The sequence below is a fragment of the Grampus griseus genome (genome assembly GCF_964374135.1).
Source record: "Grampus griseus genome assembly, chromosome: 2".
NCBI classification, from domain to species: Eukaryota; Metazoa; Chordata; class Mammalia; order Artiodactyla; family Delphinidae; genus Grampus; species Grampus griseus.
In genome coordinates, this window is record NC_139018.1 from 27,669,685 (window position 1) to 27,730,632 (window position 60,948).

The 60,948-nt window shown below is 50.2% G+C and overlaps 3 protein-coding genes across 5 annotated transcripts in view; 2 read left to right on the plus strand and 1 right to left on the minus strand.

Annotated features, from left to right (window-relative positions):
* Positions 1–8,356, plus strand: part of PGF (placental growth factor) — a 12,732-nt gene extending 4,376 nt beyond the window's left edge. Inside the window, exons 3-7 of one of the 2 annotated variants that reach the window (XM_082648990.1) lie at positions 1,651–1,847; positions 2,658–2,734; positions 4,753–4,782; positions 4,888–4,950; positions 7,620–8,356. In XM_082648990.1, the coding sequence (XP_082505116.1) occupies positions 1,651–1,847; positions 2,658–2,734; positions 4,753–4,782; positions 4,888–4,950; positions 7,620–7,647 (395 nt within the window). In that variant the 3' untranslated portion in view covers positions 7,648–8,356. The remainder of the gene's footprint in view (positions 1–1,650; positions 1,848–2,657; positions 2,735–4,752; positions 4,783–4,887; positions 4,951–7,619) is intronic. The other variant, XM_082648991.1, reaches the window with a different exon arrangement.
* A 15,112-nt stretch (positions 8,357–23,468) lies between these two features.
* On the plus strand, positions 23,469–39,700 carry RPS6KL1 (ribosomal protein S6 kinase like 1). 2 transcript variants are annotated; one of them, XM_082647422.1, is made up of 12 exons: positions 23,476–23,572; positions 24,020–24,712; positions 24,971–25,255; positions 26,544–26,668; positions 27,663–27,755; positions 33,419–33,466; positions 33,860–33,992; positions 34,783–35,370; positions 35,820–35,909; positions 36,076–36,158; positions 37,548–37,643; positions 37,911–39,700. In XM_082647422.1, the coding sequence occupies exons 3-12, from the start codon at positions 25,120–25,122 to the stop codon at positions 38,019–38,021; spliced, it is 1,503 nt and encodes a 500-aa protein (XP_082503548.1). In that variant the 5' UTR covers positions 23,476–23,572; positions 24,020–24,712; positions 24,971–25,119; the 3' UTR covers positions 38,022–39,700. The 2 variants fall into 2 exon arrangements, with proteins under 2 accessions (XP_082503549.1, XP_082503548.1); XM_082647423.1 differs by lacking the exon at positions 24,020–24,712 and having other exon boundaries at positions 23,469–23,572.
* Positions 39,701–40,747: 1,047 nt separating this feature from the next.
* Positions 40,748–60,640, minus strand: DLST (dihydrolipoamide S-succinyltransferase). The gene is made up of 15 exons (XM_082647756.1): positions 60,512–60,640; positions 59,902–59,935; positions 57,245–57,293; positions 54,424–54,479; positions 54,212–54,286; positions 53,937–53,992; positions 53,327–53,438; positions 51,672–51,827; positions 51,222–51,298; positions 49,314–49,411; positions 45,811–45,941; positions 44,338–44,411; positions 43,946–44,029; positions 43,376–43,543; positions 40,748–42,341 (listed from the first exon to the last, which is right to left on the minus strand). The coding sequence occupies exons 1-15, from the start codon at positions 60,572–60,574 to the stop codon at positions 42,207–42,209; spliced, it is 1,368 nt and encodes a 455-aa protein (XP_082503882.1). The 5' UTR covers positions 60,575–60,640; the 3' UTR covers positions 40,748–42,206.
* Positions 60,641–60,948: the final 308 nt, after the last annotated feature.

The following is a 60,948-nucleotide window of genomic DNA, read 5'->3' on the forward strand; positions in this document are numbered from 1 at the left end:
TCCCTGGGCCCAGCCCTAGTGCCCCCTAAGCAGACAGGGCAGAATGGAGCAGCAGACGCTCAGATAAGCACAGTTTATTGCTCTGTGGCCGCTTCAGCCAGCTCCACGTGGACACACTGCCTCTTGGGTATTTTCCACCGGCTTGCAGCCTTTCCCGAGGGCCTCTGCTAGGGCTGAAGTTTATTTTTCCTCTGAGATTACCCTGAGACTCACGTCCTCGTAGGCTCAGTAGAATGGACTTCAGCCCCTTCTGCCTCCTAGGAAGGGACATGGAAGGTAGTGAGGGGCTGCTAGGAGAGGCCATTGCCCTAGGGCAGAGGCTGCAGCGTCCCCAGGTGGCCCAGCTTCCCTGTCCTCCCCCACCAGCTGAGGATGACCACCAGGTACAGAGCAGGATGACCCAGGACTGGAGATGTGTCTCTGCTCACGGTCTCACAGCTGGGCTGGGTTGTGTGCACAGAATCACAGACTGCCTGTCAGATCTGGGAGAGCCCTTAGCAACCATCTATTCCCAACCTTCTTCTTTTTCCTCAGCTGAGGAAACTGATATACCCAGAAAGGTGAAGTGACTGCCCCAAGGTCACACAGCCAGTGTAGGGCCAGGACTAGAAGCCAGGTCTCCTGGCTCTGGCTACTCACTTCCTGTGAGCCTCTGTTTGGGACCAGGCCCCAGGCCCTCCCCTGAAGGAGCAACGTCTTTTGAGAGACTCCAGATCAGCCCGCAGAAGTTCCTGGTCAAGACCACCAGGACATCGTGGGGGTCAGGGATGTCCCTGATAACCTTCAGTGAATTCTCATCTAATCAATCAGTAATTACTTAGCCTGTGTTTACTGGGTGCTTGGGTCCGTGTCTTCAAGGAGCCTCAACTTGCTTGTAAAAAAGATAAGAGCCACCAGTGACGGAGATAAGGCAAGCCCTTGGGGCTGAGTTATGCTCAAAAAAGGAACATCTGTTCACGCTGGACAAGTAGGAGAAGGCTTCGGAGAGGAGGAAGGGAGGCGGGCCTGGGGAAGTGGGAAGTGGGCTTTATTTGGTTAGAAACGAGAAGGGGGCAAGGAGCATGGACCTCAAGTGGGAATTAGGATGATGTGGCCCCGAGCTCTCACGAGGGTGGCCTGACCGAAATGGAGCACGGGAATGGGGCATGTTGCTGACTGCAGTCTTGGCCACCAGGCAGAGGAGCTGGCCCAGTGTGGGGAGGAAACAAGGACTAAGGGGAAGGCTAACCCTCCCTGTGGGACTCTGCAAGCCAGTCTTGCAGAACTGACTGTTTTCTGCCAATTCCCCAAGACTGAGGAAGCACCAGGTCAGGGCTAAGAAAGATCCAGAGGGCCTGGGGAGCTGCCAGAGCACGCTCCTCGAAGCTTCAAGGCACCGAGGCAGATGCGGCCCCTGACTTGAGAATAGAGCTGAGAGCTCAAGACACTGAGAAATTCCGTTCCACTGGGATTTCCATCCGGCAGACGGGTTGGAGGTCCAGCTGTCATCCCAGAGGGATCACATCAGGAGTTCAGAGCCGGGGGAGCTCACATAGGCAGGGGGCTTCCTGGAGGAGGGGGTGTGGGCTGAATCTGGGAGGACCCGCAGGGCCTAGGCTTCAAGGAGCAGGCCCCTCCTGGCCTGACGCAGCTGTCTGTGCCTCCTCGCAGTGGTGCCCTTCCAGGAAGTGTGGGGCCGTAGCTACTGCCGGGCCCTGGAGAGGCTGGTGGACATCGTGTCTGAGTACCCCGGCGAGGTTGAGCACATGTTCAGCCCGTCCTGCGTCTCCCTGCTGCGCTGCACGGGCTGCTGTGGCGATGAGAACCTGCACTGTGTTCCAGTGGAGACGGTCAATGTCACCATGCAGGTAAGCGGGCTCTCCTCCTCGTGTCCGGGCCTGCCCCTCTGTCCACATGCTGCTCAGAGGGCCACAGAACCTGCCCCCGAGGGGGCCCGGGAGGGAAGGAGGGCAGGCCAGGGTCACAGGACTGGGACTTACGCCCAGGCCTATCCTCTTACCACAGTGCCCCTCCTTCCTGAACCCCTGCCCCAGCTTTGAGCCCCCTCACCTCCTCCCTTACCAGCTTTCTCAGCCTCTGGCTTAGCCCTGCCCCAGGACCTAGGATATCTGGTTGAGGTTGGAAAAGAAATCTGTTCGGATTCAAGATGTCCCTGTTTATACCAGGGACATTTGGCATTTCACGCCCTGAGCTTTCTTACACACTCACACCTACAGTGGTTTTTTGAGCACTAGTTGAATAATGCCAAGCGCTATGCTAGGTGCTTCAGAAATGTTACCTCAACATTCGATCCTTGGAGCTAAGTGATATTCCCATTTCACAGATGAGGAACCTGAGGTTCAGAGATGTTATTTCACTTGCTCAGTAGGTGGAAGAGCCAAGCTTTGAACATAGGTCTCGCTGCCTCCAGAGCAGGGACCCCCTTCCTACACTATTGCTATGCTGGTGGCCCTGGGACGGGAGGGACAGGGGCCTCCCTCAGCTCCACATGCAGGCGGGAGGGCTATTTGCCCCACACTCAAAGCGAAATGAGGGTGTGTAGTCCAAAGGCTGGTGGGAAATAGGGAGCCTGGTCCTCATGCAAGGGGAGGCTGGAGGGAGTATTGGAAACCCCAGGCCGCCCCCAATCCAGTCACCCAACCTTCCTCTCCCCTCAGCTCCTGAAGATCCGCTCTGGGGACCGGCCCTCCTACGTGGAGCTGACGTTCTCTCAGCATGTGCGCTGCGAGTGCAGGTGGGTCCTCGGGTGTGGCAGGGACAGCCCCCACGAGCCTGGCAGCTTCAGCCAGGGGCTGCCCGTCCCTGCTTCCTAGTTGAGGGAGACCAGGGAAATCGGCGACCAGTGGCAGCTGCTTGTGTCTCCCCATCAGCCGGTTTTGCCCAGGGAGCTGGCCCCAGCAGCTGGACCACAGCTGCTGAGAAACCACAGGGATGGAGGGAGCCAGGGTCCCTCCCAAACTTGCCAGGCTCAGGGCATGCCATCTCCCTCCTCAAGCTGGGAGGCAGCTGCCACGGCCCTGGAAGAAGTGACTGGACTTAGTTCTAGGCCAGGCTGGTGCCCACGGGAGGGGTCAACTGGCTGAGGCGCGCAGAGACGGACAAGCCCTGGTGGGAGGGAAGGGGCAGAGGGAAGGAGCTTTCTTTAAAGTCGCTCCCCCACCCGGGAGAGCCTGTCACCAGCACATCTTGCTGCTGGTGCCCAGGGTACTCTGAGCATTAGTTACCAGGAGCAGCAGGCCTGGCACTGCCAACCAGGCACAGGGAAGAGAGAAATGGGCTCAGGTGCTCTCCTGGTACCCCTGGGCCATGGATGGAGACACCAGACAAGAGGTCCTGAGCCCTATCCTGGGGCAGGAGGAGGGGGAGGACCACCATTTATGGTGCATCTCCTCTGTGCCTCGCCACGCATTAGGCACCTGACTGTGTTTTCTCATTTATTCAATAAACATCCATTGAGCACCGACTGTATGCTAGGCACTGTCCCAGCTCCTTGGGATACAGTGGTGAGCAAGAGAGACCAAGTCCCAGCTCGCCTAACAACCCTAGGAGATAGGTACCATTGTCGTCCCATTTTACGGATGAAGAAACTGAGGCTTGCTATGGTTACATGATTTGCCACAGCTAGTGAGTGGACCCCAGCCTGTCTAACCCCTAAGCTTGCCCTTTTTCTTGCTACCTCTCGTGGCCGTTACCACACTCTCCAGGAGCCCCGGTACTGCCCTGGGCTTGGTCCTGCCTACTGTCCTGGGCTCTGGCCACCCCTTTTGGATCTGTACCACTGTTAGAGGCCCTGCCCCAATCTGTTTCCTCCTGTCCCCCCTTGCCAGGGCTTGGCCATGTAACAACAGTTCAGTAACAAACCCTCCCGGGCACAGTGCTTGACAGTGACCTTTCACCTTCCACATCACCTTTGCCCTCACAGCCTCTCTGTTGGGGCAGACAGATGAGAAGACTGAGGGTCCAAGAGTGTCTCTGACTGGTCCCAGATGGCAGAGACACGACCAGGCAGTCCCAGGAGGCGCTGGTACCCTGCCCTGGCTCCCAAGGGAGATGGCCAGCCTAGGGAGTCTTCCCTGACCTCAAAGCTTGCTGTCGCTGCGCTGCCCCATGCCCCCACTCTGGCTCCCAGGGGAGACTGAGGCCCTGTCCCCTTCCAGAGGGCTGGGCAACAGGGCCACCTTTCTTCTCTCTTCTGGGTCAACAGCCACAGCGCCCGGAGGCAGAGCCAGGACAAGCCTGGTGACTGTGGGGCGTTCAATCAGCTCCCCTCATCCCACCCTTCACCCTGGCCCCCTGATGTTGCCTGCACCGTCACACATCCTCAGGGTGGGGGGTGGCGCGATGTCCACCTGACAGGTGGCCTTGCGCCTCATTCACTGTCAGCGAGGAAACTCCCAGAGGGCACCCAGGAAGGAAGGGCAGATGCGAGGGAAGGAAGTGAACAGAGAAAGGCAGCAGAGAGCAGACTCATTCCCCAGATTTGATGCCAAGAGGCAGAGGAGAGCAGAGGGTGTGGAGAGGACCCCCAAGAGGGCATTCACACCTCTCTTGGTGGGGTCACCAGAGGCTAGAGTGGGAGCGGAAGCCCCAAGGCCTCTGGGCATCTCTCCCTAACTAGCTCCATGCTACCCCCTAGTGGCTTCAGTGCCAACTACAGGACCAGCGCCGGTGATGTCCGAGGGGGCTTAGCGGGGCAGGGAGCCCCCGCTTACTGCTTTCCTGATTCTCCCCTGCTCCTCTCTGTTTTCCCAGGCCTCTGCGGGAGAAGATGAAGCCAGAAAGGTAAGCAGCCTGGCTGGGGCACCGGGCTGTTCTCAGGCCTGCCAGCCCCTGTCCTAGCATGGGGGTCCCCAGCCACTCTGTCCTGACGCTTTTGGCTTATTACAGGAGGAGACCCAAGGGCAGGGGGAAGAGGAAGAGAGAGAAGCAGAGACACACAGACTGCCACCTGTGAGTGCGCGGGGGGCCCAGGGATGGCAAGGAGGCTGGGCCAGAGGGGAGCCCAACCCTGCCAGCAGGGTCAGTGGTCGGGGAGGGACAAAGCCAGTGGTCGGGGGCCACAACCTAGAGATTCTAGGGCCTAGGAAGCCTCAGGTGAACCAGGACAGGAACCAGGAAGCCTTGCTTCTTGTCCTGGCTTAGCTCTAAGTTTCTGTGTGGCCTTGAGCAGGTCACGTCACCTCTCTGAGCCAAGTTTTTCTCTGTGTGTAGAATGAGGGGTCAGGGGGTCCACCAAGCATTCAGTCGGTCTACGTTTACTAAGCACTTACTGTGTGCCAGGTATGTCAGTGGGCAAACCAACAAGCTTCCTGCTCTTACAGGGCTTACATTCTAGTGCTAAAACGTCCAAACACTCAGCCAGGGCTACCTCCTGGTGGCCCTGGGGAAGGTGTAGCCCCTCACCGGCTCCCAGACCAATATTTCTTCCACCCTCCCAGGGAGCCTTGGGGTCCACTCGCTTCCCTTTCCCTCTCCATGTTACCTGCCCATTTGGCTTCACATCCGGAGGACTAGGCTGGAGTCCAAGCCTGAGTGTTGGGAGAGCAGGATTAGAGAAGGGAAAACCCAAATCTGTGAGAGTAAAGAGTAAAAATAAAGGATTTCATCATGCACAGTAACTCAGTCACACCACGGTTCTCCTTCAGGGCCTGTCTCCTTCCACCAACAGGACTCAGGAAATCATTTCATGCCATGGGACTGGGGCTGGCCAAGTCCTACCCCATGAGCCCAACCCTGCACGAGCGGAGACCTCCACCCCACTCTGTGAAGATAGGGATGCTGGGGAGGATTCTGGGTGGGTCCTCTGCAGGCACATGGCACTAATTTCTCCCCTGGGCCCAAGCAGCGACTGGGGGAGGAGCTGGCAGTGTAGTCAGTGCGGGGCTCCCCAGCTGGGCAGCCCCAGATGGAAAGCGGCCTGTCCTCTATCTGCTAGGGCAGCAGTCTTCAAACGTTTCATTCGGGAATCTCTTGAAAGAAATTCAAAAACTCACGTGCTCCCTTGTTCACTTTTAAGTTGACATTGAACTTTTTCATCAAAATTGTAAATAGTTGCAAAGGATGTAACTTCTGGCCGATCATGAATATTAATATTTTAATATAAAGCCATTATATCACTCTCCAAATGTATCCTGTGGAATAAGCCATCCTAATTTAATACCATCATCCACTCTTAAAAAAACTGAACAACAGCAACAAAAAAAATACATGAACGCTCTCCTTTGATAGTTGAATATTTCCATTGCTTCTTTTTTCCTTGAACTTGTCCTTCCACTTTACTTTCCCCACAGAATTTCAGCCTAATGTAGTATTTTTTTTAATATTCAAATGTCTTTTATTTATCACCTTGTCATATTTATCTGCCACAACAATGGTTTGAATTATTTTAAATTTTCTGTGAGCAGAAAACTCGAAATTCAATTTTCTCTTGGAATGAATTATCACAATAATTATTATCAGTAGCAACTGATCAAAACAGCACAAATACATCATATTTTACTAGATGCTAAACGCAGAAGTACAACCCATCTTATTGGGAATGCACCTCAATGAGATGGATGCAGCTACTTCTTTTCAATTAGTTAATGAACTCAGTAACGAATGTTACCTCCTGCCAGACTGAGGCAGGATTCAATAGTAATCCCATTCCTGTGCATCGTTTTTTATAGATGAAAAGACTGAAAAACCATGTTCACATAAACAGGTAAATGGGACTGGAAGTCACTCAATCACTTGAACTCCTTCCAAGTTGTTTGCCAAAAACCTCAAGGTGATCTGCTACAAAAATTACTTCTCATGACAGATTAACTGACAATTCGGTTAAGCTGTTCTTCAATTTTGTTGAAAGCAGACTTGGAAACCACCCCACTTGCAAAATGCTTGCTTACCCAGTCAGTCACCATATTTCCTTTCTCAACGCCTACAACAATGTCTCAGATGGTTATTTTATTCAGTGTCCCCTCGAATCCTTCTTACCTTGGGGAAAAGTACTGTAACAGGATTTAGAATGGACAAGATGCTTCCTTCCTTCCTAAGGGAGAAGGGCAACTGGGAACAAGATGGTGGGAAGCAGACCTCAGGTGGAGAAGATGGGGGAAGCGGACCTCTCACGCAGACAGTTTTCAGGCAGAGTACATGGGAAGGCTGAAAACGAATTTCTTTAAAACCATCAGTACATACACCTTGGAAAACCTTCACGTACACCTAGGGGTTCCCATATCCTCGTTTGAAGACTGCTGTCCCAGAGTAAGCAAAGGCATTGGTGCATGGAGCCAAATTGCGTTCAAAGTAGACTTCGTCTCTGACTAGCTGTGTGACCTTGGGCAAGTTTCTTAACCTCTCTGAGCCTCAGTTTCCTCATCTGCAAAAGGATGATAGTGCCTTACTCATGGGATATTTTTAAGGGTAAACGAGAGAGTGCTTAGCGCGGGGCTGGGCACCTGGGTGCGTGCTTGGTGAGCGGTAGCTCCTAGATGCTTCTTGGCCTCGTGCAAGCAGAGATCCAGGCTTCCCATGCTCCCTGTCCAAGCTTCCCCTCTGGGTTTGTCCCCCCTCCCATAGGAGGGACCCCACCCTCCACACTGGGCTGATACCCCCTTTCTGTGTCTGATCTCTGGCAGGTGCGGCGATACTGTTCCCCGGAGGTAACCAGCCCCTCGGAGGAGAGAGACCCCACACCCAGCTCGTGTATTTATTACCGTCCCACTCTCAGTTACCTCCCTGCTGGCACCTGCCCTCTATTTATTAGCCAATTGTATCCCTGCTGAATGACTCACTCCCTCCAAGAGGAGGGGCAGGGAGGGACAGGACCCTCAGGAATTCAGTGCCTTAAACAGAACGTGAGAGAAAGACAGAAGACAGACCCATGTGGCTTCAGCTTGGGAAGAAGCAAGACGTGTGGCTTTGTGAGGGGCAGGCCAGGCCCCAGAGGCTCCGGGGGTCACCAGGGGGCTGGAGAGGGAAGGACTGGAGACCCACCGCCTGCCCCCCGGCCTTGGGCTCCGCATGGACCAGCAGCCCTTGCTGGGGGAGCTCCTGGCCGGGGTGGGAGTGGAGAAGCCTGCTCCCACTGGCCCTGCTGGGAGAGTGAGCAGGCAGCAGCTCTGCACCCTCTTCCTGGCAGCAGCTCTACCCCTGGAGATCAGAACATTCAGCTGTGGAGAACAGTGGTTGCCTGGGGGCCTTGGCCACTCCTTGTCCCCTAGGTCTGGCCTCACATCTTGCCACTGCTTGTGCTGGGACATTGTTCTTTACGGCTAAGGCGTCACCACCCTGCCCCTCCCAGGGACACAGGCAAAGAGTGGCCCCAGGCTGGACATGGAGCGAGCTGCCCCCGCGTGGCTGTTTGACCACCAAGCCAGATTCTCTTGAATAAAGTATTTTAGTCTGGAAACAGCTTTCCAGGGGAGTGTGTCGGCCAGAGCAGCGTGCAATAGCAGGACATGGAAGCAGGACAGAAGTAAAAGGGACCGTGGGCTCCAGGGCTCCCCGGGGGTAGCTCGAGCCTGTTCCTGCAGCTCCCTGGGGCATCTTCTCCCAGGTGCTTTAGGCACGACCCTGAGGCCCACTCCTCCCGTAATGAGGGGTTCCCAGGATGGAGGCTTGGCCCCAAACTTGGGAGGCCCTGACCCCAGCCACCCCGATCACCCTCAAATTCAAGAGCACAGTCCCCTTCCTCTCCCCGCCAGGGCCACCCTATACCCAGCCCAGTGCCCGACCCTCTGGACCCTGAGTGAATGGGGGCTCCCAGGTGCCACAGACTGTGGCCCTGGGGGACTGAACTGCACCACCTCCAACCCACGCTGGCTGCTGAACGCAGGGATTGGCAGATGCTGCCTGATCTCTTCCTCCTTTGACCTCCTGTCTTCCTCTGTCTTCCTCCTGAACACCTTGGCATGAAATGAGAAAAAAATGTTTTTTCTTTTTTCAATCCCATACACTTACTCTCTGATTCCCTTCTGCCTTTGACCCACAAGATGTGTTTGTTTTCCTGTTGTGTTTTGGGAAGGGGAGCTCCCTGTTCTCTCTAATTGCAGGCTGCTCAGACAAAGCCACAAGGCCCGGGGGCAGGGGCCCGCCCCAGGCTTTGGAAGGAAGCCACGGACGCTCCAGTGAGGTAGGTGGAGTGGGGAGGCCCTGCTGAGGCCCTTGGTGGTCTGTTCACCGAGGCCTGGGCCCCCCTGGAGGACAGTCTGGTCAGAATGTGCTTCTGGCTGGTGATCACAGAGTAGGGGTGGGCCAGCCCCGGGGGACACGCTTTGCAAAAGAAACGCACTTTCTCTCCAGCGTCTCCACTCTTGGGCTGTACGCATTCTGAGCCGTTGCCTCTGACAGACTGAGAACTGAGAAGAGCACCCCTCCCCCTTAGGCTCTGATGTGGCCCCAGGGACCCTACCGCAGCCCTTGCAGCATCTCCAAGGCTCTCAGATTCACAAGTCACCCACATGGAGGTCTGCCTCCCCACCCAGACCAGCCACCTCTGTAGAGAACTAGACAGAGACCAGGGGAGCATCCAGAGGCCAGAAGCAGAAGTCTGCATCCGGGCCAGAGCCTCACAGCAGGAGTCAGTAGGAAAGGAGCTGACTGTCCACCTGACTACACTGGCCGTCCTTTCAAATCATTTAGGACCTAGAGGGCCCTTTTCCTTTGCTCTTTATATATTTGTGGAGCCCCACCTGTGTACCTGACACTGTCCTAGGCCCCAAGGACTCAGTGGGAAATAAAACTCCCAGGACCTGCTCTCATGGATCTTGTATTTAGTGGAGAGACAGACCATAATCGTGGTCCAATAAGGATGTTGGGTGGACTTTATTCTTTTTCAAATTGGAGACTGGACCATAACTTAGGAAAAAGGGGTCTTGAGTATCCCACACTCTAAAACAAAGAAGAAGCAATTTGGGGCTGGACACATCTGCCTACAGGATTTATTAAGAGATGGCTGAAGTAATCCTGCTAGGCTCAAACATCACCCAGCATCCCCTTCCTCAGTCTCCATAAGCGGAGGACCAGGGAGGGGGAAAGGAGAGAGAAGGAGGGGAGGTCACCAGAGACCTGGGTTGCTGGCCCCTTCTCGTCTCCCTGGAGCTGGATTTGTCATTCAGATTAGCCCATGTGCTAGCTGGCTGGGAGTTGGAGGAATGGAGAACTGAATAGTGAGTAACAGAGGATGGGGAGAGGGGACACCTCAGCACCTCCAGCGGGAGTTTCCAGGGGGACATAGGGGAAGGTGAATGGCCACGAGCCTCCTTTCCCGTGTTCTCCCAAGAGGGATATGTGCAGATGAGGAAACCCCAGAGGCTCGAGGCTGTGGACCTAGGGTTGGGACAGTAGCTGAGTGGAGGTGTCAGGTATAGATCTGGAAAGGGCACACAGTAGGGAGCAGTGCGTGGGGTAGCCCTGTAGAGTGCAGTGCACCCACGTGAGAGTGGGCATCTAGACGCCCGTCATACGAGGCACATTCATAGCTGGAGAAGAAATGGCCACAGCGAAGAGAAACTTTCCCCTAATTTCTCCTTCCCGGCCCTGTGAAAAAAGAGAAAGGGACTTTGGCGAGGAAAATAGAGAGGAGTACAGGGGCAGACTACGCCTCTCCCCGCTCCCTTGAGCCAAGTCCAGGCCCTGCCCAGGGGAGAGAAAGGGCTTAGTCTTAAATTGGATGGACCAGCCTAGATGGGGCTGGACCTTTAATAAATTAAAGTGACAGGAACATTAGAAGGTCTGCCCAAGATGCTATTAAGAAACAGGAAAAGGAGGATCAACATAGTTAATCTACAAGCAATGAGGAGAGAAAGAAACTGGTTTGTTTGTGCTCCCACGGTTTGCTCAATAAGCAATCTATACATGTAAACAGAGAAATTAACGAGAAAATGACTTATTGCCAGAATACGGTTCTGGCATATTAGAGATGGCCCTTCCTTTGAGTTGACCTGGGTCTGCTTTGATCAATAGAGTATAGCAGAAGGGACTTTATAATTGTTCCAAGTCCTTTAAAGAGCACTGGCAGCTTCTGCCTTGGTCTCTTGGAACCCTGGGCTGCCATGTAAGCAGTCCAACTATTGTGAGGTCACCATGTTGGAAGGAAGCCCAAGCTAGCAATTTAGATACGTATGGATATGTAGGCAGGGGTAGCAGCCAGCTTCCAGTTGCTCCAGCTCCCAGGCATTACAGTCATCTCAGCTGAAGCCCCAGACCCCATAGAGAAGAGAGACATTAGCTGTACCCACTGTCCCCTGTTTGATTTCCTAATCCATAGAATTATGAGATGTAATAAAAACAAAGTGTCTGGGGGCAGTTTGCTATGCAGCAATAGGGGCTGAATGGAAAATAAGGAAAGGTGATGAGATAGTGTTTGGGGAAGGTTCTCTAGACCAGGAGGTCACGGAAGGCCTCTCTGTGGAGGTGACATTTATGGTGAAGTTATGGTCATGTGAAGATCACTCCAAAACAGGACAAGAGCCCTTTGAACAGAAAACACAGCTGATGCAAAGGCCTAGAAGGAATCCCAGTGTGGCTAGAGCGTGATGAGTAAGGAAGGAAGGGCCAGGAGATGTGATGTTAGAGGTAGGCAGGTCATGAAGGGCTTTGCAGGGTAAGGAGTTTGAATTTTGTTGTAATGTAGAGGGAAACCACTGGAGGGTTTCAAGCAGGGGAATGAAGTGGCATTACGTACATTTTTGAAAGATCACTCTGCCTTCCATGCGGAGGATGGACTCTAAGGGCACAAGCCCAGAGGTACAAATACCACCTAGAAGGCTATAGCAAATCCAGACAACCAATTATGGTGGCTTTGTCTAGGAAGAAGCACATGGAATGGAGAGAAGTAGAGTTTGGTCTTAATTATGCATGTGGGCTCGTTACTCCGATCATTCATTCATTCATGAACATTTTTTGAGTCTACTAGGACCAGGCATTTTGTAGCAGATACATGTGTGAAGGGGCAAAATATGTTAGCACATGAAAGTCTTTCCAGCGTCCCCACTTACTAAAGAAAATCCCATTCTGGAAGAAATAAGGATAAAGAGAGAGGTCTTAGCTGGAAAGACTAAGTTGTCTACCTGAGAACTAAGAGAGAGAAGGCACGATTCTGAGAGAGAAATAAAAGATGCCAGGGCCAGAGCTAGAGAAAGAGCTTGGTGCTCTGCTTGGAGCTTCTGCTGATTTAAGACAGCGTGGGGAGCGAAGGAAGGGTTTGGGGAATGTTGCTACACTTCCCTAATGCTGAAGGCCCTAATGTTCTTAGGCAGAAACCCAACCCAGTGAAACACCTGGATTAGCTAGGATTACACAGAGATAGCTAAGACATTGTCCCTGCTCCTAGAAAAACTCGTCAAAGGAATCAGATACGCACAGGTGATCACAACAGAAGGAAAGAAGGCCACATAGCTTCAGCAAAGGCAGATGGAGTGCTACTAAAGAAATCCGAGCTGAGCTGATTTACCCATGGAGAAAGTCAGGGCCAGCTTTGCAAAGTCAGTGACATTGAGGAATAGGCAAGCCTGCGTGCAGGGAGATGGCTGGGGAAGGTGTTCTAGGTGGAGGCAACCCACTAACAAAGACCCAGAGGTGCCCCCTCCCCCAAATCCAGGGTAAAAGCCAGGGCTTTTCCAGTGGTTCAGTGTGACTGATGCGTAAGGTAGGTGCAGCAGAGGAGTGATGGTTAAGGCCAGAAGGTGGGCTGGGCCCCAGGCGCCATCCTCGGGGAGTCAGGACTTTGCGAAGCAGCGGGAGGCACGGAAGTGTTCTAGGCAGGAGGGTGACGTGATCTTGGAATTCCAGGCTGAAAGAAAATTTACAAATAATCCATTTCCATACCCTCATTTTGCCAGTGAAGAAGCTGAGGGCCAGGTGCGTCCAAAGCCGTGGAAGTTAAGTGAGTCAGAATTTCACAATTGACCAGTAAGTGACAGGAATGGAATTGAATCCAGATCTGGATCCAAACTCCGTGCTCTCTACCCCTCACCGCATCATCTCTCCTCAGGATGGAGCGCAGAGGAGAGGAGGGGAGGAGAACTGTGTCTGCTCCAAACCTAAGAGGCAGGCCAGACATCTGCGTGGTGGGTCCACAGAACGGGCCCCTCTGCGCACACTGGTGGGAAACCGAGGCTCCAGACAGGGCGGTGACAGGACAGAGCCTTGGTGTGGAAGACGGCTCTGTCAGCACCGGAGCCCGGCAGCTGTTTTCCTAGAGAAGGCCGACCCTTCCCTTTCCTGAGGGAAGCCTGGAGTGTGCTCTCCCTACCCCGACGCTGGCTGTGACAGGCAGATGAGGGCCTGGTCCCTGCTAGCCATCTGTGGATCCCACCTCACAGGCCACAGGGCTCCAGGCCAAAAAGATAGTGTTTCTAGCCCCTGAGGTAGCTTTTTACCATGGCAACCACCAGGCAGGACAGTCCGGCGGGGAGGAGGGTGAGGGCTTCCCCACGGGGCTGGGCACCCTCCCACCTGCATTCCTCCCACGGAGAGGGCATTACCTGGGTGACGGGCAGAGGGCCCTGCGGCCATACTGACCTTCCGTCGAGGCACTTTGGAGAATCAGCCCCTATCCTCACTGGACTCGGAAGAGGAGAGTCCCCCACCGCCAGCCCCCATCTCTAGGCCTATCCCTTCTTCTCTCCCATCTAAGGCCCCGGCTCCCCCACCCCCACCCCCACCCAGCAGTCAGCCCGGGCCCCCCATGAGTCACCGTGTGAGCCACTCAGCAACGGGAGCCTCTGTGCTCACACAGCCAGGCCGGCAGCCCTGGTTGTTTACAGACATGTAACCGCCTGACGCCCCCAGCGGGCGTCTGAGGTTTAGACTGTAATGATGGTGATATCCGCCCCTCCTTGAGCTCTTTATCCCTCCCAAAGCTGTCCCTGCCACAGTCCTCTTCGGAAGCCTGTGAAGTCTTTTCATTTGCCAGACAAGTTGGAAGGAAGTACTGAGAGGGTGAGAAATCTGCCCGAGGAATTCCAGCCCCAGAGTCTCTGGAGGGTCCAGGGGGCTGACAGCTGGCCGCGGCTGCCACACAGCGAGGCAGAAGCTGAGGCCTCGCGGGCTCTGATCGGCTCGTGGACCCCGGGCCAGCCCTTTGGGGTCATGGAGGTCATCACTCAGGAGGGAGGGCCCAATGGGAACCTGAGGGTAGGGGGGAACCTGAGGGTAGGGGGGCACCCGGGAGCTATGCCTCCCCCACCCCAGGTCACTGGAAATACAACTTCTCACCAGACCCGCGGAGGTAAGGAGGGGATAGCACTCTTCTCTCACAACCAAGTCGTGAGTCCCAATCCAGGAAGCTCTGGGTGCCTTTGGGATCCTTCTTTAGAAACCAGTCCTGGCCAATCAGGATTAGCTCTAGCACAAAGACTCCCCCTGGGCTGTTTCACTGAGACCCTTCATCTTCATGTATGTGTGGACTGCCCTGCCATCTCTTCCCTTCTCTTTCCTTCTCTTCCCATCCTCTCAGGAAAAGATGGATTGTTATGTGGCTATAGTAACAAGTAACTCTTAGCACCAGTTATCTACCCGGCTTCTTCTATGACCACTTATTTCAGTAACCATGCTCCTGGAGCCGCACGCTCCAGCAGTCATAGCCCACCCTTCTGAGAATAACCAGTCAGCAGCGACCTCACTCCATTGACGGTGCTTCTAGAGCCAAAGGTCGACCATTCCTAAACACTCTGAAAGTTGACCCATCGCTGAACTCCACGCTTCCCCAAAGCCTATATGAGATGACCTCTCCCCCTTGCTCAGAGATGCCTTTGCAGGTACAGCTCTCTTAAGCAAGCAGTACACTCAAGACTCCTGTTTCTGATAGTGAGCGGTCACATCTTCCTTTAAAACTCTGCCCCCACCCAGATATTTCCTATAACCTATCACAAATTCCTCCAAAATCCAGAGAACGAGCAATACATTTTTTTCAGCTTTGGTATAAATTTGGCCTAAGCTGGGACCACAAGTGCCTTCCTTCTTATCCCTCTGCCCTCCCCCAACATTCCAGCTCCATCCTGGACCCACATGGAGCATCCACAAGACAAATAAACCTCTCTTTTGATAAAGTGGATCACTTCCCTTGGCATAATTTTGGGCATGTTGCGTTATGTCAAATGACCCCCTCCTCCTCCCACCACCAGGCATGAAGACAGGGAGAAGGGAGGAGGTGGAGGAGACATCCTGACACCGAAATGAGATCGTAATATATTCATGATGTTATAACTTGCTTCTTAAACTTCATATGTTGTAGACATTCCCCACGATAGATATTCTTCTATGATATAGTTTCTTAAGCACTGAATTGCTTTGCGTCGCTTGGATATCCCGTAATTTGATTACTCGATCTGTTGCTGGATATTTAGTTTCTCTTTGTTGTTGTTGTAATAAACAATACTACGATGAACGTCCTTGTGGATATGTCTTTGTGTGTAAAAGTCTTTCCCATCATAAAAATAACAACAGCAGCCAGAATTAAACCCAGACTTCAATGGCACGTTCACCCTCCAGGGGCCTCCCTATCCCAGTCTCGTGCTTTAGATCCCCGTGTTTTGAGATTTGTCTATATTTTCAGTCTCTTTCTTGGCATTTCTACTCACTATCATAACATAGCCCTGCGAAAGTGATTCCAGCGATTTCCATGGTGCCAATCAGAGTGTCCAGTTTTCATCTTACCCAACAGCACACAATATTCTGAGAATTAAACTCCCAGTCCTTTCCTCAGCCTACAGGCCTCCATGAGGTCAGAGCCCTGTCCACCTCCCCAACCTCATCTCAAGCCATGTCCCCTCTTTCTCTAAAGCCTAACACACTTACCTTTTCTTAGTTCTGGGAATTTGTGGTACCCCCCCTCAGGGCCTTTGCTCATGCAGTTTCTTATGCCAGGAAATCTTTCCACCCTCCCACGCCCAACTCCTTACCCTTGCTGACTAATACACATGCATCATCCACAACTCAGCTCAAAGACACTTCCTCAGGCAAGTTTCCCAAACATCCCTCCGCATCAGACTAGGTCTAGCCCACCATTAAAGGCTATGGAGCACTGTCTACTTCCTTGTAGCATTAATCACTATATGCTGAAAAATAATTATATATTTTCATGTATATATATATATATATATATATATATATTTCATATGTAATTTTTTTTTTTTTTTTTTTTTTTGTGGTATGTGGGCCTCTCACTGTTGTGGCCTCTCCTGTTGCGGAGCACAGGCTCCGGACGCACAGGCTCAGCGGCCATGGCTCACGGGCCCAGCCGCTCCGCGGCATGTGGGATCTTCCCGGACCGGGGCGCGAACCCGCGTCCCCTGCATCGGCAGGCGGACTCTCAACCACTGCGCCACCAGGGAAGCCCCCATATGTAATTTTTAAAAATTAATTTATTATCACAAATAATATACGAGTTTACTTTGCCCTTTAAAAACATAGAACATTACAGGTATTGCAGAGCTTTATTTGACCACTACCCAGCTCCTCCCCCAAGTCTCGCTCCCTGCCTTCCCCCACTTCCTAGATAACATCACTGTTACGAGCTTAAGATGATCAGCATCGTGGCTCAGAGGTTCGGTTCTGGAGCCAAACTGCTAAGATTTGAGTCCCAGTGCTTGCTCCTACTTCCTATGTAACCTTAAGCAAGTTACTTAATCTTTCTCTGCCTCAGTTCTAACATCTGTAAACTATGGATTAATAATCTTAACTAATAGGGTAGGATTAAGATTTATATGAGATGTTCCATGTTAAGTGATTGGGGTAGTGCCAGGCTCATAATAAGTGCTGAGTAGAAGTTAACTATCACTATATGTGATAGTTAATTTTATGTGTCAGCTTGACCGGGTCATGGGGTGCCCAGATATATGGTTAAGCGTTATTTCTGGATGTGTCTGTGAGAATGTTTCCAGACGAGATTAGCATTTGTATTGGTAGATTCAGTAAAGCAGATTGCCCTCCCCAATGTGGATGAGCGTCATTCAATCCACTGAGGGCCTGAATAGAACAAAACAGTGAAGGAGGGGAAAATCCACTCTCTCTGCCTGACTGAGCTGGGACGCTGATCGGAGACTTATGCCCAGTGTTCCTGGTTCTCAGGCCTTCAGACTCAGACTGGAGCTAGGCCAGGCTTTTCTAGGTCTACAGCTTGCAGACATCAGATCAGCAGCTCATGGGACGTCTCAGCCTCCATAATTGCACGAGTCATTTTCTTACGGTAAGCAACCTATCATCTATCTATCTATCTATCTATCTATCTATCTATCTGTTTATCCAACCTATTGGTTCTGTTTTTCTGGAGAGTCCTAATACTCTATAATATATAGATCGTATACAGTATTTGTGTGTGTGTGTGTAGTTTAAAAATATAAATATAGGGACTTCCCTGGTGGTTAAGAGTCCACCTTCCAATGCAGGGGACCCAGGTTCGATTCCTGGTTGGGGAACTAAGATCCCACATGCTGTGGGGCGACTAAGCCCGCGTGCCACAGCTACTGAGCCCACACACTCTGGAGCCCACACGCTGCAACGAAGAGCCCTCAAGCTCTGGAGCCTGCACGCCACAACTAGAGAGAAGCCCGTGCGCCACAAAGAAGAGCCTGCATGCCGCGACTAAGACCCCACGTAACCAAAAAATAAAATAAATAAATAAAAAATAAATATTAAAAATATAGGACTTTCCTGGTGGCGCAGTGGTTAAGAACCCGCCCACCAATGCTGGGGACATGGGTTCAATCCCTGTTCCGGGAGGATCCCACATGCCACGGAGCAACTAAGCCCATGCGCCACAACTACCGAGCCTGCGCTCTAGAGCCCGTGAGCCACAACTACTGAGCCCGTGCGCCACAGCTACTGAAGCCTGTGCACCTACAGCCCATGCTCCGCAACAAGAGAAGCCACCGCAATGAGAAGCCCGCGCACTACCACAAAGAGTAGCCCCCGCTTGCCGCAACTAGAGAAAGCCCATGTGCAGCAATGAAGACGCAACGCAGCCAAAAATTTTTTTAAAAATTACAAAAAATAAATACATAAATCAAAAATATATATAAATATAAATGGCATCATATGGCAGGTAGCTCTTAGGAACTGACTGTTTTTACTCAACAATATGTTTTTCAGATCTTGCATGTTCGTACACAGAGATTTAGTTCTGTTTCATTCCTTTAAAATGCTGAATAATAATAATAACTCAATATATGAATATACCACATTTTATTAATTCATTTCTACATTGATATTTCACAAGATACTGAATTTGGAATTTTTTCCAATTTTTTAATATTGCAGGCAATGCTGCAGTGGATATCCATGTATATCCTTACGTATCTTAGCAAGTTTTTTTTTTTTTTTAGATTAAATATCTAGAAGTGGAATTGATAGGTCATAGATTATGTGTATTTCCATTTTAAATAGTTCTGATAAATCACCCTCCAAATATACTAATTCCCATATCCCTCCCCACCAGGAATATTTAAAAGGTGATTTCTACCTGAAGATCGTGCTGATATTCTTCGATACTTTCTTCTAAAATTTTGAGGTTGTTCTCTTTTTTTTAATTTAGAATTTTAAACTTGAATTTAATTTTGTATAAGGTATGAGGAAGAGATCAATTTTTTTTCCTTAAGTCAATTGTCCCGACACCTCTCATGAAGAATTCATCCTTAGCCCACTGGTTCGAAATGCCTTCTTTATCCTAAGTCAAATCCCCTAGATACATGAATTTTTTTTTTTGGACTCCAGTCTATTCTTATCTATTTATGTGTACCAACGTCACCTCTTTTAAAAATTGCAGCTTTATAATAACTCTTTAGATCTGGTAAGGCAAGATCCTAACCCCCACCATTTGTTTTTTTCCAAGGGGCTGGGCTATTGTTGCACATTTCCATATACTGTGTAAAATCGTCATGAGATATTATGTATCTGTATGTCTGTGTCTTTACTACTGTTTTTCTCCATTAGAAAAAGAGCTCCAGGAAGGCGTTTTTGTTTTGTTTTATTTACCACCATCTCCTTACTATCTAGAACAGGGTTAGGCCCATAGTGGGCCCTCCATAAGTTTTTGTTAAGGGAATGAATAAACATATGGATTTTAGAAGCATCCCGTCAAGTACTACAGAGTGTTTTTAGTATTTTGATTGAGATTGCATTGAAGTTTTAAATTATTTCGGAGAGAATCAACATCTTTACGACGATAGTCATTCCCTCATTGAACACAGCACGTCTCTCCATTTTTTGTGACTTTCAATTTTATTATTTCCTCCATGAAGGTCTTATATACTTCTGATTAGTTTATTCATAAGCATTTCATAGTTTTTGTTACTGTGATGAATGGGATTTTAAAGTTATTATTACATTTTCAAATTGTTATTGTTGATATATAGAAAAGTTCTCTTGATTTGTAAATATTGAACCGTTCTAACTCACTAATTGTTGCTCTGGGTTTTCTAGGTGAGTAATCACATTATCACAAATAATGGCAATTTGGTCTCTCCCTTTCCAATCTTTAAACCTCTTCTTTTTTTTGTTTTGGCTTGTTTGTTTGTTTACATCTTTATTGGAGTATAATTGCTTTACAATGTTGTGTTAGTTTCTGCTGTACAACAAAGTTAATCAGCTATATGTATACATATATCCCCATATCCCCTCCCTCCCACCCTCCCTATCCCACCCCTCTAGGTGGTCACAAAGGACCAAGCTGATCTCCCTGTGCTATGCAGCAGCTTCCCACTAGCTATTAGCTATTTTACATTTGGTAGTGTATATATGTCATTGCTACTCTCTCACTACCTCCCAGCTTCCCCTTCCCCCCCTCACCCCGTGTCCCTAAGTCAGTTCTCTTCATCTGCGTCTTTATTCTCTTCTTTGTTTTTAATTTCTTATCGTGTTAGTTGTAACTTCCAGTATATTGTTGACGAGTAGAGATCTTGGCTCATTTCTGACTGCACTGGGGTATCATTCAAGATAGGTCAAGGTTTGCTGCAGTAACAAACAGTCCCAAAATCTAGTGGCTCAACACAATCAAAATTTATTTCTCATTTACACCTCATATTCAACACAAGTCATGGGTCAGGGAGGGGTTCCTTATTGTTATTTCTCAGAGACTCAGGCTGATGGAGGCTAAGCATGTGGACGTGTGCTTCCACAATCACTATGGCAGGAGGAATTATGTACTGGCTTTTGAAGCTTCCACCCTGAAGTAACTGCTGTTCGGTCCACTGACATTTCAAAGCAAGTCGCATGGCCAAGCCTAACTTCCAAAGGGGTAGGGAAGTGTGATCCTTCCATATGCCAGAAGAACAGCTGGACCGTGGGAATGCTTCTCATGCTCCACCGTTACACATGGTGTTTGCTCTAAGTTTCTGGTAGATAACCCTTTATCAAGTTTAGAAGTAAGTGCACGAGTTTGTTTAGAACTTGTTAAGTAAAGAGTTTCTCCTTATCATGAATGAGTGTTAAATTTTATCAACTGTTTTTATGTCATCTGTTTGATGTGTAAATGTTATTTTTCTCCCTTAATTTGTTAAGGCATTTATATATGCTGTTTCTTTACCCAGAACATTCTCCTCCGCTGTCCTCTTCAAACAGTTTTCCTGGTTAATTCTCATTCTTTAGAGCTCATTCACTCATCCAGCCAATATTGATTGAGCAATGCTATGTGCCAGATGTTGTTCTAGGCACCTGGGATACATCTGTGATACATCTGGGATACAGAGCAGATAAAGGTCTTGCCCATGTGGATCTTACACTGGGGGGAGGTAAGAAAAGAAACGTATAAAATAAATAAGTAAATTAGATAGCATGCCAATAGTCTTGAGTACAACAGAGAAGAAGCAGAGCAGGGCAAGGGAGAAATGGAGATGTTGGGAGGGTATAGTCAGAGTAGGTTTCTCATGATATCAGGGCAACGACTCAAAGCAGGGGCAGAGTTTACTAGGTAGGTATCCAAAAGCAGACTGTTCCAGGCAGAGGGTAGCAGTGAGGCAAAGGCCCTGGGGTGGGAATTGCCCTGTGGGTTCTAGAAGCAGTGAGGAAGTTCCAGGATTGAAGCTGAGTGAGTGAGCCTGGCAAGGGATGAAGCTGGAGAAATAGTAGAGGAGGGTGACTGTGAGGGCCTTAGAGGTCATAGCAGGGCCTCTGAGTTTTTCTTGGACTAAGATGGGAGCCCTTGCAGACTTTTGAACAGAAGGACAGAATCTGACTGAGCTTTGAAAGGATCCCCCTGATGCAGTGGTGAGAACCACCTTTAGGGTGGCAAGGGTAGAAACAGGAAGACAGGAGGAATCGCCTACGATAACTCAGGTGTGAGATGAAGATGCTCCTACGAGAGTCATAGCAGTGGAGGTGGTGAGAAGTGCTGAGATTCTGGATACATTCTGAAGGAAAAACCATGATGATATTCTAATGGATTAGATGTGGAGTGTGAGAAAATAAGAGAAGCCAGGATGGCTTTATGGCTTTAATGGAGCTGGAAGAGTGGAAGAGGCTTTAGGTGGAGAAGGTTTCAGGTGGGGGAGGATCAAGGGTTCAGGTTTTTTTTTTCTTTTTCATTATGATAATTATTTTATTGAGATAAAATTCACATATCATAAAATTCACCTCTTTAAAATGTGACTTCGATGGTTCATAGAATATTCATGAGTTGTGCAACCATCACACTAATTCCAGAACATTTGTTGACCCCCCCAAAAGGAACCCATACCCATTATCCACTCTCCTTCCCCCCCCAGACATCTACTTTCTGTCTCTATGTATCTGCCTATTTTGGAAATGATATATAGATGGAATCATACAGTATGTAGCCTTTTGTGTCTGACTTCTTTCATTCAGCATAATTTTTCCAAGGTTCTGGACTCTTTGAATTTGAGGTGTTTTATTAGACTATTAAATATTTAAGTCTGGTAGAGAGGTGAGGGCTAAAGGATACAGAAAATATAAGATATCTGTAAATATATATATAGAATCATCAATATATGGAAGAATACTACTTAAAATCATGAGACTAGGTGCAATCCCTCATCAAGTGAGTAAGGACAGAGAGAAGGAAGATGCCCAAAACTGGCACACTCGAACATCTGGAAGAGAAGAAGCCATCACAGGGGACAGAGAAGGGACTGCTGGTGAGAGGGAGGCAATAGAGAGTATGGGTCCTGGAAGCCTGGGGAGAAAGTGCATGGACAGAAGGCTGTGATCACCTGGGTCAGATGCTCCTAAGAGGTCAAGTAAGATGAGGACTGAGAAATGACCATTGGGTTTAGCACCCAGGAGGTCATGGAGCTCCTGGTTGACCAAGAGCTATTTCAGAGGGATGTCAGGGAAGAAAACCTCATCAGAGCGGGTTCAAGAATGAGTGGGAGAAGAGAAACTGGAGACAGGAGAGACATCTCTTTTGAGGAGTTTTGCTGCAAACCTGGGGTGGTAGATAGGAGAGAAGTGAGGCCAAGAGTGTTTTTTGTTTTGTTTTCAAGATGGGAGAATCAGCATGATGTTTGTTTCAGACAGGAATGAACGATGCAGTGGGAGCCAAAAATTAATGATGTAGGAGAGAAAGGGGAGAATTGCCGGACGGGGTTCCTTGAGGAGGTGACGGGACAAGATTGATCCCAAGGGGAAGGTTGGCCTTTGATGGGGCTCGGACAGGTCATCTGTTGAAAGAGATGGGGAGACAGTATGTGGGTGCAGACCTGGCCAGAAGGCAGATAGTAGGCAGGGTAGGAGTCTGTGTTCCTAAATTTTCAAGCGATGGAAGAAGCATGGTCTTTGGCTGAGTGAGGGGGAGGAGGTGTTGGGAATTAGAAGGGAATGGAGTGAAAAGGTATCTAGAAGAGAGCAAGTGCACTAGGGAAGAATAGTGTGAGTCCAGGCAGCATTAGGGTGCAGGTGAGGTCTGTGTGCCCAGTTCAGATATCACCCCCTCCTGAAAGTCTTCTCACCCCCAGACTAGGTCACTCCCCTTGCTGCCTCATGGCCCCTGTGGTGCTTCTCTCTCGCAACTCTGATCACAACTGGAATGAAATATCAACTGCATTCTTTAATTCTTTAATCCCTGTAACCCTCCCTAGACTGTAAACCCCATGAAGACATGAGCAGAGACTGTCCCCTCCGTCGCGGTATCTTGGCATCTAGCTCCTCCCACACAGTAGTCTCTCAATACATAATATTTAAATAGTTGAATAAATGAATGAAGTAATGGATGAGAAAAGTCCTGGAAGCTGCATGTGTGCTTTTAGTCGGCCTAGATTTCTGAAGCAACTCCTTCCGCATCCCTGTGAGATTCTGGACCTCCTCTTTTCGCAGTTTTTACCCCCACCCCAATCCCTTCCCCGCCCCCCTCCGCTTCCCCCCCCCTTCCCCCCCCTCCCCCAGCGCTCCGTTTTGCGGGCGCTTCTGCTTTAAGGGCCCCGCAGAAGTCGAGCCGGGCGCTGATTGGTGGTTTATTCTAACGGATAGAGGATGAGCTCATCTGCAACCAATGACCGAGCTGCATCCGGCCAGACCCCTGCACCTGGGCGGAGGGCTGAAAGCAGCCGCCCACGGTGCAAGGTCCCCCGCGGGGGCGAAGGGGCAGTGGCGGCCGAGCTGGGTCTGGCCACGCGGACCGAGCTCCTGGCTCGGGCAGGTACGGTGTTTGCCCGGCTCCTCCTCCATCCCCGTCCCCTAGGAGAGGATGCCCCCTCTTCTCACTCCCCCAGCCCGCCTTCCTCGGAGACCCCCGAGAGGCGGTGCACCTTGCGTACCGGGGACTCGCGGGTTGGACGCGACGCTTTCTGGGTCCAGGCGCGGCTATGCGGTTCTGCCCGGAGGGACCCGGCCCGGCGGGTGGTCCCGGAAACCGGGCCCTGACACAGAGCAGCCCGCCCTGTCGGCCTTGGTGCCTCTGAGCACGGGACTCAGCGCGGCATGTCCCTGGTGACTAGGCCGAGTGGGGAGGGTGCGGCTTCCCTTCCCCCCTCCCTCCACCTCCTGGCCGCATCCTGGCCAGAGTTCAGCTCCCCAGTGGCTTCACAGTGTGGGTTTTCCTCCCCGCCCCACTCCCCATCCTGTTCTCTCCTCCCTCTCTCCACAGAGGCAGAAATGACCTGGAGTTGGCAATTTGGGCCCTGCTCCTTCCCAGTGGGGCCTGAGGGAGCGAAGGTGCAGAGGCTGCAGTGAGGGGCAAAGGCAGCTCTGCTGGCCTCTCTCTGAGCCCTTTCCTTTCCTGAAGACACTGCGCTTATCCCTTTGGCCACTTGTATCGCACACTGCTCAGGGAGGAGCTGCTGTACGGTCCTTGGAGGCCACGTGGCCTCCTGACCTTCTCAGAGACAGAGCCAGGAGGCCAGAGGCATCCCCTCCCTAGGGCTGCTTGGGCTCTGACCTCATTCCTCTAACTCCACCCAGAGTGGCACTGAATCTGCCACTCAGTCATCTCATTTGCCCGCAGACTTTAAGGCCAAGCCCTGTGCCCGGCTCTCTGCCTGGCTTCTTGGGGGTCCTCACTCCCTGGCCACACTGACCTCAGGACCTAGGGAAATGAAATAAAGCAGGGGCAATCCATTCTGTTCGAGGAGGTACCATGGAGCCGAACCTTGAAGGATAACTGAGATTCCCATGGGAGGACCAGGGAGGGGAGAACAGGCAGGATGGAGGGAACAGTATAAGGAATGGCCTTTGGGCCCCGGGCCCTGGCTTCAGCCTCAGAGTGTGTGACCTCCATGTTTAATGTGTATAGAGGCCCTTTGCAGGCATATCCTCAGCTCTCTCCAGTGCTCAACACATAGTAAGTGCTCAAGAAATACTTGATGAACTGAATTTGAATTGAAAACAAAAAACCCAGAGCCCAAAGCATGTTATTATTCTGTTATTACCACCACTTAGGAAAGGTCTGGCTCAGTGAGGGATATTACCCACATTAGCTCTGATCCCTCCAGCCCGTGGACGTGAGCATTAGTCTTCCCAATACTCAGTGGAGGAAACCAGGGTGCAGATGGGGTGTTACTCCCAGCAGGATTCTCCCTAATGCCTCTGCTCATTCCAGGTCCCTGCTCCAGGGCAGCCATGAGCCTGGTGGCCCGTGAGTGTCCCCCTGGCCCTGGCCTGGACCCCGAGCCCTGCTCATGAGTGCGGTCCCAGGCCCTAGTGTACCGGGAGCAGATTCGCAACCGGGTCACTCCAGGGGCATCTGACATGACCAAGCGCGACTACCTTGTGGATGCGGCCACACAGATCCGGCTGGCCCTGGAGCGTGATGTCAGTGAGGAGTATGAGGCAGCCTTCAGCCACTACCAGAATGGCGTGGACGTTCTGCTCCGAGGCGTAAATGGTGAGGCTGGGGCTGGGCAGGGACGGAGGCCGGTGGTGAAGGGCTCATCCCGCCATCTGTCCATCTGAGCTGGGCGAGCAGGGCTCTCTGTGTGGGCCCTGCAGGGCCTCTGCAAAGGACAGTAATAACAGTTCTCATTTATCGAACGGTTCCTATACACCAGGCGCTGGTCTAAGGGCTTTACTTGTATCAACTCATTTCCCATTCACAGTAATACAAACCACTGTATATGTTCTTGCATGTACTTCCAAATATATAAGAATGATTTTTATTCCTGTTTTCCAGATGAGGAAACTGAGGCACAGGGCAGTTAACTAGCTTGCTTGAGACCCCACAGCTGTCAAGTGGCAAAGCTGGGGTTTGAACAGTGTGGGCTCCAGAGGCTGTGCGCTTAGCTCACTCAGCTTGCCCGCCCCTGGAGCTGGGCTGGGGTCCTGCCCTCGGGAGGCTTGCATTCTAATGGGGGAGATTGATGAGTTGATGATGGACTATTATAGTCCCAGGTGGCAAGAACAATGAGGAGGAACTGAAGGGAGGGAAGAGGGAAACTGAGGCCAGATTAGGCTGGCATAGGGCGTTTTCTAGAAGTCAGAACCCTAATCTGAGTACTGAAGAATGGTGGGCATGTTGTCCAGCTGAAGGGCTGGGTGGGGCTCCAGAGGGAGAACCGCACAGGCCTGGAGGTGAGAGGGGAGGCCTGTTCAGGGAAAAGGAAGGCATTTCCAAGTAGGGGGAGAGGCTGGCCCTGAGGCCACTTGGAGACCCCTGAGGGCCTTGGTGGCCAGGCTGGGGGTAGGAGTCAGGCCCCAATTCACGCTTCCTACCCTCCCTCCGATGAGACCTCTCGACACCTGGGCTTCGTGCCTGTCCAGTGACTTCCTTTACCCTCCCGTCCTGATCCCCATTCTGGCCTCTTTCACACTGGGCATCAGAGATAGATAGAACGTGTGCTCTCTGGGGGCTTCTGTCTCCTACTCTGAAAAACGGACATGGAAATCCACGCTGTGTCCCTTCCCAGGGTGTGATGGTGGCCAGCGAGGTAGTAGGTGCCAACTGTAAAGTGCTGTAGGCTGAGTGGCGACTGTGGTTCCCAACCTCTCCTGCCACCATCCCTCCTCCTCCTCCCCTGCTGGTCTCCCATCCAGAGGAGGACCCAAGGACAGAGGTGGGGTCAGAATCCACTGAGCAGCATCAGAAATAGGCACTACCTCCTCTGGAGGGCAGAGGGCGGGCAGTGGGAGCCCAAACCCCAGCGTCCTCCCAAGGACAGGACCCCTCCTCCCCACAGTCGACCCCAACAAGGAGAGATGTGAGGCTGTAAAGCTGAAAATTACCAAGTACCTGCGGCGGGCGGAGGAGATCTTTAATTGCCACCTGCAGAGGACGCTGGGCAGTGGAGCCAGCCCTGGCACGGTAAGGAGACCCCAAAGGCCTGAGGGCTCTGAGGGGAGAGAGCTGAGGCCCTCACCCCACAGGCCAAGGAGCTGTCGCCCGCCATCCTGGGCGGCAGGCAGATGGTGGAGAGCACTGTTCGGCTGGTGTGTGTGCCAGGGCTGCCCTCCTCCCCGCTCCTGGCTTCCTCTCTATCCCACACTCTCCGTAATTCATTCATTTGCAAACGCTTAGTGAATCATCTCCAGTCCAGTCTTACGCCCCCACAGAGTACACACACACACACACACACACACACACACACACACACACACACACACACACCTCCCTACCCTCACGCATGGCCCGTACACGTGCTCACCTGTGCGCACACTCAGGCTCCCAGATCTCTCTGTGTTTGGCTGGGCTGCAGTGAGTATTCGGAGCAGACCCAAATACCCACATGCATATACACACACATGAATATGTGCATATATATATGTGCAGAAGTCCTCTCCCCAGACGGCTTTTCTTGACCCAGTGGGCACTCAGACAGGGTTGAAGATGCACGCACACTTCTCAAGCCCACAGGTGTGCACGTACACACCCCTTCTAGGCTTGCTGCACCTTGTAAGCTGCTTCCCCCAAAGCAGGTGCCTGGGCCACATGCCTTGGTCTTCGAGGCGTGTTCCCCGAGATGCACATGTTCCCAGGTTACTTCCCCCCTCCCTGGGCGTATCTGCCTCCTGTGGATGAGGCTTCTGAGAGGGGGTTTCTGAAGCCCTGAGAACTCCCTGTGTCTGGGAGGAGGGCTAGGTGGGGACCGAGCTGAGAGGGTGGCCTGGCCACCCTGGACCAAGGCCAGCTTCTCTGCTCAGTCTGTCCCTGTGAGGTGGGCCCTGCCTGTACCCTGGTCCTGCCCTCTGTGGCCACTGCTCTCCTGGCAGCCGGGGCCCTGCCCACTGCCTGCTGAGAAGGCTGTGGCTGAGTAGGACTCACCCTGAGGCCGCTACGTGGCTCTCTCCTGCCTCTGCAGGGTTTTAGCAGCCTGAGGCTGCGGCCCATCCGCACACTGAGCTCTGCCCTAGAGCAGCTGAGGGGCTGCAAGGTGGTTGCGGTCATCGAGAAGGTGAGTGAGCACCGCCCGAGGTGTGGGAGGAGGTGTTGCGTATAATTGGGAGGGGCAGGTGTTGGAAAGGGGTCAGAGGGTCCAAGGGGAGGAGATGGCTGTGGCGGTCCCGCACCCTTCCTCCACCCCAGCCCACACCAGTCAGCTCTGGAAAGGAAAATGTGAGGAAAAAGCAGAGGCGCGCAGCTCCTCTCCACAGCCCGCCAGCTCAGACGCAGAAAGCCACTCCCTCCGGGGCCCCCAGCCAGCCCGCGCTGCCCTGCCTGCCTGCCCCATTCCACTTCGCCAGGGCTGCAGCCAGGAGTCTCCCCACCTAGCACAGCCCAGAGGTTCCTGTGGTGGGAGTGCGCTTATCTCCAGAAACCCGTTCTGCGGATGGTCGAAGTGGGCTGGTGCCTTGTCCAGGGCCTTGGCAGCTCTGCCCTTTCTCTCCTGGCTCCTCCGGCCACCCCCCCATCCTGACCCCATCTGGGATCTTTTCCCTTAATTCAGGGCAGACAGGAAGATAGGAGCTGACAGCCAAACCTGAACCTGGGACACTCTTCAGAAGGACAGACAAGTTGGGTCAAATGAGATTTGAGCCAATATTGGATCGCTCTCCGCCCCAGCCCAGGGATACCTGAATATTTGCTAAAGCGTTTTTTTCCTCAAACTGGCTGTTTATCAGAATCCCCTCGGGGAGCTTCCTAAAAATACAGATGCCCGGGCCCCATCCCAAACCCACTGAGTCAGAATTTCTAGGGTTGAGCCCAGGCACCTGTAATTTAAAACACTCATGGGGGATTTGGACGGGTCTGGGAGCCCGCAGAGAAAAGGGGACCGGTGTGTGCTCCCCGACATGCCGAGGGTGAAGTGCTGGCCGGGCTGGCACCGCGTGGCCACAGACAAGCTCCTTTCCCTGTCTGGGCGCTGGTTTCCTCATCTGGAAGTGGAGGTAAGGATCCTCCCACCCACCCCCGCCCCACCCAGCGTGATGTGGGAACTAAAGTGAAATGATTCGGGGGAAAGGCCTAGCACACGCTAAAGCATTTGATACAAGTTTGGTGGCCGTGAAGGCGAATGACGAGAGTGTGTGGCGAGCAGGCTTCCCATCCCAGCCTTGCTCCAGCTGCTGCTCCCAGGTCCCTGGAACAGGCCCCAGTCTGTCAGCCAAGGCCCAGCAGCTTCCATCTGCCCAGCCCTTCCCTCCCATTGCGCGAGTCCACGTGGCTTGGCCGCTTCCCCGGGCAGGCAGAGGAGGTGACAGCCACCACTGTTTCCCCGTGTGGGATCCCACCGAACCAGTGGTGTTTTGGAGAGAGGGGTTCTGGGTCAAATAAGTTTTGGAAACAGTGAGTTAAAGTTACATTACTTCAGTTTTTTAAGTATAGGAAGTTTCAAGCTTTTAGGATGCAGATGTACACAGTGAATCTCCAAGAGGGAGGTCTGTGACAGTATTCCCCGAATTTGAATTTAACCCCGGACACACATGTGCAAAGCATTTTTGGAATCCCATATACTGAGGCCTGTGCATATGGGCATTAGAAATTCAGGCCAAGCCCAGCCATTCTGTCTTGAGAGTGCCCTCTTTTCTTTCTTTTTATATACTTTCTTGGGCACTCAATTTACTTACTCCACCTCCCTCGTAAAATCCTGCTTCCGTTTTCTGAGTCATTCCCAAGCCAGGAACACCAATCTCCTCAAATTAGGAGAGGTGTTGGGGCCACTGGGCCCAGGTCCCTGCAGCCAGGCCTGGATGAGTATCACCACATTCCATACCACAGCTCTGCCCAGGCAGATCTGGGCAGGCAGGTGGGAGGGCAGTACCAGCTGCAGCAGCTCGCAGACTCAGGGGGAGCAGAGGGCCTGGCTCAGGAAGCCTTGAGTGCCCCCAGAAACACCCCATTGTGAGGGTTAAAGGGGCTGGGGGGCGGGGGGTCCCTCGGGACCGAAGAGATACTGGCAGGGGTAGGGGGTGGCAGGGAAGAGCAAGGAGGGTGGATCAAGGACTAGGCAGGCAGCAGGCCAGGAGAGCCAGGGTCTGCTCTTGGGGAGCCTGGGGGGCTTGGGACACAATGCTGCCTATTTGCTGAGCTTTGTCCTGGAGCCAGGCCCTGAGTCAGGGAGGGGAAGAAAGAGAAGACCAGCCAAGTCACTTCCGTGTTTTTGGCTCAAACACAGGGGTGTTTTTTGAATTATTGTTAGTTATCAGCATTTAAAAATTGGCAGGTTTCGTAGAGAAGTCCAGATTTCCTACTTATCCTGAGAAATCAGAAGCTCTGGAAATGCTGCCTCACATTCATGTCAGCCGGAGCAGAGGACGGGCTGCCCGATTTAATGGGGCACCTGCCCTCCGTCGGCCCCTTTCTCATCCTGCCCATTGGCTCACATGCCCAGCCCCTGTGGACCTTAGTGCTTGAGAACCTGCTTGAAACTTCTGGATTTGTTTGCTCCAGGAGGAGTCCTCCTGGCCTTGGTACTGTGGACATTTTAAAAGAAAGTGCTAATGTGTTTCACCAAAGCTTTCATTGTCCCTGAATCCCGAGAACTCAGTGGGTTTCATTTTTAAAAAAGAGATTTCCCTTTTTATTTTTTATTATTTATTTATGGCTGCATTTGGTCTTTGTTGCTGTGCACGGGCTTCTCATTGCGGTGGCTTCTCGTGTTGCTGAGCACAGGCTCTAGGTGCGCGGGCTTCAGCAGCTGTGGCTCGAAGGCTCTAGAGCTCAGGCTCAGTAGTTGTGGCTCACAGGCTTAGTTGCTCCGCGGCATGTGGGATCTTCCCGGACCAGGGATCAAACCCGTGTCCGTTGCGTTGGCAGGCGGATTCTTAACCACTGCGCCACCAGGGAAGCCCGAGATTTCCCATTTTAAAAAGATGAAGGCAGGCACCCTTCACCAGAACTGCCTTCCACCTTCCCGATAGCAATACTCACCTGACATTCGTAAGGCCCATTCTAGTTTGCCAAGCTGTCGCATTAAACCCGCTCGGTCACCCTGGGGAGGAAAAGGGTTATAAACCTGTGCAGTCCGCTACAGTAGTCACCAGCCACATAAGACTATTTTAATTCATTAAAATTAATCAAAATTAAATATTCTATTTCTCAGTGGCACCAGCCACCTTTCAAGGGCTTGATAGCCACATGTGGCTAATGGCTTCTAATGGACAGTGCAGATATATAATATTTCCATCATGGCAGAAAGTCCTACTGGACAGTGCTGCATTTTTTTAAAGGTATTTATGTATTTATTTATTTTGGCTGTGCCAGGTCTTAGTTGCGGCATGTGGACTTCTTAGTTGTGGCATGTGCGACCTTGTAGTTGTGGCATGCATGTGGGATCTAGTTCCCCAGCCAGGGATCGAACCCAGGCCCCCTGCATTGGGAGTGCCGAGTCTTTCTTACTCACTGGACCACCAGGGAAGTCCCTGGACAGTGCTGCATTTTAATCATTGTCTTACAGAGAATGTAACTGAGGTTCATAGAGGTCAAGGGACAAACTAGTGCTCTATAGCACAGAGCAAAAGAGGAAGGGGATTTTTTTTATTTGCTTGGTTTAATGGGAAAATGCCCCCTTTTGAAATACCATGAAAGAGAAAGGAGTTTAGAACAGAAAAGAAAAAAAAATTCCCCACCATCCTATCTAATTCCGAGATAATCACTGTTAATGGCTTGGTCTAATTCTTTCTTGATAGATGTGTGTGTATATATACATTTTTTCTTCTCTTTTTTAACACACTTGTTTCAATGTACTGATCAAGTTTTATTTCTGGCCTCCACGACCTTCACTGCTGTTTTTTTGTAAACGAGAAGACTTGCCCAAGACAAGACAAGGTGGAGGGGAATCCCACTTGGCAAGTGGCAGTAGGGAATTATCCGGGGTGTCAGCACTTGTGGGAAACTGTATTATCCTAAATGACCCCAGAGTTCTCTTTCTTTCTTTTTCAAGCTTTGCGTATATTTGGCCAAAGAGTGGGGACTAGGCTGGACTCCATCTCTGGCTGTTGGAGGAGAGACCTCTAGTGGTCAGAAGGGATGCCTCACGCCTGCTGCCCCTGTGCTCAGAGTCCACCACCTTCATCTCACTGACGATGGGGAAACTGAGGCCCAGAGGGGAAGGCATGCACCAGGTCACCTGGTTGTGCCCCTATTTGCAGTTATGTCTCCAGGGCTCCGGGATCAGCCTGTCTGGATTCACATCTTGGCTCTACTACTTTTTAGCAGGGGGACCGTAGGCAACGTAACCTCTCTGAACCTCAATTTCTTCATCAGTAAAATGAGTCACTAGTAATGCTCACCTGGTAGGGCTGGCGAATGAAACTAAATGACCTAGATAAAGCCCTTAGCGCAGAGTAAATGCTGTATAGCCAGTGTGGGGTTTCCCTGTGATGATATTAATAATCGTCACTATAGACTATCGAGAGCATGTTATGTGGCAGGCACAGGCTGCTGCTGTACTTGAGTTGCTCGCTTTAATAGAATCCTCCTAATGGCCTTCTGAAGGAGGTACTGCTATGACCCATTTTGCAGTGAAGAAGGCCAAGGTTCACAGAGGCCATGTGACTTGGCAAATGTAACTGACATTCCCACCGCCTTTACATTCTCCAAGGGCCTTCCCATTGGTGGCCTCAACAAACCAGTGATAAGGGAGGGTGGGCATTTGTAATTCCTGTTTGGTAGATGAGAAAATCAATTCACTCACCCAAGATCTGAACCCCAATCCTAGGCTGCAGCCTTCGTCACTGTCCAGTGGCCTGGCCTCAGGGCCTGGTTCCCATGTGCCACTACGGGGAACGTGTGCAGGACAGGCTGACGGCTAAGAAGTCACAACACCAGGGTGTTGGCCTTGCCCCCCACATGCCCCTCATCTGGGCCGAATCTTCCGCTTTCCTCCCCTGACGTGTCCTCTCCTATGGCTGGGGTCCACCCCTGCCCACCATGGAGATGAGTCTAGGGCCCAACTCCAAACAAGGCTCTGCCCAGCAATTGGCAGACCACTGCCTCCAAGCAAAACCAACAGGAGAAGGAATGGACTGCCCTCCAAAGATAGCCTCCAGAAAGAAAGACCATTTAAGAGAAGGGGCTAGGGGCAGGGGACGAGACCTGAAGGAGCACAGCAAGACCACAAGGTCTCGGGCACCACTGGGGCCACATTCTCAGAGCCTTGGCTTCTTCACCTGTAACATAAGAGATCAGAGAAGGTGACTGGCTCTGAGGTCCCTTCCAGCCATGACACCCTCGGACCGTACAGGATGGACCACTCAGCATGCATGCGGGAAGCACCGACTACCTCCCTGTCCTATGCAGGCCTCTGGGAGTACAGAGCTGGCCATGTGGTCCCTGCCCTCTCGGAGCTCACAGCCCAGCGGGGAGACAGGAAATTAGGCACAGTGTGATAGGGTGAGCCCAGAGAGCACTGGAGACAGAGTAGGAGCCCCAGCCTAACGTGAGGGTTGGGAAGGCTTCCTGGAGGAGGTGGTACCTGAGCTAAGACCTGCAGATCTAACAAGGGTGGATGAGCAGGACAGGTTCGATGTCAGTTTGGCAGTGGGGGGTACACTCTGCACTACCAAAGCCTGGCCTCCCAGCCCAGCCTTGGTGGAGGACCCTGGGAGGCTGGGGCTGGGGCCATGGAGTCCCGGGAACTAGCATGTGACTTGACTAGTGCCACCTGGACCTCGGCAGGTGCAGCTGGTCCAGGACCCAGCGACTGGAGGGACCTTCGTGGTGAAGGCAGGTGCCGCCCAACCCCCTGCCGTTCTGCATTCCCCTTTGGACTTTCTCAGAGCTCTTGGAAACCCCTACCCCCTGGGGAACCTCTACCCAGAAGCCGTATGGGAAACCCACACTCCCTCCAATTCAACAGCTGTTGTTCTGCCCCCAGCATGCACCCCGCCTCCCAGAAATGTGCACGTGTGCACACGCACACACACATTGCCTCATCCTTGGACCAGAGATGGGAGGGCCTGCCTTCCAGGGTGTAAAGAGGGTTGAGGGTCAGGTTAGGAACTGGGGGCAGGCAGCTGCTCTCCAGGGTGGCTCCCACCCTTCGTCTAGTTGCCCCTGAAGAGCAGAGCAGCCTCTGGCCAGTCCCCAGCTGATCTGCCTGCTCTGCTCCCTCCCCAGAGCCTGTCCAGGTGCCACGCGGTGAGCCGGGAGCGGCTGACCATCATCCCACACGGCGTCCCCTACATGACCAAGCTGCTGCGGTATTTTGTGAGCGAGGACTCCATCTTCCTGCACCTGGAGCATGTGCAAGGTGAGGGGGCCCTGTCAGCTCCTCAGGCCTTTGGGATGTCGTCCTGTCTCATCCTCTTAAACTGCCGAGCCCAGATGCCCAGCACAGACCAGGGGACCCAGCCTTCCTGGAGGATGATGGCTGCTGGGGGCTTCTGTGTGGTGCCAGGGGGGCAGGGGACGTCCTGGGAGGATGTTCACATCTTGGGCGGGTGAGAGGGCATTTATGCAGATGTCCCCTTTGTCACCCTCTCCTCCAGTCTTGGCTCTTTTCACTTTCCTAGTCTGTGCCCACCCCTCAGAGTGGCCCCGTGGGGTGATGGTGCTGAAGCTGTAAGGACAGGAACTGGGTCACGTAGCAGATATTTATTGATCAGCTATGACTTTTTTTTAAATGAGGTACACCTCTCTGGGTCATGATATACAGTCGTCGCAGGTCCGTGCCTGGCCTTGTTTTTATTTTACTTACTTAAGCTTCATTACACTTTTCTCCCTTAAAAAAAATTATAATACATTGAACACTGGCGAACCCACCACCTAGACCAAGGACATTAAGAATAATTTACATCTCCTTAGGGGTTAAGCACCTATTTTGTGCCAGGTTGTGAGGCTGGGGCCACTTTAGGTGGGTGGAGAGGAGGGGAGAGGGCATCCTAGGCTGAGGGAGGGGAGGGAGCAGAGGTGAGGACCTGGAAGGCAAAGGGTCCGTGCCCAAGACGGGGGGTGGGGGGTGGCGGGAGTGGGAGAGGGACCTGGGCCCCACGCTCTTTTACTCCTGTCCCCATGCTTGCTGCACCCTCTGCACGGCCCAGGAGGCACTCTGTGGTCCCACCTGCTCTCCCAGCCGTGCCTCCAACAGTCTGGGACTAGGTCTGGCTCCAGCCTGGAGAGGATGAAGGCTCAGCTCGACTCCCGACTCAGTCTCCAGACCCCAGCTCGCTTCCCACCTGGCCACACCTGCCTGCAGGACGGAATCCCCCTGGAGCCTCCCCGGACTTCTCAGAACCTTACCCCGGCCAGGGGGGCCGCAGCCATCAGACCCCAGAGAGAGGCTGAAGGTGAACCCTCAGCCGGGACCGGCCCTTCCTGCTCCTGGGACCTTCCAAAGGCCCCAGGTGGCCACCTGCACCACCAAGCCAGGCGGGGGCCCGGCCAGAGCTCTGATCCGGGGCCCCCTTGTGGGCTCCCTTGGGTTCGTGCAGGGGCCGGCCGGGTGCTGGGGGGCTGTGGCCGAGGCAGAGGTCGGAGCCGCCCCTCAACCGGTGGAGCCGCCTGGAGTGTGAGGGAGGAGCAGGTGAAGCAGTGGGCAGCCGAGATGCTGGTGGCCCTGGAGGCGCTGCACGAGCAGGGGGTGCTGTGCCGGGACCTCAATCCCCGGAACCTGCTCCTGGACCAGGCAGGTAGGAGCCCTGGGCCCAGGGGGAGAAGAGTGGGCCCTCACCCTACCCCACCCTCCGGCGGGAGGCCCCTGAAGCCTCAAGACGGAGAAGGAAATTTCCCCAAAGTCAAGCGGATGCAGAGGTTATCTGCTTCTTCCCTTGCCTCCCCTCCCCGGCCTTTTCAGGAAGGACTCTGCTGAGCCTGGTTGGTCAGGGTTGAGCTTGGGAAACAAACCCTTTCCCTCGATGAGCTCAGGGCAAGGCTCCTGTGAAGACCAGGTTGTTTCGGGGCCTCGGCGTTGCGGGGGGGGCGGGCCCTTAGGGAGCTTCTGCCCAGCGCAGCCGCTGGCCGCTGCCTTGTGGCTGTTGGGAGAAGCGCTGGAGTCCCCTGCGTCACGCCTGCAGCTCCAAGATGACTAATAGCAATTTTTGTCCCCTTTTATTCCTCCCTGCATGCACTGCATGACAAGGCCACATCCGGCTCACGTATTTCGGCCAGTGGTCAGAGGTGGAGCCCCAGTGCTGCAGGGAGGCTTTGGACAAACTCTACAGCGCCCCAGGCAAGAAGGGAAGGGGTAGGGGGTAGCCCTTGGGTGTCTTTATGTGGGTTGAGCCAGGGGACTGAGGATGATGGAGGGACCTGGGGCACCTGGGTAGGGTGAGTGGAGGGGAGACACGCCTCCTTGGGCAGGCGAGACTGAGACACGTATGTTCTTGTTCCCACAGAGGTGGGTGGGATTTCTGAGCTGACCGAAGCCTGCGACTGGTGGAGCTTTGGGTCTCTGCTGTATGAACTGCTGACGGGAACGGTGAGCGGTGTGTGGGCAGGGTGTAGGGCCTCGTGGGTGTCACTGAATGTAGGAGGGGCTGGGGTTAGTCCAGCCAGTCGGTGTTGGGGCAGAGCCTGTCTGGTTCCCGGAGACCTGGCCGTCGGGCCCAGTGTTCTGCCAGCACAGCTCCCGCCTCCACCGCCAAGACCATGAGAGACCATGGAAGCCACTCCCACCCAGGCCATGGCCACACTTCGCACCGCTGCCAGATGAGTGGCTATAGCTAGGGAGACTGTCAACTCAGTGAGAGTGGAGTCGGGATGATCAGGGAAGGTTTCTGGAAGACAGCGTCCGGGCCTGGATCTGGAGGGAGGGTGGAGTTTGACACAGCCCTTTTACTTAGAAGGCCACCGGATCATCCCCCAAGCCTCCTCTCCCCGCTGCTCACTCCCCGCATCCACACCCTTCAGAGCTATAACCCCCCGACTTTGGCTGGACGACCAGAGAGAGGGCCTCCTTCATCCCAGGCTGGCAGCTGCCCTGTCCGGCCTGGGTCAACCCAGAGCTTAAAGTTCCCCTGGCAAGTACCCTTGCTCAGGATGATGGCCTCCGCCCTCCATCCTCCCTCGTGAGCTCAACGCCACACCTGGCTGGTTAGGTCGGGCAGCAGGGAGAGGCCAAACTGCATTTGAGCAGGAAATGCCCCAAGTGGATGCAGTGTGACCGGAAGTCCAGATCTGACTGGTCCCTCCTGGCTCCCTCCTGGTTTGGTCCTGTAGCCAGGGCCTTTGAGAGCCCTGGTTGCACACAGCCCCACAGAGTGGCTCTCTCCTCTTGGCCTCCCACCACGTCTCCAGATCAGGGCTTCTGGCCTTCCTCCTGGTCGCTTCTTGCCTCTCTTCCTGACCTCCAGACAGACCTCTCTGCTCCCTGCAGCTGCACCCTTCTGGAGCACAGAGAGGTCCTACCTTCTTCCCTCGCCACAGCCCTGCCTTGGCCCTGGCAGTAGGACGCCATGTCAAATGAGTCGCCCATGGAAATTTTTTTTCTGTAAGGAGACAAGTTTCAGTGCTATTCCTGATAGAGTGCCTGCCCTGACTGCAACCCAAGACCGATGTTTCTAGCAAGCTTGGAGCCAGAGGGACCTGGGTTCAAACCCTGAACTCAGCACAAATCCCTTGACCTCTCTGAGCCTGCTTCTTGTCTTTAAAATGGGGGTAGTAATACTTACTCTGAAGGTTGTTGTGGAAATTACGGATAATGGGTCTCAGGCATCTTCCGCAGCCTGACATGCAGTAGATCCAAAGCAAGAGGCAACAAGCAGCAGCAGCATCATCCCCATGAGATGTGACACGGGGAAAAAGATAAAACCTGGCCGCCATTGGAGTGTACAGACCCTCCTGGGGTCGCCCCCGTGTGTCTTCCCAGGCGCTGTCCCAGAGCCACCCCTCAGGAATCCAACCCCACACCCAGCTCCAGCTGCCCGAGTGGCTCAGTCGCCCCGCATCCTCCCTGCTGACTGAGGTGAGGTGTGGCCGGCCCGGAGCAGGCAGCTTCTTTGGCCTGAGGGTGGACAGAAGGGAGGACAGAGCCCTGTGTGTGAACAAGCCGCCCAGCCTATTAGGTGTCTGATGTGGGTGCAGGAGGTTAATGGGGACAACAAATTTCTATATGTTGGTGGCCAAACACCAATGTCTCCCAGGGTAACACTGGGGGTTCTGTGGGCTGGGCTGGCTGGGAGCAACGGGGTTGGGAAGGCCTGCCCAGTGCTGACTGGGCCTTTCTCCACAGCTGCTGAAGTTTGAGCCCGCCGGGCGCCTGGGCGCTGGAGGAGGCGGTGTCAACAAACTCAAGTCCCACCCCTTTTTCAGCACCATCCAGTGGAGCAAACTGGTGGGGTAACCGGAGGGGGTGGAGTAGGCAGTGGAAGCAGCTGGACTGGTCTGGATCTCCTCTCTTCTCTTTGCCTGCCACCCAGAGCTGGCCATTCTAATCAGCGGCCCTCGGGCAAAGAATGAAAGGCAGCTTGCCTTTCCTGGTCGGGCCCCTTGGGCCTCAGAAGTCTCTTCACTGACCAGGAAGGGCCTACGGAGTCCCCCAGCCACGTCCTGGAGAAACCCTTCCTAGATGGTGCTGAGCGGGAGGGAGAGAGAGATCTCAGCCTGTTAGGCAGCTTGAACCCCTCCACCCATCAGTCAACAGTCACCTGCTGAGTGCACACCCTGGACTTGAACTTGGACCTACCATGTTAAAAGGTGCCTTCCTTTGCATTAGCTCTGAGCTACTGACCACCTGCTGAGCCGTGAAATTTTGTGACTCATTATCTGCCATGTGCCCCACTCGGGATGTCTCTGGAGACTCACCTCAGGATACTAGTCCACCGGCTTAGTGGTCCCAAGCCAGGGCTGCCCTGGCTGGTCATCTTAACCATGCAACTAGTGGGCCTCTTCCACCAGAGGCTACTTTTGCAGGGGGTCGGGAGGCTGGGGAAGCAGGCAAGAAGTCTGTAGTGGGCATGGGGTGGGGTGAGGGAATGGGACAGGACAACCCATTCCCCTCTCCTGACCATGCCCCTTATCTTGTGATTACAGACTTTGGAGAGCAAAAGGAAAGGAGGGGAGGAAAATAAGGATAAAGAGGAATGGGGGGAGAGAGGAAGGCACAGCTCTGCCACTTAGAGAAATTTTGGAAACAAAGAGCTCCCTTCCCCGGCTAGCCCACCCATGTGGAGAGAAAGGAAAACCTGCCCCATGGGTCTGAGGGGAGACCGCCATTCAGTCTCCAGGCTGAAGCCACTTGAAGAAAAGTTGTACCCACTAGGACTCCCTTCTCGGACGTTCGTCCTGTTTACCATTTTGCATTTTAGTCTTGAGGGTCCACTCAATCCACTGCCCACTGTGACTTCATATCCTTTTGAAATGAAACCACAAAACACATGGAATGATTGCCCAAGCTTTTAGCCGGAAGCAAAATGTTTCTGGTCTCGGAAGAACTGGGGTAAGTAGTTATCCCCAAAGACAATTCCCTCCCCAGATTTGGGGGCCTTCTTCCTCTCAGGACTCACCCTGTCACTGGGGTGTGGCATCTAAGACAAACTTCCACAGATCTCCACCAACTCCTTCCCGCCTGCGTCTCCGGCACCACCAGGTGGCGCCTCTGACACCACCCTCCAGTCTGGCTGTGAAGGCCCAGCTCTAAATCTGGGGCTGGGGACCTGTTGTGGGCATGGCGCGAAGCTCCTCAGGCCCTCTGGACGCGTCTGGGGGACGTGGCAGGTGCAGCCTTTGGAAGGTCCTGGCTCTCCCTGGGGCTTGCCCACGTCCCTCCACCCCGACTCCAATAAAGCCTGCTGTTGCCTCTGGTGTCCTTGCCTCATTAACGCAATGAGAGGGGATGGGGAGATGGGAGGGTTCCTCCAGAGCAAGCTCCACGATAACCAAGAGTGTGCTTGGATCCTGCTAGGAAGGAGGAAGCAGGGCTGGTAGTGAACAGCACGCCAGCCTGTACCCAGCAGAGCAGTTGTGAGCCCCCCAGAAAGTGGCAGTACTGGGCTCCATGAGAAGTAAAACAGGAAAAGACATCTTTGAAGAGGGTCATGGTGCCTGGGGGTGGTGCAGGGGAGTGGACCTAACCCTCACGGTGACCTCTTCAACAGATGGTGGCTCCTGAGAACTGGAATTCAAAGAGGGAAATGACAGGACCCGGCCAGAGCCTGGTGGAACCCGCTCCAAGTCTGTTCCTTCCGCTACACTCCCTCAGTCAGGTCAGAGCACCTCCAACTACTGTACAAAGTGCAAGTTGCTTCTGGAACTTCTGGGCCTCATTCATGCAATGAACACTGCACATCCGGCACTTTGCTAGGCCCTGACTTTAGAATACTGTGGTCCCAGCCCTTAAGAGGCGTACAGTCTATTTCCATTTGATAAAAATGGGGCTAAATGTACCTCCTTTGTAGGTTTACTAAAGAAATTAAAGCTTCTAGCTCCATGCCCCAAACCTGACCTAAAATTCTTCCTTTCACTGAACCCAAGCTTTTTCTACTAGCTCTAGTTCTACCCTCTAGGAGCCACTCTGTTCCCGTGACAGACCTTCACATGAACATGGTATCACCGCAAGCGAGATCAGCAGGCAGGGACTGCGTGTGGAAAAGCCAGGCTGAGTTTAAGCCTGGACACCATCAAGCCTATCACACGTAGTCAGCGCAGATTATCTCTCAACCCCGTCTACTCGCCGTCACACACCACTTGCTCCTAGGAGGTGATCTACCCTCATTTGTTCAAATCAACCTTGAGCATCTGGGTACCCACGTGGCAATCAAGTGCAAAATGCGAAACTATGTTGCTCCACCACTCCCCCATCCATCCCAGAAATAACGCAAGGCAAAGCCACCAAAATCTAAATGTCTGTTGGTGTTTGAAGGGGCTTCACGCAGGTGAGAACCAGTTTCTCTTCAACAGTGTGGCTTGCCGGGCTCACCAGGTTCAAGGAAGGAAGTGCCCTGGAAGGAAGCCAGGGCACTTTTCTGGATGAGAGGGACATTACGTGTCTTTCAGTGCTAATGACAGTTACAGTGCTGGAGACTTGCACAACCTCAGTAACCAAAATAAGTACAGAAGCAGGAACCCTGTCTGCGAACATTTGCCCTTTAATTTGCATTTAAAATCAGTTTCTTTAAATATTTTAGTTACAAGTTCTGAATAGTGAAGACATAGGAGATGCTGCAGGCACTCAGTACTGGCTCCCACCCCTTCCCCCTACCCCAACCCCCAGGCCTTGCTTCTTCGCTCAAAATACAAATGGGCACCCTGCACTAAATAAATGGCTCCCTGTGTCAAGTGTCAGCAGCCTCAGGCCTGGATGCAGTTGGATACGAAGCGATGAAGCCCAGTAGCTTTCATGACAAGACGTGTGCATTTAACCATCCTCCGAAGAATTCCAATGACTGTGTCCAGACCCAAAGCAGTACCTCGTAGGTGACATCGGCCATTTCCCCACTGTGCACTAGCATCTTGGGCTGGTTTCCACCACAATCCATCCTCTCCCAGACCTGTGTTCTGTGGAGGAAGCGCTAAGGCTCCGCTCCCTAAGGGCCATGATACAGGAAGGAACAGAACTGCCTCTTCAGCCCACAGGCTTAAACCAATGGAATTTAAAAGCTCAAGACAATGTGAGCCAGTCCACAGTATGCCTCCTTCACTCCAATCTCTACCAGGCGCCATCCAGCCCTTGGTTGTGACACGTTGTCTCCCTGCCATGTGCTAGAATCTGCTCTAGATGAGAATTATGTGGTAGAATGGTCCCAGTGGTCTGGAAAGGTCGGCACAACCACAGCTGGGCATGCTTGTGCCAAAATGGGTCTTCCTGGTACAAAGCTATGACGGAGAGTGTGAGGGCAGGCCTGGGCTCTGCTCCAGCCTCATTTATTACCTCTGACCTCAGAAGCTGTCCTCCCCTCAACACTGCCTACCCATCCCCTGCCCCTCCAGATCCCCCAGCCTGTGCTTCCTGGAAGAGGTAGAAGAGGCAGCTTGAAGTCAGTGACAGCTGAGAATGAAGATGCCATTTAAGAAGCAAAGCAGCACCTCCTGGCCTGTGGTCAATACCTCCACACGGGTGGAACCGAGTAAGGACGTGCACAGCCAGGACAGAAGTTGCTCCGAGCTTGGGAGGCACAGCACCCTCCTAGGCATCTCTGGAGAACAGACTTTCAAGAGATAGAAACTTAATCACATGGTCCCCGGCAGTTTCCCTATGGTATACTGGACGGGGGAGAAGCAAAATCATCTCAGCGGAGGGCTAATGGAGAAAGGCAGGAATATTAATGAGCATCCATTAAGGCTCTCTCTCTCCCTCAAGCCTAAGGAAATCAGATATTCGAGGGTAAGAGAACGGCGCAGAGAGGGAGAGAGCCTGGCAGGAACACCAAGAGACCTGTGACTGCTGGTTACATAGTGCCCTGGTTTCCTTGCTTGAGAACAACAGCATATGCCTGTCTGTCACCAGGCTAACCCGGGGCCCGTGAGGGGACAGGGAGAAGACTGGTTTTCAGTTCCTGCATGGTTGATGTGTAGGGCGCATGGCTTCCTCCTACAGGTCCAATAGGAGGACTCTGGGATCCTCTACCGCTGCCTTGATTTTCCGGAGGAAAGTCACGGCCTCTCTGCCATCGATCAGCCGGTGATCATATGTCAGGGCCACGTACATCATGGGCCGCACCTCCACCTACAGAGAAGAGAGGTCGACAGGTTTGTCTGCCCCGTTGTCTGCAGCGGGGCAGAGAAAGCCCAGATGAAAGGGGAGATGACACAGCACAGCCCATAGTTAAGTTCCCAGTTGCAGAGCCTTTCCTGCTTTGCTGCTTCTGGATACGTACAGTATATTCAAAGACCAAGCCCTACCCTGAGTGCAAAGCTCCCACACTCAAAAGCTTAAACCAAGAAAACAGGAGTCTCCTTACAACTGCCTTTAAAAACACAAAACAAAAGAAAACAAAACACCATGCTCTGCCCTCTCACTTGTCTGCTGTCTACAGGGAAGTTCCTCTTCAGTTCTGGCTGCCTGCAGTTGCTTCTTTCGGGTTATAGTAACAACAAAAAAATTTTTTTTTATCCTGAGGTCCACAAATTCTCTGAAACTCTATGCAAAGTTGGGTGTATGAGCATTTTCAGGGAAGATCTATGATTTTTAGATTGAAAAAGGAGTTAGTGACCCAAAAAGGTTCTAAACATAGGAGTCCCAGAAAACATTTTCCTACCAACATATCTACTAGGGCCAGCTCCAGACCCTTTGCCCTCATTCCGTGAACTCCCAGAAAACCTCTAAGCCTCATCATTACAACTTGGCAGCTTGTAGATGGCTCTGCCCTGCTGTCCTCTGTTCCCCAGGAGAAAGGACCATGTCTTCAACTGTATCCCCACTCTCTACAGCACCTAGAGAATGAAGCCTGTTGACTAGTCCCAGATGAAGGAGCAAGCTTTCTTAGCTCAAAGGTTCTCAAACTTTAACGTGCATCAGAATCATCTGTACTTTCTGCTTCACTAGGTCTCGGAAGGGGTCCAAGAATTTGCATTTCCAACAAGTTCCCAGGTGCTGCTACTCCACACACAATTTAAGAACCAGTGCCTCAGCTAGTAATTAGAAACTAGGAGATGCAACTTATGCCTGAAAGTATAGCAAATCTTTTATAATGAGCATCTAGTTAGACTTACCTCTCCTTATCGCCTAGCTGCTAGGACATTAATGGTGATGTTCCCTACCTTGCCTCCCACGACCACTGGCCTATCAACGATGGCATGCATGCCCAGGATGGCAGACTGAGGGGGGTTGATGATGGGCGTTCCAAAGAGTGAGCCAAAAACGCCTCCGTTGCTGATGGTGAAAGTACCACCATCCATATCTTCAATGGCAAGTTCATTCTTCCGGGCCTAAAAACAGATTTTACAATTGAAAGGTAAGGTCAACCCAGCTTTCTTCACCTAAAGGAAGTCCAGAAGGCTCATATCTAAGATCAACAATCCAAGGTCTAGCTTTAACGCGAAAGCATTCAGCTAAGATGCCTATGACTAGTGCTCCACCAGGGGAAAGGACTTCAGAATCTTTACTTTTCTGTGGTTTCCTCTGATGAGCTCTTCAGTCATAAGAGCACGATAAGCTCCACCAGGAAGCTGTACTTCAGCTCTCGCTTGTGACTGCTGTTCACAGGGGCCACGCACTCCTTTCAGAAGAAAGTGAGGCTCCAGCTCCCTGAGCACCGCTCACTGGCCCAGCCTTCCCCAGGCTCTCTTCCCTGACCTGCCCAGCAGCTCATACCATCCTTTCTCTTTTACCTTCTCTCCCAGTTCACTGATGGTTCGCTCAATATCGGCATAATTCATAGTTTCCACATTCCTGATGACGGGAACCACCAGACCCTGATGAGAGTGAAAAATTCTTTTCAGTTGCAAATTAATAGTACCCTTTATAGTTATAACTCTCTTGATTCAAGCCTATGGTCTCCCCTCCCCCAGAATATCCCCCAGACTCGTGATTAACAGAGTCTAAAATATTTAGGCTTGCCAGAGATAGAAGAACGTGGTATGGTCAAAAACAGGTTACTCTTCTAGTAACTCCCTTCTAAAAAGACAGAACTACAGGAAAGATCTCTCCCAGGGGTCTGCTTCTTCACACAGGTAAGGAGAGAGTCAAAGATCAGAGCTCCCCACTTCTTGCCCCAACATACCCGAGGCGTGGCCACTGCAACGCTGATGTCAATATAATCCCTATACACCACCTCTTTGGTTGTATCGTCAATCACTATGAGAGAGAAAACACACATTACATACAACTCCCTAGGCCTAGGCTAGTGAGGAAAAATTTGCATTCATAGAGGAAAAAACCACGGTGCTTGGTACAGTGTGGGGTGACCAACTAGCACAAAACCCACCACGTTACAAGTGGCAGCTGACACTCCTCTTACTCCCATGCCAGCCAACTGTAACTTCTCCCAAGTGCCCTGACTAAGCATGAGCACAGGGGCATCCGTTTTCCTTGGCAGCCCTCAGAGGGATCAATACACAGGCTAACACAGGATAAGTATGTGCCAAAGTTCTTGTTAGCTAGCTCTACTCCAGCCCTCCCTTAGCTAACGGCAGGTTTAAAAAGTGTTCCCAAAAAGGGCAAATTAGTAAAGGAAGTGGGGGGATGGGGATGCTGCCCCTTCTGCTGCCCACTCTCAACAAGAAGGCAAGCCTCTTTCTAGGAGACTCGGTAGGAAGCAGGGTGGTCTGAGAGAGCAAACCAGCAGCTAAAAATTTAGGTCTGGTGCTCATGAGAAAATACAGGCTTGGGAATCTTTTTCATAGAAAGTCTGCATTGTATTACAGATAAGACATCCCGGGAAAAGCATGTAAAGTGAGAAAGAGGTCAGGGGAACTCTGAGAAATGCCTACATGTATGTGTAGGCAGAAGCGATGGAGAGAGTCATCAGGAAGCATAAGAAGAACGGAAGAAATAAAGAGATACACATCAGGGTGAAACAAAGCCCTTCCACCCACCTTAGGGCACACCACTTGGCGGAAGGGACTAGGACTTCTATTTCTAGACCTTTAGGGACCCTGCACTGCTGAGGGTTGCAGAAGTGCCACTGTCCTCTCTAATCTTCCAGGGAACAGAGAATTGTCTCAATGGAAAAGAGAACTGCTTGTTACGTCAACATTCCAATGATGTAGGTGAGCAAAAAGTAAGGAAAATGGGCACCAAGTCCAGGAAAGAGGGGCCAGGCCCAAGGCCTCCCAATGAGGTCCACTGACCAGAAATCAAAGGTCACCCTGGAGCTATGCCAGGTGTAAGAGTCAGGTCCCAAGATAACAGGGCTTGTGGGAGGGTGGGCATCAGCCAGAACACAAGTCTCCACACTGACACGAGAAGCCTGCATGGCTGACCTGGCTCAGAACTGCCTGTCGCCACAGCAGCTGCCAGGCTATGCACTGTGAAGAGAACCTGTTCTGTCCAGCTGCGGGGGAGGAAGTAATCATGACGTCCATTTGGGAAGGTGAGTCAAGAAATCCCCAGGGAAGGTACTCAAGTTTTCACACGTATGAAATAAGAAGTCTTAGTCTGTCGACCGCCGTCTTTGTGTCTGTGTGTGGGAGCAGGTGTGTGTTTACACGCACACCTCCCAGGACCTCTGTGATTCTAGCCACCACAAACTCACCTGCATTTACAACAGGCTGCTCCTGCAAGGCAAAGGCTGAGGCCTTCACGAATGCCGACATGAAGCCTAGTTTGAGGTTATGTTTCTTCAGAAAAGCATCTCTGTGCCGAGACCTCATCTCCTGGATGTTACTGCAAAGACACATTAACATTACAAAACAAACTGACCACAAAAGCAGCCTCAATTCTGACTTTCATACTGGTTTCTAACTCTGTGTACACAGCTGCCCAAGCTTTATTCCCTTACTGTGGACCATCTACCTAAGTTCAAGTTTTGAAATAGTCCACCAGAGGTCAACACAATAACTTTATTCCTTTACAAAACCTGGACCCAAAGGAACCGGATACAATCTGTCTTTAAGGTAGACTGAGTCCTTTACAGGGCTCCTTTGTGTTCCAGAAGTCAAAGATTTCAGTTACAGACAATATGAACGAGAGCTCAGACAGCACAGCAACATCCTCACCCTGGACAAGAAAGTGACTTCCAGCTACACTACAATCATAAGCCATCCACACCGAAAAAAGCTTTTTTTTAAGCATAAACAAAGTCTGCAAAATAAGCACCATTCTTTTTATCTCATTTGATTTATTTTCAAAATACCACCAAACCTGATTATGACTTCCTTGTGACATTCCTCCTGTCTCCTAACTAGTGAAGATGAAATAAACCCCAAAGCCCCACAGGTTCATGGGCTTCATGGGAGCAAAAGCAGTCATGACTATCTGTGGATGGGTATAATCCAGTGTTGTTTTAGGCTCACGAGAAAGTCAGTAGATTCATTCATCTCCCCAGAGTTAGCAGTTCCATCCGCTTGTTCCTTCTACCATTTTTTTTTTTTTTTTGCGGTATGCGGGCCTCTCACTGCTGTGGTCTCTCCCGTTGTGGAGCACAGGCTCCGGACGCGCAGGCTCAGCGGCCATAGCTCACGGGCCCAGCTGCTCCGCGGCATGTGGGATCTTCCCAGACCGGGGCACGAACCCGTGTCCCCTGCATCGGCAGGTGGACTCTCAACCACTGCGCCACCACGGAAGCCCCCGCTTGTTCCTTCAAACAGGTACTAACACCCACCACACGTGGGGGTCAATGCAGGGCACCAAGATATAAAGATAATAAAAGACACAGTTCCTGCTGTTAAGATTAGTTTGATGGACGTGGTTTCCCTGGTATTTAGAAAAGTGACCATGTGCGGACCTAAGCTTTTTAAAGTACAAGCAGCAAGGCCCCTGAGAAGCCTTTGCAAGGTGACCAGTCTTTGTTCCTTCGGGGCTGGTTTTTCACATACATACAACACATGTGCAACAGAGTTAGTGGGAAATGGCTTTCCCATCATTTTGCTGCAGAAACCTCTGTATTTATGGGAATACAGTTCCGTGATGGAAATCGAATTTAACTTTATCTTAGGCCCAAATGCTCAGTTCTCCCTTTCTCTCTATAATGGCCTAATTTGACATTAGCACGAAAGATAAGATGATATAACTTTAACTCCCCCCTTTAGACCTTTTGTTTTTTAAAAGGGAAGTTTTCCTAGGGAGACTGATTGGTTTTAAAATGTTTTGTTTTCCTGAGTCTAACCTCATTTAGTGCTAGGATTACCACCCTAAAGACATTACTGGTTCCCAAGACACAAGAGCTGCAGAAGAGGGAAAGAGAAGTGATAAACATCTCTGCTCTCAAAACTGCCCAAATGCTATTGTCTGGTCATTAAGTAGTTTCTATTTCAGAGCTCTGCCCTTGCAGGCAGAGGCTGAGACAACAGGGGAGAGGAGAAGGTCTCAGAAAGGCCCCTTATGGGTTAGCTGATCAGTGCAAGACCCAAAGGGCACTCAATCTAAACCAGATTACTGACTGCAGTAAGACCCCAGGCCATCATTAAGTGACACTTCGATTAGCTGCTGAAAGGAGATCCAGCTATTGTACTTACCTTCAATCAAAGCTGTTGGGCCAACTGCATCTTTCAAGGCCACAAATATTTACATGTTTTGTCTTAAGGAATTGGGTAGAATTTCAAAGCCCAATTCGATTTGTGTACAATTTGGCCCTAATGCACTGAAACATAAGCTGCAGCCCTTGTGATTCATTAGTCAAGGTCCTTCCCTACATCCTATGGATAGGAGAGAAATCTTTGGCTTGAATGACATCCAGTCTTTTGGGAAGCTTCACAATAGAATGTATGACATCTAGTGAAATGGGCCACAGAGTCCTACTCTGTGAGTGCCACAGCACACTCCCCTCTCTACACTTCTCAGACTCCTTCCAAAGGAGACCAATTTCCTTAATGAAATGTAGATTCACAGACTAAACACTTGGGACAAAAATAAAAAACAAAGAGATGACCTGAAGACTTGATGGTTTTACCTCCTGTATTAACTATGAACTCTTACTCTGGCACTTAAAACATTCTGAAGTATGGATCCAACTTTCTTTACCATTCTTTCTTACACATATTTCTCACAGCGATTGTTTCTCAAATGTGTCATGTACTTTCCTGTCTGTGCCAGGTCCATATTGTTAACATCTTCTGGAATGACCTTCCTCCACTATGTCAAAGTGCTAGTCGTTCTTTAAGGTCTATTAAAAATCTCTTTCCTCCAGGAAGCCTTTCCTGATCCCTACCTCCACCCTGTCACCTCATAAACAAATGATCTCATTCTCTTCTCCACTTCATACGTTTTATATCCTCCTGATACTGATACTAGAGATTTTACTTTCTATTTATCTAAGCAAGATGGTAGCTCTATGAAGGTAAGGGCTCTTTTTCACTCATCTTTGCATCCCCCTCAAATATAGTGTAATATACTGTGCACAGTAAGCACTCAAAAACTGTTTGTTGACTTTAACTACATTCTCTTCCCTACAGTCCTGACACCTATAAACATCAAAGTCTTGAAGAAGATAAGTGAGTCAACGATTAGCTCACTACAGAAATGGGTATACTGAATTAGCCCCTTTGGTTAATTCTGAAGTTTTTCTTTAAAAGCACAACTTGCTTCCCATTTCATTATCAAAGCTGGGAAAGGTGAAAGATACGACAAGCCTATGCCTTTCCACCCACGCAATTCTGAGTCGCTTAGGAACACACATAAGGAGCAGTCCCAGTGAGAAGGAAGCAGGGTATGGCGCCTGACTCTGGACACGCTGTCAAGTGATTCTGTATCCCTAGGGGAGCCTTGTCAGCCTGGATGCCCTATCTCTCTACTTGTCAGCTCGACAGTAGTCATTAGATTTTAAGACTATTACCAGCCTCGTTTATCAGAAATCACAAGATTCAGGTATAAAAGTAAAAGGCTAAGTTTTTTAGGTCACAGAGGAGGCAGGCACAGTATTAGGAAAGTCGATTAGAGAGTGAAACCAGTGGGTCACTCTGTATAAGTCAACAAGCACTGCAAAGAAGTACTTCTTTCCTGTTAAGTTAGTTTTAGAATCAGCACTAGGTAGGGACTTGGGCAAGTTCAAGTGTTCTCCAAGAAAATGGGCACAGGGAGGAAGAGGACTAGAGCTCTCACCTCATGTCAATCTCATTGAAAGTGGTAAGCATTGCGCAGGTATTCTGAGCCTCCTTCAGACGCTGAGCAATGCGCTGCCGCATCCTATTCATTTTCTCCTGAAAGGGAAAGTGGGACAAGTATTGACCACCTGGTCTCTCTGGAACTAACCCTTCACACTTAGTCTGAGGGAGCACTGGGCTTCCTAGGAGTGGATAAGGACAGACTGTAGTATCTAAATACAGGGAGAGATCCAGGCTTCCTCTTTCCTGTGGTGGCCTTGCTCCTCTGTGCAAGAACAAGGAAACACAAACTACCCACTCAGATGTGCCTGAAGTTTGACCAAGAATAGAGGCCTACAACAAACACATGAAAAGATGCTCAACATCACTAATCATTAGAGAAATGCAAATCAAAACTACAATGAGGTATCACCTCACACTAGTCAGAATGGCCATTATCAAAAAATCTACAAACAATAAATGCTGGAGAGGGTGTGGAGAAAAGGGAACCCTCTTACACTGTTAGTGGGAATGTAAATTGATAAGCCACTATGGAGAACAGTATGGAAGTTCCTTAAAAAACTAAAAATAGAACTACGATATGACCCAGCAATCCCACTACTGGGCATATACCCTGAGAAAACCATAATTCAAAAAGAGTCATGTACCACAATGTTCACTGCAGCACTATTTACAATAGCCAAGACATGGAAGCAACCTAAGAGTCCATCGACAGATGAATGGATAAGGAAGATGTGGCACGTATATACAATGGAATATTACTCAGCTATAAAAAGAAATGAAATTGAGTTATTTGTAGTGAGGTGGATGGACCTAGAGTCTGTCATACAGAGTGGAGTCAGAAAGAGAAAAACAAATACCGTGTACTAACACATATATATGGAATCTAAAAAAAAAAAATGGTTCTGATGACCCTAGGGGCAGGACAGGAATAAAGACACAGACATAGAGAATGGACTTGAGGACACGGGGAGGGGGAAGGGTAAGCTGGGAAGAAGTGAGAGAGCGGCATGGACATATATACACTTCCAAATGTAAAACAGATAGCTAGTGGGAAGCAGCCGCACAGCACAGGGAGATCAGCTCGGTGCTTTGTGACCACCTAGAGGGGTGGGATGAGGGTGGGAGACGCAAGAGGGAGGGGATATGGGGATATACGTATGCATATAGCTGATTCACTTTGTTATACAGCAGAAACTAACACAACATTGTAAAGCAGTTATACTCCAATAAAGATGTTTCTATTAAAAAAAAAAAAAGAATAGAGGCCTCGGATATGGTTTGATTTAAAAACCAAAACCAATTTATGGAAGAGTGTGGGGTAGGGCTAGCCAGCCCAGGAGTCATTGCACAAAGGGAAATTTCTGGTAATAAAGACTTGCACGAGAATAGCTACTGGTGGAATGGAAACTCAGAGGCAACAAACTTTTGAGGCTATAGTATTTTTAGGAGGTATTCTCAGGCAGAGGAACCCACCCTCTTGACCATACTTCCTTGAGGTCTTATGTCTGCTCCTGACTGCCACTGGGTAGCCCTCAGCTAAGTATCCCGGAAGTATAGGAATAGAGCTCACTAAACCACCTCTCTGAAGTATGCGTTATCGTGGGAGGGAAGGGATGCGTCACTAGGCTACCATCCCCTGCGTATATCTTACTCACCCACAGCATCTCGCTGCTGGCATAACAAAGTGGGAAAAACCAATGGACAAGTGTTCAGAAGACCTCTGGTTCTAGTCCTGTCATTTGACAGTCATGTCACTGAACAAGTCGCATCCTAAACTCAATTTCCTTGTCAAGGCCAAGGGAATCAGCTGCCAGCCATTCAAACGTAGGCAGAGCATACCCACTCCATTAATCTCAGCACTGCCCCTCGGCTTCTTTCTTGGAAGTGGTCCTCAGAGACTTACCCGATGTTCTGAACGCAGACCTGTGCCAGCTCCTGGCTCAGCTACTGGAGGGGCAGCAGTGGGTTTTACGGCAGACACTGAAAATGAAGAAAGGGTACACTGCATCAGAAAATGAGAAAAATTTACTTGAGTACATGCCAGTGCTTTCATACCGTACTGTCACTTAATCTTCAAGATATGCTGAGGTGAATTACTATCATTCCTACTTCACGAACGAACAATCTGCTCAGAGAAGTTAAATAACTAGCCTAAAGTCACACAGCTATACACTCAGCTAAAAAGCTGAGATGCAAACCCTTTGTATCAGGTCTTCTGATACAAAGTCTAGAATTCTTTCTACAAAGCAGACAGTGGAGCCTGTTCAGAGCCGTAATTAGTCTTAGACTGTGAGGGAACATAAGATGAGATGTTGTTCTCCCACATAAAGACACGTGGGAGCCAGAGGCTTACCTGGTTTGCTAGTGAGAGGTTGTGAGGGCGAGGGCACTGGTGGCATCTGAGTGGGTACAGATGCTGCAGGGGGAGGAGGAACTGCCGATGCTGCAGGTTCTGCTTTTGGGGCTGCGGCAGCAGGAGCTTCGGCTGGCCTGGCCTTAGCAGGAACAGCTGAAAAACAGGAAAAATAGATGCCATTGGCACTATCTAGAATGGAAAGCAACCAAAGTGCAGATACTAAGTAGAATTTAGCAGCAAAAGCTCTATCTCCAATCAATTAACAAATGCTTCCTGAGTATTTGCTATACATGTAAAGCTTTGAGATACACAGAATGATTTAAGGCACTATGCTTCTATTCCCCAGGGCTCCTAGATGTCCTACATTAGATAACTGACTTCATTCAGCTGCCTTCCTGATTTCACAAATATCTACTGATCATCAAATTCAGCCAGTACTTTCAAAGCACCTACTGAAGTCCATGGTAATGTAAACTTCAAAGCAAAAGAAACCCAGGTAATTTAAGATGTTAAAATACACACGTAAGAGCAACACCTTTCTAGTTATGGTAATACTGATCGTCTCCTCTTCTATTTTAACATCCCATGTGGGAGAATACTCTTAACTATTAAAACTTAAAAGTTTAAATAATCAAGGGCACATTTAGACTGAAGACTTCAAAGCATTTTATCTAGGGTAACTTTATAAACCAATGAGGTGGTCAAGCAATATAAATTCACAACTTTAAATATTTTTGATTTTACCAATTTGGACATCACATCTGGGTTTACATTTAAATTAGAAGAACATTCTCTTAAGGAATGATCAGAAGATGAAATTCTCCAACTAGAAGAATCAATCTTATCCCCTAGCCTTCTACTGTATGTTGTTTCCATTCTGGGCTTCTGGTCTTGCCCTGATCAATCATAACGATGCAATCTACCATCTTTCTGCTTAACTATCTTAACAATGAAAAAATACTTTAGTAGTTACAGCATTTAATTAAGAATCAGAAAGATCTTTTCTAATCTCTAATACTGGCTGTGAGATCCAGTACAAATTCATTTCCTTATTTCTCATTTCTTCCCAAGAGAAATCCAACTCTCCCTAAAAAATGTTATGAGAGAATAGATATGAAAAAACTACACCAAATTCTCTATAACAGACAGGATGAAATACTACTTCTCGTTTTAGAAGAGTGGCTCCCAGCCCTAGCTGTGTATCAGAATCACTTGGAGAGCGTTAAAAACAACAACAACAATGAAAACTATGATAAGATAACCAGGATCTGAAAACCCCAGATTTAATATATCAGAATCCCTGGGACTCAGAATCTAGGCATTTGTATTATTTTTAAAGCCTCCATGTGACTCTGACGCCGGGGTTGGGGTGGGGGGAAATCACTGTCTTTAGAATCTTCTTCATTCCTATTTAAGAAAAGGTCCAGCACAATAAAGAACAGAGTATTATGAGCTTTACTTTTTTAATACCCTTTTCTTCTAAAACTTGACATTTAAAGTTCACAATATAAATAGCTCCCCTCTTACTGCCTCAAAAAGGGCAGAGGGAATGCCAAATGGTCTTTGAGGTATAAAGGAATTAGTATATTATGCTCAGCCCCAGTTCCAAGGGGGAACACTGGAGACCTTGACAACCAGGAGAACTTCTTTACCGCCAGTTTTCCTGAGTGTGAAAAGAGGAGTGCCTCCTTCTACTTTTCCCCCATCAGGTACCAAAAGAGCTTCAATCATGCCATTTGCTGGTGATGGAACCTGCACAGATGTCTTGAAAAGAAGACAGATGGAGAAAGAGTCCAAATTTTTACTCAGCATTAGAAAATTAATTGTATAGAATCTCAAATGAGTCACAAGAGTTGCAACACAGATACACAAGACCCTGTATATAGAAACACCAAGGCCACACTTTCAGAGTAAGAGTAATCAATGCTACTGTGAAGATTCACCCTTTCTGTCCTTTCTCAGAACACTAAAGCAAGATTCAGTTAATGTGTTTCCAAGTGATACATAAAAACAACTGGAAACAGCTCATGCACACACACACAAAAGCTATAAAACTAAAGCTATTAAAGTACATAGTACATACACCTAGAACAATCTAAAATTAAACTTTTAATGTTTTCTTTTTAATGAGCTATTCCAACAATTTTACAACTGAGGCAGTTAAAAATTATCTATAACCAACAGTTAAGTCTCTGTTCCTTTCATTAGGTTAAGAAACCAAGGGGAGACCATGAAAAGTTGGTACTAATAGGACAAGCCTACCTTGTCAGTTTCAATCTCACAAACCACTTCATCTTCTGCAACTGTGTCTCCAACAGCTGAAAAGATAGTCAAAGGCTACCTCTTAGGGTGCAGGGGGGAACCCTCCAGTAGCCACAAAATCCCCATTGGCAGGTGTGTTACAAGACCCCTTTCCTAAAGCCAGGGGAAAGTACACTGCAGGTAAAGAAAAGGGTGGAGCCACTGATTATCGTGGGGGTAAAGGGGACTTTTCAAAAGTATTTAAACTTAAGAAGTGAGAAGGCACTAAATCTTACCTTTCTCCCACCTGACATCCCCTTCTGTGACAGATTCTGCAAATGCTGGGGTATTGACTGTAATCACATCATCCTCTAGTAAAAGAGGGGGAAAAAAATCACATAGTCCACATTTCTCCTTTTTAATTTTTTTCTTTAATTAAATTCAGTCAATTGTTGTTCTTCCCATTAAAACTCCATTCCCAATAAGGTAGGGAGCTGAAGGTACTTACTGCACACCGCTGTAGTTCTGAAAAAGCGAACACTGAAGACACTACCGCTGTTAATGCTAGAAAACAAACATAAAAGTAAACTCCTTTAACAGGTGATTCACTCACATTTTAGTCTAGATAAGGCATCACGGGTCACCTTCCCTTTTTTATTTTCATTTTTTAAATTTTTATTGGAGTATAGTTGATTTACAATGTTGTGTTAGTTTCTGCTGTCAGCAAAGTGAATCAGTTATACATATATCCACTCTTTTTTAGATTCTTTCACCTTCCCTTTATTTTTTATTATTATTATTTTTTTTTTTTTGCGGTACGCGGGCCTCTCACTGTTGTGGCCTCTCCCGTTGCGGAGCACAGTCTCCGGGCACGCAGGCTCAGCAGCCATGGCTCACGGGCCCAGCCGCTCCGTGGCATGTGGGATCCTCCCGAACCGGGGCGCGAACCTGCGTCCCCTGCATCAGCAGGCGGACTCTCAACCACTGCACCACCACAGAAGCCCCACCTTCCCTTTAAATCAGTGATTCTTGACTAGGAGTGCCCATCAGTGTTACCTGGGAGAACTTTTTCAAAGCATACATGTCTAGGCCCCATTCCCAGAGATTCTGACTCAGCATGTCTAGAGCAAAGCCTGGATGACTTGGGTGCCTTAAACAGTGAGTCCCTTGGGTGAGTGAAATGTGCTGCAGTGAAATGCCAGCTCTCCCAGAACAGATCTAGTTTGGGTCTTTGAAGAAAAAGATAGCATCTTGGCCCTTTGCATACCCACCAAAAGGACTCAGCTTCCTGATGACGTTTTTTTCTTAACTAAATGCAAGTAAGATAAATTGTGTGTCCTCAGGGTACATGCCACTGTGCCACATACAACAGAATTTCTGTCCACACGATTATAGAATTATATAGGACAGCAAGATGAGACAGTTAACAAGTAAAACAAAGTGTTATATGCAAAACAAACAAACAAACAAAACACCAAAAAACTGATACAGTATCTCCTAATCTGTTCTCTTGCCAGGAGGCAGCATATCAGTCCATTCTGGACTCATTCAAGAGGAACTTCAAAAGAGCAAGGTAGGGCTTCCCTGGTGGCGCAGTGGTTGAGAGTCCGCCTGCCGATGCAGGGGACACGGGTTCATGCCCCGGTCTGGGAAGATCCCACATGCCGCGAAGCGGCTGGGCCCAGTGAGCCATGGCCGCTGAGCCTGCGCATCCAGAGCCTGTGCTCCGCAATGGGAGAGGCCACAACAGTGAGAGGCCCGCGTACCACAAAAAATATATATATATATTACCTTGTATGCACAAAATCATTAATAGTGGTTACCACTGGAGAGTGGGAAACGTAGATATATATGGTATCTATGGTTATCTGTTACATACACACACATTTTGGAAGAGTGATTTGGACTGATGGGGACTTTCACTTTCTACACTTCAGGACTGTTTGAATATTCTACCATAAGCATCTTTATAACAGAAAAGTATAACAGATTTAAGTTGCCTTTTGATATTTTTATTTTTATAATTTCAAAATAACTATAAGGTCTATGTAAAATCAAGGGGAAAATGTATGTTATTAAAAAAATACAGAACACAAAGTGTTCTGCCAACAGTTTACAACCATGTATAGGTACATGTTCGTAGGCAAGAACTAACAGGTAATGTATAAATGCAGAGACTGCTCTCTGAGGACACCCGAGAACATGGAGCACCGGCTGCCTCTGGGAAGAGAAACTTGGTGGCACCGGAGAACAGGAAAAAATCTTCTCATGGACACTCATTTTACTTCTGAACCATGTAAATTTATAAGCTATTAAATAAAAACATAAAACCAAAAATAGTTTTACAATAAAAGATTTTTAAGTAAAATGGGTACCTTATTCATGAAAAAAGACAATATACAACACAAAAACAGTTATTAGAGTAATACCCTAATGTGTGATCCTTATCCCTCAAAGTTTAGGGTATTTTAAAATAATTTACTTTTGAATAGTTATTTATTGCATTTATTGCATAGGATTTGTGGCTGTTCCACTTTTCATTTAAACTGCAGATGAGTAACACATTTTGAATCTCCCTAAATAACTTTTAAATTACAAAAGTATTAGATGTTAACAGTAGAATACTTAGAAACAGCAAAAGGAACATTTACAATGGGATTATGCTTGTAATGCACAGTGAAGGAGCCAATCTGCTCACCCTTCATTTTGAAGATCCTACCTGTAGAGAAAATAGCTTGACAGCTGCTCAACAGGTAACTAAAGAGCATCCTCTTACCACCACCCTGAAAATACTTCGAATGCAAAGTAGCATTAAGCAACATTCATAAGCAGAAGTTAATCTGAAACACACATGGGTGGCCTTTCCCCAAACTTTGCATTATGCAATAATAGCATTCCCTCTGAACTAGGCAAAGTCCCATGACTCAACTGACTAGTCTTCTGCTTTTACTGTTTCTAAAATGAGTAACCATGCAACCAAACAGATGCTCTTAATCTCCACAATAAATGTAACCTCCAGTCCCTCAGCTTCACTTGTATCCAACCAGAATATTTAGGAGCACCCTTCTATATCTATTCCCATAAAAAGAGGATTCCAGCTTCACTTTCATTATAATCTAAACACCTCAGGACAGACACACTCCTGGTCCAGCACTTAACATGGGGCTGAAGCTCAAGCACATGTCATAAATTAACATCAAGATTAGGTAGAGGGACTCAACATAACCAGCTTGATTACTGGGCTTGAAAGACAGTTAAGACAGCAGATGGTTCAACTGGTGTCTTAAATACCCCATGTCCACATATCTGTGCTTCCCAGTGATACTTACACAGTCTTCCTGCTGTCAGGGTAACCTGGTCCCTGACATAAGGAGATCCCTGCAAGAAACAAAACAACTCTTAACCAACAACTCTTTATCTTATACAGGATACCTGCTGGGAATGGAAAAGAAGTCTGTTCACCCCCTAACTCTGAGGTAGAACAGGATCAACAGCAGGCAACAACATAATCTTTATCACACAGAGTCCTGCTTCTTAAACTTTTCCACCATAGCAATAGTAATGGCAGAGAACAACAGGCATGTGGGACTTCGGGTGGGAATGGCTTTGAGGAAGAAAGGGGAGAATTCTATAATCTTATTTATCTTAAAACTCATAAACTTGCATTATCCCTTTATGTTTTCATAATAAAATGCTCTACTCCCCAAGACTTCAAATACAATTGAAGCTTGAAAAAGACACATGATGGCTTATCCTGTGACTACATATAGCCTAATCAGAGAAGCAGTGGGAATGTTTGATCTGAGTTTGTCTCCCTGGTTACTTAAAATGCACTGAGCAGGAAGTCTTGTTGCCTGAACCCCAGTAGCAAAGACTAGGCTACTTCAGGCCTAAGGTCTCCAGCTTGCTCTAGGACCGAGCAAATCATTGTCCCTCCTTTCAGTTTATTGTCTTCCTACACTCTTCCCGAGGCCTTCCACTCTGGTCATACTCAACAAGGTGGGAGCTCCTTTCTGCCCCACCAATTGTCCTTATCACAGATAACTGCACTTCTTCAACTGACAACTAATTACTATATCTGCTTCACCTGATTATATTCTTTCATGTGTCTTATTTTTTCAGATCTATTAACAACTCTTTCTGAACCACGGGCACGGTAAACACCAAATGGGAGACAATTCTCTCTTGTGCCCTCCTCCTTACAAACACCCCCAGGGTTTCAGAGGCAAGTTAAGTCACCTCTATATCCAGTAACCAATGATGCTGCAGTACAAATCCCAAACACAGCATATATTTGAGCTAGAACAGTCAGCAGCCCTTACTGATTTTTGGAACCCTAACTCCAATTTAGAGTTCATCCTATAGCAAGTTTCATTTGTACAGCATTTAAGAGTTTATAAAAAGCTTTCACGTAATGACCTCATTTTGATTTTTGTGTCTCACAACTCCCTGAAGTGGAACGACCATCTGCCATTACTCCCGTTTCATATATAAGCAGGGCTTCTGGAGGTTAAGTGACTAGCCCAAGGAGAAGCCCTGAACCACAACGCAACCCCCAAATACAAGGCTCTTCCCATTGTCCTGCCAATCTATGAAGTGGAGAAAATGTTTACTGACATTTTTCAAAATTCCAAGTTAAAAAGTTTATTACTGAGAGTCCACTATGAGCGAACACTGTGCTAGGTGCCTATGATCTCATGACTCTAAGGATAAAGTCCAAAAACTTTCCATATTCCTGTCTAGCCCTCCCAGACAGGCTTCCTTTCTATTTCTATGACCGGTCAAGTCTCTTCCTGCCTGAAAACCTTTGCACAAGCAATCCCCTTTGTTTAGAATATCGTTCTCCTGGCCAACTCCTATGTATTCTTCAAGACTTAGCTTAAATGTCACTTCTTTGGGGAAGCCTTTACTGACGTTGCCACCACACTCTCCACCCTCCCAAGCCTGGCTACATCATCCCATCCTCTCATTACACTCCACTTCTCCTTTATAGTAATCACAATGTAATTATGTCCTTAGGTATGCATAAATATATATTTGTTTTCTCTCCAAGTAGCTCCTAAGATCCTGGAGGGTAAAGACCACCTCTATCCCTGTCACGTAGCACACTGCCTGGCATGTAGTAAGAATTCAATAATCTGTTGATTATATGAGTAAATGATAACATGGTGGGTTAGGAGTTCGGGCTGAGGAATAGGCAGACCTGGCTTGACCAATAGTTGGCTGCATCACCTTGGTCAAGGCACTTAACCTCTCTTAAGTCTTGAGTTATACATTTGTAAAACAGAGAAAACACCTCTTTTACTCTTTCTTGATGATTAACTGAAAAAATGCACAGAAAGCACTCAGAACAATGCCTGGCACACAGAATGCCCACAATAAGATCAACTCATTCAACAAATACTTATGCCACGCATATAAAGAACTGTTGAGATAAAACCTAAATTCTCGCTAGTCTCTATGCCATCTTCTATCTCATGCCACTCTCTCCCTCAACTAAAATGCTCTGGCCAAACCACCCTTTTTCCAGTTCCAAAATACTGCCAAGCTTTTCCCTCCTCAGGGACTTTGTACATGCTATTCTCTTTCTTTCTCCTGCTTTTCATCCGGCTGGCCTGTCACATCCTCTGGGTCACAGCTTTAGTGTCCAGCTTCGTATGTTTCCTTCTCAGCATTTAACCAAGATTCACAATAGTTCACTTGTTTAGCAATTTACATTTTGTCTTTCCCACTAGACTGTAAGCTCCAGGAGGGCGAGAACCCATCACTGCTGGATCCCTTGTGAGGGCCTAGCATGGTGCCTGACACTCAGCAGATACTGAGTAGCTAAGTGCTAAATGAATAAATGATAGCTGTTATTAAACAACACCTGTTTCACTTCTATCTATCTGAACACGATGCGAAGAAACACAGGCACCCCGATTTCCTCGCATACTGCTCTGCCCAGGAGGAGAGCATTTTAGGTGACGGCAAGGGCAGAACTTACCAGGCAGGGAACGTCTCCCTAGAGGGCAGTTCCCCTGTTGAGAAAGAAGACATTATCGACGTCACCCAAGACGAAAGGGGAGAATAAACAGCTTTCTCTTTCAAGCACAGACTCAAAGCTGCCCAGGTGCCGGTGACAGGCCAATCTCATGACTCCAAAAGGTGAAGGCAACAGCCTGGGCGGGCTCTCAGTCCGTCAGCACACGGGGCCTGCCAAACTATCTCAACTTCCCAACCGGATTGATATCCACCAACTTAAACAGAAAGGAAACGGGCCCCCGAATCCCGTCGGGGCTTCAGCGGCGCCTTCTCCCGAACTCTGAGTCTCGTGCGGGGGCGGGCGCGGCTCTAAGGCGGCTCCTCCGCCCGGGCGGAGGGTGGGGTCCAGCAGGGGACGGGGCGCCGGCTGTCTCGGGAAGGCGACGGGCCGGTGAGCTCCGCAAGACGGCCCCGAGGGCAACAGCGGCTCTGGGCCGCCCAGCCCGCGGCCTCCGAGTCCCAGTGCCCTTGGTGCCCGGCCTGGCCAGGGCGCCACGCCCCTGTCCCCAAGCCGCCCGTCCGCCGCCGGCGAGTTTCTCACCCGCCGGGGCCCCGGCCCGGCCGTACCATACCTTCTGGAAGGCGGAGAGCGAGCGGCTGAACGCCCGGGACAGGAAGCGGGACCGGGACAGCATCGCGCCGGCGGTGGCGGAGGCGGCGGAGCGGAGGGCAGGCGGCCACCGGATATAGGGCCCGGCAACAACCGGAAGCGGGGCGGGCCGCGGCACCCGCCGCTCGGGGAGGGGTGTTCGGAGCGAACCACTGGCGGGCGGGGGGAACCGACGGGCAGCGCGGAGCTGCCACCGCCTCAAGCCAGCTGTCCGCGCTGGTGAGGCTGCCGCGCTGCCAGCCGGCCGGGGCCGGTCCTCCCGAAGGTGCCCCTCTGTCCTGGCACCCAGGGGCACCGCGCCGTTCCTCCTCTGCACTACCGGAAAAGAGCCGAAGGCGGCATGGGCTTCGGACTCGGACCTTGGCAGACTTGCCTGCCTTATCTTACACTTGTGTGGCC

Coding starts and splice junctions, on each gene's coding strand:
- DLST (XM_082647756.1), bottom strand. CDS start 60,574: ATGCTGTCCCGGTCCCGCTTCCTGTCCCGGGCGTTCAGCCGCTCGCTC. Junction 59,936..60,511: donor CGCTCTCCGCCTTCCAGAAG/GTATGGTACGGC, acceptor CTTTCTCAACAG/GGGAACTGCCCTCTAGGGAG. Junction 43,544..43,945: donor TCAGTGAACTGGGAGAGAAG/GTAAAAGAGAAA, acceptor ATCTGTTTTTAG/GCCCGGAAGAATGAACTTGC.
- RPS6KL1 (XM_082647423.1), top strand. CDS start 25,120: ATGACCAAGCGCGACTACCTTGTGGATGCGGCCACACAGATCCGGCTG. Junction 33,467..33,859: donor GAGGGACCTTCGTGGTGAAG/GCAGGTGCCGCC, acceptor CTCCCTCCCCAG/AGCCTGTCCAGGTGCCACGC. Junction 37,644..37,910: donor CATCCTCCCTGCTGACTGAG/GTGAGGTGTGGC, acceptor CTTTCTCCACAG/CTGCTGAAGTTTGAGCCCGC.